Source organism: Spinacia oleracea, chromosome 6 (assembly GCF_020520425.1).
Source record: "Spinacia oleracea cultivar Varoflay chromosome 6, BTI_SOV_V1, whole genome shotgun sequence".
Lineage (NCBI taxonomy): Eukaryota > Viridiplantae > Streptophyta > Magnoliopsida > Caryophyllales > Amaranthaceae > Spinacia > Spinacia oleracea.
In genome coordinates, this window is record NC_079492.1 from 97,340,005 (window position 1) to 97,412,093 (window position 72,089).

General features: G+C 36.7%; 5 protein-coding genes and 1 pseudogene across 5 annotated transcripts; 4 read left to right on the forward strand and 2 right to left on the reverse strand.

The window, feature by feature from the left end:
• Positions 1-5,335: 5,335 nt before the first annotated feature.
• On the reverse strand, positions 5,336-8,704 carry LOC110794164 (protein ALTERED PHOSPHATE STARVATION RESPONSE 1-like). Its single transcript, XM_021999108.2, has 4 exons — positions 7,852-8,704; positions 6,762-7,030; positions 6,423-6,643; positions 5,336-6,342 (listed from the first exon to the last, which is right to left on the reverse strand). The coding sequence occupies exons 1-4, from the start codon at positions 8,489-8,491 to the stop codon at positions 5,574-5,576; spliced, it is 1,899 nt and encodes a 632-aa protein (XP_021854800.2). The 5' UTR covers positions 8,492-8,704; the 3' UTR covers positions 5,336-5,573.
• A 3,853-nt stretch (positions 8,705-12,557) lies between these two features.
• LOC110794165 (probable protein phosphatase 2C 60) lies at positions 12,558-23,148 on the reverse strand. Its single transcript, XM_021999109.2, has 5 exons — positions 22,791-23,148; positions 22,012-22,401; positions 21,372-21,739; positions 14,245-14,481; positions 12,558-13,145 (listed from the first exon to the last, which is right to left on the reverse strand). The coding sequence occupies exons 2-5, from the start codon at positions 22,328-22,330 to the stop codon at positions 12,870-12,872; spliced, it is 1,200 nt and encodes a 399-aa protein (XP_021854801.1). The 5' UTR covers positions 22,331-22,401; positions 22,791-23,148; the 3' UTR covers positions 12,558-12,869.
• Positions 23,149-23,865: 717 nt separating this feature from the next.
• On the forward strand, positions 23,866-25,254 carry LOC110794169 (uncharacterized). The gene has a single exon (XM_021999112.2). It carries the CDS (start codon positions 23,866-23,868, stop codon positions 25,252-25,254), a length of 1,389 nt encoding a protein of 462 aa, XP_021854804.2.
• A 17,575-nt stretch (positions 25,255-42,829) lies between these two features.
• On the forward strand, positions 42,830-43,573 carry LOC110794168 (uncharacterized). Its single transcript, XM_021999111.1, has one exon. It carries the CDS (start codon positions 42,830-42,832, stop codon positions 43,571-43,573), a length of 744 nt encoding a protein of 247 aa, XP_021854803.1.
• Positions 43,574-59,496: 15,923 nt separating this feature from the next.
• On the forward strand, positions 59,497-64,784 carry LOC110794163 (CSC1-like protein At4g35870). Its single transcript, XM_056830864.1, has 4 exons — positions 59,497-62,171; positions 62,982-63,133; positions 63,487-63,547; positions 63,877-64,784. The coding sequence occupies exon 1, from the start codon at positions 59,699-59,701 to the stop codon at positions 62,099-62,101; it is 2,403 nt and encodes an 800-aa protein (XP_056686842.1). The 5' UTR covers positions 59,497-59,698; the 3' UTR covers positions 62,102-62,171; positions 62,982-63,133; positions 63,487-63,547; positions 63,877-64,784.
• A 3,260-nt stretch (positions 64,785-68,044) lies between these two features.
• On the forward strand, positions 68,045-69,127 carry LOC110794167 (uncharacterized; annotated as a pseudogene).
• The last annotated feature ends 2,962 nt before the right edge of the window (positions 69,128-72,089 follow it).

Consider the following 72,089-nt stretch of genomic DNA (forward strand, 5'->3'; position numbering starts at 1 on the left):
TTCTAAAATATTGGACATGTCATCATCACTTGCCACCTAAACAAGGATTTCATTTTTTTTTTTCAAAAAACCCTTAACCATTCTCTTCTCTGTACCGTGTTTCAATTCCTCTCTCCTCCATTACTGCTACTTCAACCACAATTGTACTGGTTCATGACATCATCAGCGATTTTCTTGTGGAAATAGGTGACTTCATCCACGCACATTCAAATTTCGTCTCCAAAATCGTACAATTGAAGGTGAACTTACGAACCTTAGCGTTTTTGTTCCTTTTTCGGTAAGTTTTGAATTTTGGGCTTCCTTGATGGTCAATTCGTAAAAACCCGAGCTGTTGCAATAATATAGTTTTTTTTATGTTGTGGGATGTTGGTTATTGTGGTCTTGTTGAAAATTTAGAAAGAAAAAAAAACCTTGAATTTGAAGAAGATCTAGGTCCAACAGGCAATTGATTTACCCCAGCCATAGCAATTGCTGATTATTTTTGATGAACTTCGAATGGGGAGGTATGAGGGATCGACAATGGTGGAGAAGAGGTAGAAGAGAAATAATGGAGAGGAGTTCAGAGATGAAGCAGAAAATCGCAGAGGAGAGAGGAACGAAAATTAAAATAGCAATTAAAGAAAATAAGGGGAAAAAATTATAATTGTTATATGCCACGTAAGGGTGAATACCGCCTATAGCAGGTTAGTAACTTGTTAGGCTTAATAATAGTAGTTGGGTCATAAAGGTTGAATTATTTAGAAATATCGCATAGGTAGGCTTAATTAAAGAAAATCGGACAAAGGTTGGATTAATAATTACAAATTTTCCTTCTTTTTATTCTGATGAACCTTTCAGTTTTGCAATTGCTTTGTTGAACTCTTCGGTTCTGATAAATGCGTCTGACATATTCAGCACCTCCGCCATTGTGGTGGGGTTTTTCATTGACAATTTACCACGGAACCTACCCTCTAGAAGGGCGTGCTTGAACGAGAATATTGTAACGTCGGGTTGCAGGTTCGAAATGTTTGTTGATTCCAACATTAATCGGGCCATGAAGTCCGGAAGACTTTCGCCCCTTTCCTGCTGCACCGAGGTAAGCTCGGCAGTAGTTCTTTCTCTTCGGTTATTGCTGACGAATTGAAACCTTGAATTTGCTTGTAGATCGTCGAAGCTAAAGATTGAACCCTTCGCCAGCGACTTGAACCAAGTCCATGCCACTCTAGTTAACGTGGTTGGAAGTATTTGCACCACGTCGCTTCGGAATGGGCGGTCAAATACATGTATTGTTAGAAGGATGTCACGTGATCTCGCGGATCGGTCATCCCGTTGTAGGTCAAATACGCTGGCAACCTGACCTTCGGGATATTTTCCATGACCATCTCCTAAATAAACGGGCAGGTTTTCGAATTCATAATCTTCTTTCCTAGCCTCGATCTGATTCCTCGACTTCCCGAGGTCTCTGCGCGAGAATCCTCGAAAGAACGTCGAGGGCTAGGAATTTGATCTCGCCTTCTCCTTTCCCTTCCAGTAGCTCGGCTACTTGACTCTGGCTGGTTCGTGGGTCGACTTGAGTCACCTATCCTTTCGTGTATTGATGGACTTAGCCTGCTCTGCACGCGCGCTAAATCGGATTCATGTAGGCTGACTAGCTTCGTCCCGTTGCTTCGGAAGGTTCGGGGAGTGGGCTCTCTGTACCACTCTGGTTGCTCTTGGGACACTTCTTGAGAGTTTCAGGTGCTCTTTGGCCACTCGGTTCTCAGGCGAGTTCTTGACATTGGTGGAAGAGTTCGTCGAGACCTGGAATGCTCGTTACTCGTTGGTGGCTCTAGATCCGGTCGTCGTCTAGTCCTTTGGCGAGTACGGCGTTCATTTCTTGCATTTTTCTCCTTTTCTTGTGCAAAGAATTTATGCATTATTTCCATGATCATGTTTAGTTGTTCCTTCATCGGGACGGAGGTCTAGAGGTAACTGTATGCGTATGCATCGTTCTACTCGGATTAGAGTGGACAAGCGCTCCAGATCCAAACCCTGATTCAGAATCAGTGCATGCATAGTTAATATGTTCCATTTTGGAAGCAAAATGGTGGATTTTTGAAGGCTTTTGTAGTATTTTCTCCAGAGACGTCGCCAAATTATTACGGGTATGAAACAATGGACTTCGGATTAAATGCCCTTTCATAGTGTGGAAGATCTAGCTTGTTCTTGAGTGTTGTAAGTCCACGAATTACACGCACACAAGTAAGGTTACTGGCCTCGGGGGTGGTTCCAAGGAAAGCCCCTCCGATGCCTAAGTAAGCACTAGGTTCATATCTATAGAAATTAGGGGTGTAAGTGGATTGAGAAAAGTCCAAAGTCCAATCCAATCAAGTCCAAACTTGTCGGACTGGATCGGACTTGAAAAAATTTGGATCGGACTTGGACTGAAATTACCAAGTCCAATTATATTTGGACTGGACTTGGACTCAACCTTTTGGAGTCCCAAAGTCCAGTTAAATCCAAATTTTCATGATATTATTTATAGATAAACATATGCAATTAAAAAACTTTTGTGAAATATGTGATATTTGGGCCTTTAATAACTATGTGCAACAATAAACAACCAAAATATTACATTCCATATAAAACTCACATCAACCTCTTTCTCTTTGCTTTCTCTCGTCGGTTGTGATGGTTGATTATTGAGCTTTCATATATTTTAAAATTTTGTTTTTTTAAGAACTATAAATTTTTTTTGGCTAAGTATTTTGTTGTGTAAGACATATTGTTATTTACAATTATATCTATTGCTTAATGGCTAGTTATTTAAGCAAGACTCTTGTAGTTATAGGTATTAAAACATTTCATACTCAATATTTAGTACTCGTACATTTTGTTTTATGTGTCAGAAAAGTTAGTCGGTAACAATATTATTTGCATTATGATCGAACCATTTGAATTTACTTTTTTATATTACATTTTTAAAATGAAGTTTCTTTTCTAAAAAAATTGGACCGGATTGGACTGGATTCGGATTCAAGAAACTTTTTATGGATCGGACTGGATCGCACTTGATAAAAGTTTGGATCGGACTCGGACTCAAATATCCAAGTCCAAAAAGTTTTGGATTGGATTTGGACTTGGAAAAATCCAATCCAGTCCATCCAATTTACACCCCTAATAGAAATTCTCTAGATAAGTGCAAGCGTGAAGACCATAAATGAACATATCTTGGTATGTGCACTAGGGCGGCATATTTATATTGTTTGTGTAATAAATGTGGTTGCGCTTTACTACAAATGGGTCGTGGGCCGTTTATAAGAAGCCTAGAGCCTTTAGAAGGGAGAGCTGATTTATGTTGTATTAGCCAAATAGCTTTTTGGGGAGTAGGCCCAATTGATAGACAATTGGCACCCAAACTATGTGAATAGTGCAAAAAATTAAAATGTTGCGAGTATTCCGGGACGGAGGGAGTACTAATTTAATACGTTTTAAAGGAGATTGAAGTTTGATACGTTGGCCCTCATATTTTTTGGTTAACATTCGTCATTGTGCTGGACATATATTAAAAATATGTTAAAATAATGAATATTTGTAGTAAGTAATTTTTTTTTTACTAGGTAAGAAAAAGGGACCCTATTGAATCAGCACATAGTACAGGTTAACCAGTCTAGCTACACAGGTCTTCGCTTCGCTTGTAGTAAGTAATTGTGTACGAGTATTTGAATGATGGGCCCGTATTTTGAGTATAACTAGTATGGACCCGTGCCATGCATGTCTTTTCTTATGTTTTAAAGGTGAGTTTAATTTTTTCAAATCATCAAAAAGAGTAAATATTTTTTTTTATGTTTCACCGAGAAAACAATGAATATAGAAATATAAACTACTACGTTACTTGAAATTAATTGAAAAATTAAAAGATAAAAACGCATAACATTTTTTGAGGTGAAAGGACATGAAATAGGGGTTGCTTGGTTGACATTTAAAAATGGGGGAAGTGAAAATTCATGGGAATTTATATATTGACTAGTTGTTTGGTTGACATAAAAAAAAAAAAATGGAGGAAGTTGGAATTCATGGGAAGTTTGAATTCCTATAAAACATGGGAAGTAAATTACCTAGCCCCTTCTTGGTCAATCAAAGTTTATGAGAATTTCTAATTCCTATATTGTCAACCAAACAACTTAAAGAAATTCCCATAAATTTAACAAGGAAACTAATTTCCCTTGAATTATAATTTCCATGGAAATTAAATTGTCATGTCAACCAAACAAGCCCTTATTTTTTGTGGTTAAAAGACATGAAATTGGAGAAGGAAAAAACATAAAATTTTAAAAATGGAAAAATGCTTTCAAGGAGGGACGAGTGACACTCTACATTTGTTGCAAACTTGTCTGTTATTAAATATCATTGTAGATTAGTAATAATTACCCAAGTGTAGAGAAACTCCTCCGCTACAAGGCTACAACCCCTTAATAGTGAAAGAAATAAATGAAGATAGTGGAGTAATGAGTTGCAAGTCTAAGTTAACAATTAAATAGTTCATAGTTTAGTGAAAGAAATAAATGAAGATAGTTGAGTAATGAGTTGCAAGTTCTAATTTAACAATTAAATAGTCCATAGTTTAATAAATAAGACAAGTCACCACTCACAAGTGTGGTCTTGTATAATAAATCAGACAAATACAAGATCATACCTTCATACATGAACAACATAACATTAACTCTTTATGTTGTGTTTTAGGTAGAATATAAATATATGTACTGAAACACTTGACGACATGTGACACTTTGAAAAGATGTAGGGAAAGAACAAATACAGTGATATGATAGCGGCAATTAATCAAAGTCTATAAATCAAAATTAATGAGGTTTTCCTTAACTAAGCCTGTGAATTTTCCCATTTCCAACTGTAAAGTCGCCAAAAAGCTCTTTTTCTCAACTCAAGTTGATAACATGACAATCTGTTACTTAATTCACCCACCTAGGTTTTCCATGGTGGAATGATTGTTGAAGCAAGTCTTTCCAAATAACATATGTGAGTGTCCCACATTAATGAAAAATAAGAGAGTTAATCACTTAATAAAGCTAAAGAGTTACTCCCGAATTATAATATGGTTTTAAGGTGGAACCTCCTTTGGATTTGTTAAGTGGATTCCATATATTCTGTTCCAGGCCATTCGTTTCAGAAACGTCAATAACTGAATCTGAATGTTCCATCTTATAAACTGATATAATGTACATAAGCAGGCCAAGAATTCTCATCCCCTGTTTATATTTTTGTTGATGTAACAACCAAGCGCAAGCATAACCTGTGGACTGTGGAGTCAGGACCTGCTTTAAGTTTCATTCATTCTCTACACATATATCACTCTGGATAGGAAAGGATAAGATTCAATGTTGGAAATAATTCTATGACAGATACTAAAGTTCAGCTAAAAATATAATGCGATTCAGGTAACAACTTCTGCTATTCAATTCTATTTCTCGAGAGCAAATACTTACATTAAACGTACAGTTTCCATCTTAGCTGCCTAATTATCTATCTACAAAGCTATCTTAAAAGCACATCAATCCCATCTATACTTGTAAGATTGCCACAAACATGTGATGGACTTACCCACAGGTCTTCCCTGCATTCTGAGGTAACGTAACAAGATCAGCATAAACTGTGGCAGAAGCTCTTGAAAATTCTGCTAATGACCCAAAAACTGACGAAAAACCCATTCCAAGTCTATTCATTGTCAATCGTTTTGTCTCCTCCACGCTACTAGTGTATCTTTCTCTCTCCATTTCAATTTTTTGCCTACAAATTTCTAGCTGCTGCTCCTTCTCAACAAGAGAATCAGCTTGTTCCTCCACATTGCGGTGTGCTATATATTTAGCCACAAGTCTTTTGTCCTCAAAACTAAGAATCTTCCTATCCATTTCTTTATCAAGTCCCTCAACCTTCCGTTTCTGTTGCTGCTCCATGCCCTGTTGAACCCACAATGCCTGAATATCCTTTCCCAAGCTTTTCATGGCATATTTCACTGACTTGTCAGGCAACCTTTCCATACAAGTTGACCAGTGCTGACAAGTGACTATCAAAGTTGGCCTACTGAAACGAATCGGTGGGAATGAAAAGTTGCTGGTATAGTGATATTCAGCTTCTGCATCAATGAACTTTGATAGCCAACCATGAAGAGATTTTACGTATGCTTTTTGTGCACATATATAGTCTGAGAAGCAAGAGTGCCACTCCTGAATTACAGCTTCTAGCTCAAAAGTAGCTAGGCGGTGAGAGTTGGTGCAAAATTTCCCATAACTAAAATAGTTTATTTCCCTCATAATTTTTCTCTGAATTTCATGGGTTTCTGACATTGACTTCCAACTTCTCGCCAGACTGCACAAAATACAAGGCTCCCAATTAGAACAAGATTAGGCCGATATGCTTTTGAAATTCAGGAGTCCTTTGTTACTTACCCATGTAGAAGCTCAAAAAGTTGTGGTTGAAGCTCTTCATCTCTAAGCTTCTCGATTTGCTTAGAGATTGACTCAGCACGCTGCAGAGCAACCAACATCAGATGATAAAGATCAGTTACTTCAGATGAGGCTTTTGATGGGCACAAGTTATCTCCCTCAACATCTTTCTTCTGCAATCGTGAGCATTTAAGCTTATAATTCTTCTGACTTTGTTGTGCAGCCTGCCAGTCAGAAACAATACACACTTACCAAACATTAGACTATATAGTAGATTGCAAAGCATTAGACTATGAGCTGCTAGGAGGTTAGAAAAACTAAGGGAAGAATTTATAAGTTTACCTTGACTTCATGATAGAGCTTCTTTTCCCAAGCATACAACCTTCCTAGAGTAAAAGAGTGGCTACCAGATACCATTCCCCCGCGACCATCAAGAGGATCACTTCTATTTTCAGTCACAGTTGAAGAAGTATCAGAATGACATGATAGTAAACTTTTGCGATCACCTCCACTCTCTGCCCAAGTAGAAGAACTACTCCTCGAGCTTAAGGAAAGGAAACTCTTACAAGAGGAAGATCGAGATGAGATAGACCGTTTCCTACTAGCATTTTCTGCACCAAAATTGACATAGATTCGAAAGGGTGCGAATGTTAAAAAACAGTTTCAAAACTAAACATCAAAACCTAATACATTGACAGTTTCCCAAATGTATGAGGATCCTATCTCTGTTCAAATACTCCACTCTCATTGTTGGTAACAGTAACACCCAAGAGAAGAAGCTTATTAAAAAAAACTTAACTAGTTTTATGTATTACAACTTGGAAGGGACACAACCAGATGGTTTGGAACATTCCAACATCATCTTTTGAAATGACATACATAATCTTCCCTTATGTACACAGTTACACACTATTCATTAACACAAAGCTCGATTGCCATATACTACACAGCCTACCTTCTGATCAAAGGACTTGGAAGGAAAGAGACATGTAACAGTAACCACCCACCAACACAAACACTTATTCACAAGGCACAACACAAGAATCAAATCCAAACCTAATGAGAAAATTCAAACCGCGCATACAGGGTTATCATTCCTTACCATTACAACTAGCTGTCTAGCTCATTCTAAGAATATGCACACAAATTATGGAATTGTTAGTCATTGCATCCAAATTCCAAATCGACTAGTAATAGTACATTGTAACATATAATATGGAGTAAGAAAAAGTATGTGGAAAAACAAATAGAGTATATTCATTCAAAATCCAAAAGAGAAAGAGTAACCCAGAAATATAATGCAATCAATTACTCCGTAGTAACTACAACAGAAACATCATATAACCATCAATTAAATTTTAAAATCGATAACACCAACAGACGCTTGATTAAAATATGACATTATTATTCAAAAAGGGAATGAAAAAACAACCTTTAATATCCTGAACAGTAGGGTATGAAGGAACTTTATCAACTTCCAACATCTTTGAAACCTCAATGCCGGAATCATAAGCCCTTAGAAAATGGTCCTCCAAATCCTTCAATGCTTCCAACAATTCCCTTCCATTCCCCTTCCCATTCCCATGTTCTTCTTCTTTCCGAATAACTCTTTTCAATTCCCTCTCCTCCTTAACCTTCTTCTCATCCAACAAATTGAAGAAATCCCACTTACATTCCTCCTCGACATCATCATAAAAATGGTCACAAACCCCATTTTCTCTCTCCTCTTCCTCAACCTCAACCTCCTCCGAAGTTGCAGTAGAACCCTGAATTAGGGAATGAGATTGAGGAGTCGCAGTGGAATTAGAAGAATCAAAAGTAATGAAGTACTGCGAAGGAGGGGAAGAATATCGAGCAACGAAAACAGCAATGGCGGAAGCGACGGCGGAGAGAGAATGAATATACTTAAAATGCGCGTCGGCAAACGCTTGCCTCTGCTTCACCGCCTTCTTAACAAGGTGCTTCCTCTCTCTACACAATGAAACCGCGTCACCATCGTTTCTACCACCACTACCAACTGTTAAGTACCTCAATTTCTTCTTCGACAATGGCGACGAAAATGCACAACCCATTATTTAATATTTATCTCTCTTGGTGCAACAATGGCAGATGTGGGTGCTGAAATTGAGAGGTGGATTTTAGTAGTGACAGGAGAGAGAAAATGATAATCCTGACGAATTTGGAGTACCCAGAAAAAGTAGGGTGGGCTCTGATACTCTGATTTGATGTGAAAAAGTTTGGAATTTAGAAGAGAAAAAAAAAGGGGTAAAAACAGAATTATTAAATGTGGATTATTAGTGTAATAAATTATGGGTATTTTAGTAGAGAATGAACTTGCTGAATAGTTAGCCGCCTTTTTTTATAAGGTTTTGGCGCGGTGGAAGAAGAAAGGCGGTTATGAGTGTAGTAATGAATTATGACGCCTTATATGATGTCGTGGCTTCTTCGCACAATAATTACTATTCTTATATACACGTGATGTGTGTGAATATAAGAAATAGATTCGTGTTATTACATTTAAACCTGACATAACATGTAAAAATATACGGAGTAATATAAATGCAATGCATGTGAATATAAGACACATAATAAGTTAGATGGAGTCGAACGCATATAAACAGATTGATTAAAATGGTAAGAATTTATTTAAGGAGCTAGATTGATTAAAAAATTTATTTAGACTTTTCCTATTGGTTAGGTTGTCATTATATTCGCTACTTCATAAGTGTGGATGGTATTTTAGTAATCCAAGGGGACACCAAAAGTGAATTACTAAAATAACATCAACTCTTCACTTATATAACAGAGATGATGTGTTATTATAGACGGGGTAAAATATTTTATTTTGACCATTGTTTGATTATGATGTTATAAAATCATATATTTTGGGTTAGTTTTCTAATTTTTCGTCTTTTTTATTATCAATCAAAGGAAAAACAATAAAATCGAAGTTAAACTCTCAGTAGTAGTCCATTATTTTCCATGTTAATTACGGAGTAGCGAATATCCCATCGCATAATTGACATATCTAGGTAAAATGACTTCTTTTTAAAAAAAAAATTATGGGTGTGGGGTGGGCTGGGCTGGTATTCCTTTTTCACCACATTACATTGAAAGGGACACTGCAATTTGCATAACTCATCTCATCTTAGTGACTACTACATTTCATTATTGCTAAACTAGACTATCATCATCAATTATTGTAACTAATGAAATCTTAGCCTAATGGTTAAAACTGAGAGTAAGTATAAGTCTCGAGTTGAATCATCAATGTGGTATCGAAGGTTATTAAACTTCAAAGTAATCAAGAATGTTATGGAAACACCTAACAAGAGTTATACTTCCTCTTCAACAAGCCACAATAAAAACCTTTCCATCCCTCATACCAAACTATGATATACTAATCGCAACAATTGGATCACTAAGAGCAAGAATAAGGAGAGTCTCTTAGGCCTGTTTAGTTTACCTTGTTTTTTTTGATCTGATGATCTGATCTGTTCTGGTCTGATCTGAACTTATTTTTTCTGATCTGATTTGATCTGAACTTATTTTTTCTGATATGGTCTGATCTGATCTGATCCGATTCTTCAGAATTAAGTTTAAACAAAAATCTACATTTATTCATATTAAACGACTTACGTGTAAAATAAATATTACACAAATTTATAATATTGTTATTTTTTATTTGACTTTGCTCATGATTTAACTATTCCTTATATTAGATATACCTATAGATGATCTAGATAGATCGGTTATGATCTAGACATATAAGTTATGATCTGTATATGATCTGTACAGATCGGTTTTGATCTGGACATGATTAGTTCTGATCTGGACATGATCAGTTCTGATTTGGACATGATCCGTACAGTTCAGTTTTGATCTGGACTTGATCTATACAGTTCAGTTTTGATCTGGACTTGATCTATACAGTTCAGTTCTGATTTGGACATGATTTTTACAGATCAGTTCTGATCCGGACATAATCTGTATAGATTAGTTCTGATTTGGACATGATCTATGCAAATCAATTATGATCTAGTCTGATCTGTACATACCAGTTCTGGTCTGGTCATAATCTGTACAAATCAATTCTGATATGGACATGATCTTTGCAGGTCAATTCTGATCTGAACATAATCTGTACATAGTCGATATTTAGACCAGTTATAATTTGGACGTATCGATTCTGATCTGGACATGATATGTACAAATCGATTTTGATCTGAACATATTGGTTTTGTAAGGATCGGTTCTGATGTAGATAAGATCTTTGCAGATTTGAACATTATATGGATATGATCTGTACAGATCAGTTACGATCTGGATATTATCTAATCCTATTAGTTCTGGTCTGTATACATAATGGTTCTGATCTATAAAAATCAATTCTAATATGGACATGACCTGATCATATCGTTTCTGATCTGGACTTAATGGTTTTAATTTGGACATGATGAATTTAAATGTTTTATTAATGTTTTCTTATGCTTTAAATAATAGATTTTAATTGCACCAACGACAACATTATTTTTTATTAAAGCAATAATAGTAATAAAATATTAAATATAATAACAATGATATAAACATATACCAATAATAATAATAATAATAATAATAATAATAATAATAATAATAATAATAATAATAATAATAATAATAATAATAATCTGGTCTGATTGTATTTTTTCTGATCTGATCTAATCAGAACTTATTTTTATTTTTTCTAATCTGATCTGATCTGATCTGATTAAATCTGAAATAAGTAACAAAATCCTGAAATAAGGTGAACTAAACTGGGCCTGCCTTAAGGGGCACTTAATGAGAGAGAGAAAAAATAAGAGCTAGCTCTTAGGTGGGGAATGAAAGCCTGTTAATTAGAGTTTGTAAGATAAAATTATGAAATAAGAACTAGTGCCACAACATTTTTTTCGCATGAAAATAAAATAAAAAAATACTTCATCCGTCTTTTAATACTCGCAACGTTTGGACTTTTGACACTATTCATATAATCTACTTTGACTATTCGTAGTATTTTTTGTATAAGATAAAACATAGTTATGTGAAATCTTGTTAGATTCGCCTCAATGTGTATTTTCAAAATATCAACTTTTTATAATTTTTGCATAAAGAGAATTTAAGATATAAATGATCAAAGTTGTGCATTGGCATACGTGAAACTAACAAACGTTGCGAGTATTAAAGGACGGAGGAAGTATAAGATAAGAGAGAATAAGAGCTATCATTAAGAGTTAGTCTATTTTAGAAGAGACTCTTATTTTGAGTTGGTGCTAACAGCCCCCTAAACAAGATTCTTCTCGTATTGTTAAGGAACCACAACTACAACTTTGCAACAATTCCTCTTTGACAATCTCATTCATGAGAAATTCAGAATAAGCACCTTTGCCTGTAAATTCATCGTGCGTAATAATTAAGAGATATCTCGGTATGAGCTTGAGGAACTTAGGGCTTGCACATAATATAAATGGATCCATATTTCTATCCTCTAATTTGTTCAGATCAAAGAAAAAGAAAAATTAAAAAAAAAAATCAAAAAAAAAAAAAAGCAACTTAGCCCCAAAAGTTGCAAATTAAAGAGTCAACAATGGTCCCAAAAGTCAACCAAAGTCTATCCCCAACATAATCACCATATCCACAGAACTCTTTCAATATTCCTATAATTAGCATAACACTAATGTTCTACTGTACCTTTATTTATCCTAAAAAAGCAACTATTCGTTTTTCAAAGAAAAAGTAATCATCAAAGCTAAAGCTGCTCACTATTTTAGATTACTTCTCCCTACAAAAATGAGTATACCCAGCTTTGTGAGTACGAAACTGCAGAAATAATCACTAATTTCTGAACCTGCACATTTGCTTAAGTTAGGTAGATCCACCTACTAAATTCCAAGCGCATACTATTATTAACAACATTTGATGTCTCATCAAAATATAACAAAATACACATAACAATTTCTCCTCTACCATCGGTATCTCTCCTCTATACATACAATGGTGCATTAAAAATGATCTGCCATTCATGCACAACAACAAAGGTTAAGCTGCTTATACCCAGAAATACAAACAAACATTTACAGAGTTTCAAGACCACGGAATCAAGATTATTGTCGCAAAGAATGAATCTTACTTGTCACCTTTTCGAGCTGCCTTGCAGATTCTTTCTTTTTCATTCTGCTCACCAAATCATTTAACATGCTATTCCAAAGTTAAGTGTTACATTTTACATTAAAGAATTTTAAAATTTTAACTTAAAAAATAAAAATAAAAGATCAGAACCTTCCCTTTTATCTTTCTAAATACTGTATCACCTGAACAGAAGTCTGGAAAAAGGGTTTTGGGGGATTAGATACAACAGAGATGATAACGTGAGAGGAAAAAAAAAAGGGGGAGGGGGGGGGGGGGGGGGGGGGGGGGGGAGGAAACCTTTTATCAGCTGTTACCAACTTCCATGGGCGTGGCACAAGGAGCAAGAGTTTTTGCAGGCAGGGTGATACCGCCACCTCTCAGTGACAAAGTGGGACCCCTTACTGAGCTTGAGCTGGCTCTGGATATTAGATTAGAATCCAAGTATATAACAATCACAGTGATATCATCGTGGAAATGCCGGCGTACCCCACGTTCTATCTTTTTCAAATCAGAGTATCTCATCTCTCGTTTCTTAGCTGCTTCTTGCAACGCTGTTTTTACCAGTCTTTTAGCACTTCCCTACATTAATAGGATTGAAATGTCTTACATTTTCCCCCCTTTTTCAGAAATAGCTAATACTCCGTATGATGAACACCTAAATCATGATTGCTAGAAATGCTATAATACAAAAAGCTCTACTAACACAATCATAGAGCACACAAAAAAGCAATATTAAAACCTTTTGTGATTAAGAAGATCATAATATTAGCTTAGTTAACTTTGTGTTTCAAACCAAATCCTTAATAAACTCTTGTTCAGTAAATTTACAAACATCAAGTAACATGTCCACTAAATACCACTAAACTCAATACTTCATCATTCTTAAACATCAGTGCTGTTTGTTTTGCAGTGTCTGAGACTGAGACGAAACTTTGGCACAATTTTTACTAATTGTATTAGTAAAGTCATAAAAGTACTTGATGAATCCAAAAAGATATTTTCATTCCATCAAATATTTCACACTACTACTATGTTACGGAGTACTTCGCAGTATATTAAAAGCATCATCTTCGTTTTCAAGGAATAAAGTCGCATGCATTCTCATACATATCCCTTTGATTAAATGAGTTAACTAAAGAAACTCTTCAAATTGCGTGAATAAACCATAATATCCATTTTAAAGTAACGTATAGCTTTGAGAAAAATGCAATATACTTCCCTCCGTTTTTTTTACTTGCACCATTTGGGTTGGCCACAAAGATTAAGAAAAATTGTAAATATCAAAATTGCCCATATGATAACAAACAAAAGAGAGAGAAAGGGTTAGTTAACAATGGTACATGTGAAAGGTGAGTAAGGGTAAAGTGGGTATTTAGTGTGCGAACACACCAAAAAGCATGTGAAAACATGCCATAAACCAATATGCAACTTCCATAAAAGGAAAATGGTGCAAGTAAAAAAAACGGAGGAAGTACAATTTCATCCTTAATCATCTAAAAAGGCAAGGGAAGAAAGTGAGTTAGGCAAAAATCAAATGCATTGGCACTTCCCCAAAACCAAGCACAGCAAAATCCACACCAGGCACGAGATTGGTAATGTAAAGGCTTCCATGCAAACCACGAGCATTAAACAATGAAACACATGAGAAAGTAAAGCAACCAAAAAATGTCCCTCTTACATTGTGTGGATTCTTCTGGACAATATCAACTGCTTCTTGATTGGTAAGGTGCTCCCAGAGACCATCAGAGGCAAATATAACAAACTGGTCATGTGGCTGAAGCTCATGCACAGAAATCGTTGGATCAGAACTCAGAATTGGCTTCTTGAAAGGTTCACGGAGGCGAAATTTAGAATATAAAGGCTCCCTGTTGTACTCTGTTTTTTTAAGATATACATCACCAATAGATCTAGAAACCTGCAGGAAAAGATCGTCTTGAGATTTTTGAAACATGGCACATGAGTGAGAAAATGAAAAGAATAATAACCCAGATTGATTAATAAATAACTCAAACGTAGAATCTCAGAGGATGGATTTTGGGGGGACGCAAAAGTGGAATAGAACCTTAATGTAAATTTGAAGTTGGTACAAAACATGTTTACTTTATCAGAAAAGATAAATGTTTTCTAAGAGGACATTGAAGTCTTCAACTCTTCATTCAAGAGGCATTAATGCTAAAAATTGAATGACATTCATCACATTCACAACAGTGACATTGCATGTTTCTTTCTACAAAACTACAGCAAAGGAAACAAATGCAGTTGTTTCCTCCTAAGCAGATTCTCCATATTTGTCTGTAGGTAAAAGTTATTTACGAACACTACAGAGTACTATATAACTGACCAAATAACTTAAGAAATTACTGCATTGCTAATTACAATGTAGTCCATTAATGCCAACTTTTTATTAATCTTTTCAACTACAAAAACTGATTGAACAATCTAGTAACTATATTGTCTATAATGACGGCTCAGACTTTACAGTAACAGCATTCAGCTAGCTTTAAAATTCATATAAATGAGATCTTCAATCTGAGATATTGATTAATTGAATAAAAGAAGATTAGCATGCGGTGGGATGGAAACTGGTGATAAAGGTACTTATAGTCTCTCCTATGGATAAACAACAAGAATGGGCCAAAGGAAAAATTGAAGCCAAATCACAGAGCCACCTATCATAGAAGAGATCAAAAAGGTAACGTGTCAGAATTCAACCTTCCTTTACTTGTATGTTGCTTATCTATTGCTTTCTAGGACCTTTCTAAGAGTTTTCTAAGCTTTAGATAGAATTATTATGTTTCTGTCAATCCAACGTTCACGGGAAGTTTAAAGCTAATTCACAATACACCTTTAATGTGGGGTATGGACCAATACCTCTTATCAGAAGTTGTCTTTGCTTAATTACTTGGGTTGTTGTTAGCCTTCATAGATAATGTGTTGTCGCATGTTTTTAAGCTTTTCAAGACTCAACAAAGTCTCCACAAAACAAATACATTATCGTCGTCAGTCCAGCTTGTGCCTCCGCGATCCGCGATCAACCCTCTACCCTTGCTCTTGTCGCCAATAGGCAAGAGTGTCTATTCTAAATCAAGCACCCGCTCATGCCCCAAGCCTTGATATTCACTTTCCGCACAAGGCTTGCGCCTTTGCTACCCCATTGGCAAGAATACATCGCACGATCCGGTGTCAAAACACTCGGACCGTGACACAACAATAGGAAAATAATGGAAAATCAAAGCATAGGCAACCAAGGGGATGAAGGGCAGGAAGGTGGGGGTGGCGACTAGGGGAAAAAAAAAAGGTATTACATTACCAGTCACTTTCGGGATCATTTTGGGAAGACACCCCAAAGTCCCAAACAGTTTGGACTATTTTGGAACAACTAGTAAATGATTATGAGTTAAGACCTCGATATATGCAACCAATAAACTCCAAGGGAGTTGAGCCATACCAAGAAAATTCAATAGATATGAATAATTAATTTTTGGGTTTTGCAAGTTTGAAGCTTACATTTTGAAACATACAGAACTTAAGGGTATGTTTTGATATGTTGTGAAAAGAGTTAAAATAAATAAGATATGAAATAAGAAGATTGAAGAAAAACCAAAGACGGCTGAGGAAATGGAATCAAGTAGGTAAGGATTTATCTCACTGAAGTAAACATATGAAAATTAATTTGGTCACAAAGACTAGCCCCTTCACCAAAATTCACTGAAATTGATCTGCTCTCAAGATATGCATAATGCATCCATGCGAGCTCTTAAGCTCCAAATTTCATGAAGATACTTACAGTCAGTGGACCCCTGATAGCAATGTAAAGACTACATTATGGCACCTGATACAGCCTACGGATATGACTCTAATACTTTCTGTCAGTAGTGGAGCATGAAGAGATGATATACAAACTCAAAAGAAGTCACAAGGGATCTAGAGTTTAAGTTTTTGCCTAATCTTAAATTAGTGTTCCCATTCACCAAAATAAATTTGAGTTCCCTGCACAACAAATCTGAACACGTTAGTATCGGATCTGCCAATGGCTGTTATGTGTTTGCTACTATTATTTTGTTCCTTCGCCTTGTCCCCCTTTCTACTCTCTATGACTCTCATTTTGAACTTTAAAAAATTCACTTTTGTTTTTTAACACCTTAGTTAAATTTTATTTTATTTTACCATCTTAATTTTTTTTTTTTTAAATGGCTTTTAAGAATCCGTTAGTTGGGCCAACCTATTCTTTTACTCTCCTTTTTTCCACGATTTTCCTTCTTCTTTTACCTCCACTAATTCATAAAAGCTTATTCTTTTCCTTCTACCTCCATTCTTCATCTTCTTCTACCTCCATTAATTCATAAAAGCTTATTATTTTTTTCATATTCTCTACCCCCATTAATCTCAACCAATCATCGCTAATCTCAACCAATCATCGCTAATCTCAACCAATCATCGCTAATCTCAATACTCCACTCACAAACAATTCCACGCTATGAATAATTTGGATTCTAACAGCACAAATGAACAGATGGATACTCAAATTAGTGTTCTCCACTTCTCCTTAACAAGTATTGTACAATGTAATCTGTATTTAAAAGATAAAGGAGCCAAGTCCATATGCCCAGGAAAGTGTTGATGTCTTCGCACACTTTCTTCATTCCGCCTCCCTTTCGTACATCTTTTAGAGACTCTGATACTACTCTTCTCTTTCCTCAAATAACACCCCACTTTTCCAAGAAGAACATAATACGATTGCCCCCAATTTGAATTACTGAAAAATTACTAAATTAGGGCTCTTGTAAATATTGAATTGCGAATTTTATGATTGTTAGTTGGTTTGACAAAATTAAGCTTATATAGTGGTAATTAAATTGATTATTAACTAATACATATATCATTTTATTTGTCAGTTGTATGGAATATGTCATCTTGACTTGGTTTATTTTTGGCCAAACTGTTGTTGATATTGTTGTTGTTGCTGCTGAATTGTTGACGCAGATGGGATAGTTGCTGATTAATAGAGGTGGAAGAAAATGAAGAATGGAGATCAAATAAGGAGAAGAATGGAAGTAGAAGAAAGAGAGGAATGGAGGAGGGAGAAGGAAAGAAGGGTAAAATAATATGGGTAACAGATTCTTGGACGAAATCCGTTAACCGGTGACAAAGATAAATTCTTATAATTTTTAAGGTGGTAAATTAAAATAAAATTTAACGAAGGTGTTAAAAAACAAAGTGGGCTTTTTTAAGGTGTTAAAAGTCAAAATTTCCTAATATGCAGTAACATTTTAATTAAGAACCTTACCCAACCAAACAAAACTACACCTACCTTTAAGACACTAACGATAGGCTTATGCTTATGCTTATGCTTATGCTTATGCTTATGCTAATGCGCTAAAGGCTAATCACAAAGCATTATACGGGAATGATAAATGACGATATTGAAAATCTTTTGTAAAAGAGGAAGTTAAAATGAGTTCTTTCAAACCCACAGCAAAAACACATCCTCCTTCCACCCAAACCCCATCCACGCTAAGATCAATTCCTTTAGTCTCTTTTTAAATTTTATTTTCTATTTTAGCATTTAGGTTAGGAGGAATTGTGGGTAACTACCTTAAATCTCACTTTTTACAAACAATTGTTCCCTCAGTTCCACTAGATGTACTCACTTTCCATTTTCATCGGTTACATCAAGTTCTAGCCACTTTTTCTTAACCCTCCTCAACCCACCATGTTGATCCACTTAACTGATTCATGGCACTCATTCTTTCTATCTCTCGTGCCCTTAAAGTAGTCCTAAACACTAGTAAAGTGAGGCACAAGGTCACTTTTACACTTTCCTCATTGGTATGTGCATCAATGATAACTGGGTCAATCATAGTGGAATGGAAGAAGTACCTTGTTTACCTTCTTAATACCTCTTAATACTAATTAATACCTCTTCGCTTCCTTTCCATGAAGTAGAAGATGGTCGTCCCATTGTCGACCCGTTATCGCTTTTGGGTCAATTGGAAACAACCTCTCTACAAGCAATTGCAGGGGTAAGGTTGCGTACGTCTGACCCCCCTTACCCCGCTTCTTGCGGGAGCCTCTTTGAGGCAATGGGGTAATGGCAATGATGAAGCAACTACATTTTAAGAAAATATGTTCATCCTATCATACCATATATCACTTCTCATGAGCTTCAAACATTATTAAATTATCCACAAACTATACCCATTGGCATGGAAGAAAGTGGAGGAAAGAACTAGTATTGTTGGTTATACTAGCTGTTTGAAGCTCATGAAAACTATAAAAAGTAAGTTTTAATTTTATATGTTGTCTTATCGAGTACTTCTTTTGTTCCTAAATAGTTGCACACTATTATTTTTTTGGAAAGTTCACAATGGTTGCAACATTTCCTTCTTGAGTAAGTTTTTATGGTACAATTAATATTATACTCCCAAACCTTTCATTTCCTCCGCCATCTAACAACATAGAATACCTTCACAAGAATCCCCCACCAGCTTCATCAAGTGGGCAACCTCTATATTGAATTCGCAAAAGTAATTGGAGCTTCTTCATTTTTGTCTTATGTGTTTATAAATTGGCTTAATACCCTTGGTGGTTAAAGTTGGCTAGAGATTACAGACCTGAAATCTCAAGGCCAAAACCAACCACCAAGTGCTTGGATTTGGCTAGTGATAAGGGTTGAAAGAGGAATGGTGAATAAAAACGAAGATGGAGGTTTTCTTTATTCAGCTCATGCATTTTTTTTTGACATATCCATCCACTTGATGAGCACGCTAAACCACCATCGTCAATCTCCATAATCGGTTAATTGGCTATGAGATCTAGAAATTGGCGACTTTTTCTAATACCTTGAATTTATCATAGTGTACAATTAGAAGACAGGTTAGGAGAGAGAAAGATGGTTGGGCTTGGAATTTGAGGAATGGAGAAATATGCGGACGAATGGTGCTAGAGAATCGTCAAAAAGCAGGTACTTTTCTTTAGGTCTCAAGCTAAGCTTTTGGGGCGAAGTTGCGCTCACGGGTTATAGTTTTCTTGGTTGGTGTGCATTGAGAATCCTATCTTGCTTGACTGAACAAGGGAGTTGGTGGGGAATGATGTGTAACAATAGTGTATTAGCTGGAAAGCTATACCTCTCCCACACCTGCTCCTAAACAAATGTGTCATTTGGTGAACTATTTAAGATTAGAGTAAGTTGTTTATTATTAAAATATAGGTCTTCCTATTACAAAAAAAAATACATAAAGAGGTAGATCCACAAAATTTTCCCTTTATTTTTGTGTGTAACCAATCAATGTCAATTCTCCTTCGCCAAACAGAAAACAAAAGGTTTTTATGGGTCATACTTGTCGTTGAGAGATCATGGAACCATCACTTAGTAATTTAATATAGTGTCTCACAAAAGGAACGTAGATATATATAAAATTCGGTATGTAAAAGGTACATCCCCGACAATGATTCCTTTAACTATTTTGAAGCAATCAAACTATGTCATTTCTCCTTCATCAAACAAAATATAAAAAAGGTTGACACTATTGCAAGACGCACGAGAGATATGGTTAGAAAAATAGCAACTAGATTAAACTTTGATCTAAACTTTGATCTTTATGCGTGTCGAGCACTCTTAATTACACTCTATTAGTTATTGTCTACATAAGTTGAGTCAAATAAAAAGTTTCTTTCTTAGTTGCTATGAGAATATGAGAAGTAACCACATCCGTTCTAATTAATTCAAAAGCTTACATATGAGAATTAACCCCATCTGTTCTAATTAGTTCTAAAGCTTAAATCGCGAGAGGATATGAAATATGGAGCCCACCACAGGGATTGACTCAGCCTATTCATGAAGGGCATGAAAGGCAACCAGATATGTGAACTTCAAACATGCAAAACTCACTTCATAGTCAATGAAATAAATCACATGACCATTCGACCTCGAGCTTACATTATAGACATAAAATTCCCTTGAAGGGATAAGTATGTTTCAAGATATAGTTCTTCAACCCACATTTTTGAAACTTGAAAGCTAACCCATAATTTTGGCCAAAATACAAGCAAAATGAATATTGAACTCTTCATACCGCCCTCTTATTTCATCCTAAGTTCCCTTCTTCATCCATATAAATCATTAATATTTTATACAGCTCGACATATTAACAAAAAAAATTCACCAATTGTAATCTAACAATGGAAAGGGACTTGTGATCAAAATCATGATTGTGCCACTAATTTCCCTCCCATGCAATCCCAAAGAGGCCCTCTTTACAATCGAAAGCAATGAATAGAAATTCTAGTTACATGTCTCCATCATCACCATTGACCATTTCAAGCTCTTATGTCTCATTTTATACAAATAACATCCGTACTAGAATGAGGAAAACCCAAAGCACCATTTTCCCCTCTCTAAATAAAATGGGCAGATGCACTCTTGCCTACTTCTGTGATTTACTTCAAGGTATAGGCCGTACATATCCAGAAAACAGGAACCAAGGGGTAATATTATCTATGCAAAACAAGTACAGAACAGACAAATGATGAGTAAGATCATACCAAAGCCGCATAACACAGCTTTAGATCTCCTAGGGCTTCTACTTCTATATCCTTCACAAGCCATAAAACACAGATTTAGACCTCATTGGGTCTCTGCTTCTACATACTACCCTTAGTCCAGAAACAAGCAGCAGCACTTTTTTCCTTTTCTTTTACAAACTAATTAAACAGATGGCTACCAAATAAAATGAGGAATACATGGAAGTGACAGAAATCAATATGCGTTCACCTAAGGATGGTGAATAATGGGCAATAACTTACTTGTATCAAGCCTTTTACTCGCCATACATTATGCTTCAGCACTACGATATTTGAGTCTTCTGGATGCATGGAATGCATCTCTTGTCTCACAGATTCAATACTAACATTGTGTTCTGCAGACAACTGGATTGCAAGAACCTCACCGGTTGCCTGGACAGCCCTTCCAAGCACAGCGCGAGAATCCCCACAGTTAGCAATATAAAGGATGCCATTACAAACCACACCAACCAGACAGCAAGACCCAACAGCTGCAATCTGGGGCTTCATGGGCCATTGTTTGGCAACAATGGAGAAGAATCCATCCTCAGTTGCTTGGAATGCTTTCTTTATCACATCAACTGACATTGACTGTTGCTCAGCAGAAAATCCTGCAGAAAGATTACAGCTATATCATTAAAAGAAAACATGTAATTCACTAACTTGATTTTGTGTGAACTATAAAGCAAAGCTAACATCTGAAATGTAAAATAATTTTCTAAGACCCAGCCTCTTATCCCTATAACCCTATACTACGAGTCTATGACTCAGCCTTCGTTCAAATTACACTTCCATATAAACCTGATACAGTCACCTATTTCCACAAAAATAAAATCATATCCACAACAATAAAGTCATTTTTAAAATGGATCCCTTCACTTACTTTTAAGGTGGTAAAAGAGATGGTCGTTAATATAACGTGATGTCTCAGGTCCGCCATGGCCATCATAGATCCCAAGGAATGTTCCATAAGGGCCAGAATCAAGCAAACTCAAACAACCTGACTCTATCTGACTTTGATCCTCGAGCAAATTATTCGCCTGAACAACAGCCATGGAGAAATCACCATTTATATGCTTCCCAGTATCCTTATACCAAAGAAGCCCCTCTTGCCGTCCTGCTGTATCAGAACCTGAGTGAGAATAACGGTCTGAAGACGGCCGCCAACAGGCCTTCAGGAATGATATCAACCTCGATAACATCCCTCATTTCACCTAGGTCAACCTTCAATTCTGCCACATCCGAAATGGATGCAAGTCACCAGTTTAATTCACTGTATACAAAGTAGTCATAATCAACAAAATATCAACCCCCAAAAAAGAGTCTACAATTCGACAAGGTATTCAGTATACACATACAAGTAAACCCTCTCTCCACCTCCACCCAAATACTAATACCAAACATTAATAATCACAACCATCACAGAAGGTTATAAACAATTAATTATACCATAAAATATCACACCCAGCATCAAAATTGAAGCTATAGTCAACCAAATATCGACCCACGAAGCACCCAAATGCCCTATTAATGAAAACAAATCAAAACTTTAAAGTAGCTTATGATTAATTATTAAGGAAAAAAACAACCCACCATTTTAATTAATCTTGCAAACAAGTAAAATTAAAAGAAAAGAAAATGAAAAAAGGGCAATTGACTTACAGTTTGACTAGGCAGAAAGTTGAGATTCTGATCAACTGGGAAAAGTAAACTGCAAAGATCTAAAACAAAGCAAAGTTGAACAATACTAGTATGAATTAAATTAGATCTGCAGATCCATAAAAAATGAATCAAACTTGCATAGCAACTGGGACTTTGGGTAAGACTTTGATTTCTCTGTTGTTCAAGTTGATGAAGGAGGGGATGAAGATAAATTGGGAACAGAAGAAAGGGTAAAAGAAAAGGGGCAGTTTTTTTTCTTGTAATCTTGTTTCTCAACCAGTGTGTGACCAAACCAAACTGAGAGGCTCTCTCTCTCTTTCTCTCTCCTCCAAAGCAGACAAACCCTATAAAGAAAACACCAACAAATCGATGGCTGAAAGCCAGCAATGCAATATGGACGACTTTGGGCTCCACATAAGCTTCTTACGTATAATCGGGTCTCTGGAGGTTGTGCACCGCACCACCGGTACAAAATCGGATGGAAACATACTTAGGCCCTTTTTAGTTCACTTGATCTGATCTGATCTGATCTGATCTTTGGTCTAATCTGATCTGAATTTATTTTTTCTGTTCTGATTTGATCTGATTTGAACTTATTTTTTCTGATCTGATCTGGTCTCATCTGATCTGATTTTTTAGAATTAAGTTTAAACAAAAATCTATACTCCCTCCGAATCTAAATGTTGTTCCCGTTTGCCATTTTACGCGGTAATTAAGGAGAAGTAAATAAACAACATTGAATGGAGTAAGTTGTACTTTATGGGGAGTTGTTGTTTTTTCTGATTTTGAAGAAATCAAAATGTCAACTCAGCAATCCATTAATAATTAAACTAGCCAATGAGATTGCATAATTTTATATTGATAAACCAATCGGATTACATTATTTAAATCACACAGATTAAGCATAAATCACTTTAAAAAAAACACAACACAAATCTGCCGATTGGGTTCACAAACACGGTATATATACTCCATAAAATATACAGAGTAAAAGTAGATTTCTCAACTAAATTTCCAACACTTAAAAAAACAGAGCAAAGAAAAAAGAAACGAGCACATCATTGCTTGGACCTTCATGGATTCAGGCTTGGATTTAAACATAGCTTGGTCTCCGGTTGAAGAAGATGCTCAAGATAACTTTTTCAACTTCAATGATGCTTGGTATCCAGATGACGAGGATGAGATAAATGAAATGGAAGAGTTGGAAGAGCCTGACTTCCCTTTTGATCTTAATGAGGAAGTTGGGGAACATAATGACTTCCCTTTTGATCTTAATGAGGAAGTTGGGGAACAAGAGCAGCAGCAACTACAACCAGAACCACCACAACAACAAACAACAGCTCATCATCATCCCAAAAGGCCCAAGCTCAGCGCTGAAAAGAAGGTGCAAATTCTCCTTTGGCTACTAGATAGAGCAAGTACGTCTACTTATTGTAAAATCAATGATGTTGCACATGAATTCAATGTAACAAGAAGGACAATCAGCAAAATATGGAATACAGCAAAGAGGCAGAAAGCAGCAAATCAAAGGTATAATTTGGCAACCAAAATGTACAACTGCGGGAGAAAGAGAATTGTAGTACAACCCGAAGATATCACAAAGATTGACATGGGAGATAGAACATGTGTAAGGGACTTGGCTAGTATGCTTCATATCTCACCAAGTAGTACAATTCAAAGGATGATTCAAAGGGGAACTATTAAGCCTCACACAAACCCATTGCATCCCGGTTTGAAGGAACCCAACATGCTAGCAAGAGTGAAGTGGATTTTGGATCTCCTGATAGGGAATACAGCAGAAACAAAGAGTGAATATTACCCAATGTTTGACTTTGTTCATTTGGATGAAAAGTGGTTCTACTTGAGTAGAAAATCCCAACGGGTCTACTTGGCACAACATGAAAAAGGAAAATATAGGGCTGCTAGTTCAAGTAAATTCATACCAAACGTCATGTTCACTGCGGTTGTTGCCAGACCAAGGTTTAATGAACAAAAGGAATGCACTTTTGATGGAAAAATCGGCATATTTCCATTCACTTGTCAAGAAGCAGCCAAGATAAGTTCAAAAAACAGAGACAAGGGGACTATTGAAACTAAGGTGGTTGAATCAGTTAACCAGAAAGTCACAAGGAGCATGCTAATCAATCAAATTATACCGGCTATCAAGGAAAAGTGGCCTCACCATGAAGGACGTAAGGTAATATTCATCCAACAAGACAATGCAAAAGCCCACATAACACAAGATGATCCAAAATGGCAAACGGTATACCAACAAGGTGATTTCACATTCATTTTAATTCAACAGCCACATAATAGTCCTGATTTAAATATTTTAGACTTAGGATTTTTTAGGAGCATTCAATCTTTAATGCACAAAAAAATGCCTAAGGATGTAGACAAGATGATGGAGGCGGTTAATGAAGCTTTTTATGAGTTAGACCCTAACACCCTAAGTAATGTTTGATTGAGTATGCAATATGTAATGAATGAGATACTTAAGGTTAAGGGTTTAAATGATTACATCTTACCACATGTGAACAAGAAGAAACTAGAGGTTTAGGGCAGATTACCGATTCAAGTCAAGGCACCAATGTGGGTTGTGATCGAGGCATGGGACTTAATACATGGAGAACAACAAGGAAATGCACAAACAAATTCTCAAGTGGATATTGCATCAACTTCAAATGATCAAGTCTAATTGTAAACTCTAGATTTATTATATGATGTAAAGTGATTTATTTCAGTTTTATTCTGAAATTTTTATGAGTAAAAGGCTTATTAAAATCAAAGAAAATATATTTATATTTTTTATCTCAGTTAGTCCCCATTCATCACAGACGCACACACTTTTTGCACACAAACACAAGGTCGAATACCTCATTTCAGTCAAGGACCGGTTGCTTAAGACACAATGTGTTTAAGTACAAAAGTAGTAGCGTGTGTTTCTCAGTTGAGTGTTATTCATCATTGATCATAGCTTAAACACGGATACGTTTTTTATCTCAGTTAGTCCCCATTCATCACAGACGCACACACTTTTTGCACACAAACACAAAGTCAAATGCCTCATTTCAGTCAAGGACCGGTTGCTTAAGACACAATGTGTTCAGGTACTAAAATGTTAGTGTGTGCTTCTCAGTTGAGTGTCATTCATCATTGATCAAAATTCCACACTCTTTGTACACAAATAAACATCAAATTCCATCATAATACTCGTCAAATGCCAAAAGATTAGTTGATCATCATATTTAGAAATAATGATGGTTTTAAAATCTTATCAGAAGGTGACAAACTGATAATTACTCAAAGCTTGAAATAATGATGGGTTTAAAATCTCAGAGTACCTCTTATGGTATAATCTGCACATGAATGACTACATAAATCACATCTTCACCCTTTATTAAACATTAACTTTCTCATATTAGCATAATTTTATTTAATACAACTTGCAATTTTTAAAGTAACCAACACCAACAGCAAACTACAAAAGATTGGATAAGGAAATTACTACGGAGTACTTAGAAACACATCACATCCAAATTACTTTTGCACTAAACCAATTAATGGTACTCCGTATAAAAATAATAATGCAATTACTTTAATTTGATGATATTTTTAGCTTGATTTGCAATAGAAAAGCTAACGATTTTAACCAATACAGCCAACAATCATTCTGAAGGAAATAATGCCCTTGGTCCAAGTATGCATTCTATGTTAAGTCTAATAAATGCGGTTCAGTATTAATTAACAAGTTAATAATTCAGTGAGATCAAGTGAGCTGAATGCCTAGCTAGAGGCCGCTTCAGTTCAAGTGGAATTAATGATATTAATCCACAGCTTACTCTTGACTGAACCCGTAGGGTCACACAAATAGTACGTAAACGGATCAAGTATTTAATGGCATTAAATACTCCATCTATGGATATTCGGAATCGACGGATCTTGGTTTCAGTGGGAGCTGAGATCGTCACAGGCAAAAAATGAATACTCCGAAAACGATGATATTGCCGGAAACGGAAATATGGATCGTATCGGAAATATAAATATTATCCAAGTCGTAGATGTTGCCGGAAACGGAAACATGGTACGTATCGGAAAATATTATCGGAAATGGAAATATTGCCGGAATCGGAAATATTGCCGGAAACGGAAATATTGTCAGAAACGGAAATATTATCGGAATCGGAAAATAATTCCAGAAACGGAAATATTAAATATTTGTTCGAAACGGAAATTAATTCTGGAATCGGAAATATTAAATGTTGTTCGTATCGGAAATGAATTCCGGAATCGGAAATTTAATCGGAAGCGTATCGTACGAATTAGCATCGGACGAGGCCCGCTAGACGAAGGCCCAGCACGAAGCCAGGCCATCGCCCAGCGAGCCGCACGCAACGCACACCTCGACCAGGCCCAGCGCAAGGCCAGGCCCAGCCAAGGGCGCGCGCGCGCACGCAGCACCGCACATGGGCTGTGCGCTTGTCGTGGGCCGCAAGGCCTGCGCGGGTGCACGGCTTGTGCGATGCGTATGCCGGAAATCCTAATTCTATTGGGATTCGTGCGAAGATTAAAATCCTAATCTTATTAGAATTGCTTTGTTATTTAGAGTCCTAATAAAGTTCTAATTAACAAATCCACATCCTAGTAGGATTACAATTCCTTTTCCATACCTCTATAAATAAGGGCCTAGGGGTCATTATTTATACATAAGTTTTCAAGTATTCAAAACTAGGATTTTTAAGCAGAAAAATCAGCCATAACTCTTGCCCATTTAGCCGAAAATAATAGTACCTTAAGGGCGATTCTAGTTGGTCAATCTTAAGGCGGATCCGGACGTGCTGTGGACTATCTACGGAGGGACGACACTTGGAGTCCTAAAGACTTGTTCTTGTTCGGTTCGGGCGCATCTAGGGAAGGCACGCAACAAAGAGTATGCATCTAAATTATGTTATATGATTATGTGTAAATAATATGTATTCCTGGCTTAATGGTTTTTTCCGCATGATTTATGAATTCTCATATGTATCATAACCTAACAGTGGTATCACGAGCCTCTTATTATTTTCATAATCTAAATTGCATGAACATGGTTAAATATTACAAATTTGCAAGAATTAAAAGGGGTGATTGATTTTCGTAATTGTTAATTAATTGCAAATTGCGTTTATTTAATTATACGTACGCAGTTTTTCGGCAGTTTCTTCGTTAATCATCCAAATCGAGTGATTTTTGTGTCAATTCCGCATGTAAAAGGCATTCTAAAATTTTGACAAAAAGAGTATTTTTCTGCCGAACCCAGAATTCTCAAATTCGAAGCCTAACTATGACTTTTCGAAGGTTTTAGTTTTTCGAATGCAAAATTTCGTAAATTTAAGATGTTAAATTAAATATTTGCGATTCTTGTTGATAAATCTTGAATTTTTGATTGACCTACTGTATATGTTTAACAAGTTTGAATGCCTAGCCTTGTTAATTATGCAATCTAATTTGTAACTATGATTAATTTGTTGAAAATTAGAATAATTTAGAATTAATTTGATTTTCATAATTAATTATAATTGAATTAGAAACCTATGATTAAAAACCACCATAAAAATTGTAAATTTATGATAAATTTTAAATTTTTATGACCTAGGCTTGGATCCATGATAATCGGAAATCAATTGAATAATAAATTTTCGATTTTTCGCCCTAAAATTGTGAAATTAATATTAATTTATTAATTTTTCATTAATTTTAAATATAAATTTATATTTTTATGCGATTCGTTCATATAACTTGCACGCACAAAGCAATGGACGCTTCGTGTTACCCTTAAGGGGTGTTGTATAGTGCGGGCATGCGACGACGAGCAAGGGAGCTCGTCGCCCGTGCGGCACGAATGCAATGAGCAGGGGCATGGTGCACGAGCACAAGGCAGCAGCCCTGCCTTGTGTCGTGGGACACGAGCTATGGATGAATGGGCATGGGCGAAGGCAAGGCATGGCAGTCGCGTGTGGGCAGCAAGCGAGCTGCGCCACAACGCGCACTGCCTCGCGCAAGCGCGCGCAGCCTCACGCGCAGCGAGCGCAAGCTCGCGTGCCACGAGCGCTGCGCCCAGCGCTGATCGCGCGCAGCGCGCAATTGCTCACGCACAGCGAGCGATGGCTCGCGTGCATCAAGCGCTGATCGCGCACAGCGCGCAATTGCTCGCGCACAGCGAGCGATGGCTCGCGTGCATCAAGCGCTGGAGCGCGCGCAGCAAGCGCTGGCGAGCGCGCACAGCGAGCGATGGCTCGCGTGCGTCGAGCGCTGGCGCGCGCGCAGCGAGCACCACTTGTGCGATGGCTTGCGATGGGAAAATGCAGCAGTTATGCGACGAGCGCAGGGGCTGCGCGCACATGGCCAGCGATGGCTGTGTGCGTGTGGCCCATGGGCGTGCGATGCGTAGGGTGTTTGCGTTGCGATTAGATCGTTTTGAATGTTTAATTTGAAATTTTCAGTTTACGTAATTTTAATTAATTTTAAAATTAATAATTTAAATTATTTTCTTGGATTTTAATTTTGAATATTGTAATTATAATAAATTTTATTTATTCTAATTATTTTACTAAAATTAAAATCATGAATTAATTTAAATACGACTGAAATTAAATTAAACTTTTTGGATTCAATTATAAATTTATATGAGCTTTAAATTTTAATTAAATTTGTATGTTTCCGGTTAGACTAGAAATACATTTTTATGTTTAAAATTAGTAAAGCATATGAATTTATTGGTTTAAGTGGGAGCCCTTTTAGTCATAAACTCTTGATTAGGTCTACAAATCCTTAAGGTTAAAACAACTTGATTAGAATTAATAAGGACTGAATAATTGGTAGATTATTGGTGCCCTTGATTAATTGCTGCAAATGTTTACGTGATGCATAATGTGTTTTAACTAACCAGCTATGTGGGCCATTCATGATAATGAATGGGTGAATGGTATATATTGTATATGTACTGTTTTGCAGGTTATGAAGTGACTAGTATGGCCCAAATAGGATAGAAAATATGGTCTGCGTACCATTAATTTGAATGTAATTGGTCTAAAGTACCAAAGTTGTTTTTCAAATTCAAATATGGTATGCGTACCATCAAATAGTTGTAATTAGTTTTAATTATAGCTTATCCTATTTGAAGAAAATGGTGCCTCCCACGGAGATTTTCAAGACGGACTTTGAAGTCAAAGCTTCAAGATGAAGTCGGGCCATACTAGATCACATTTATCTTATGCATGCTTTAAGTTATTTATTGCTTTAAATATGTCTTAATTATGCATAAGATTGTGGCTTGATTATGTTGCATGATTAAGGATTTTAGTTCACTTAAAATCTAACCAACATAGTAAGAGCCTTAAGTTCCAAACTTAAAAAATTGAGTTAAAAGGTGCCATGCCAAAATATACACTTGCTTGGATATCCTTTACATCAATCTAGTAATAGTTTTCGCTCAGCGAGGTGTTACTTATTGGTCCTAAAGGGGCAAAGTACACAAATAATTGTGAGTACATGTTAGTTTTGGTGAAACTCAACGATATAAGCAAGGAGTCCTTTTATGTCGTGGCAAAATCGATAGGTTTACCTAATAAGTTCTTAGACGTACCTATCAACCAAGAATAGTTTCTAGACTATTAGCAAAAGGCTTTTGCTTACCTAAGATGTTTTAGGATTAAGTCGACAAACTGTGCTTAGTTCTTCAATGATTTTAGGATCTTGGAATCATTTTATTCACACCTGCCGGAACACATAACTTGAATAAAATGCTTAATAAACATTGAATTATGCATGTATGCTAGAATTTAAGTTTATTAAGAGAAACTGTGAATGGTTATTTATTTGTTTATTCTTTTCAATTGTAGTTTTTAATATGGCAAACAACAATTCATTCAACATTCGATCAATTCTCGAAAAGGAGAAGTTGAACGGGAAAAACTTCCTTGACTGGCAAAGGAACTTGCAAATAGTTCTTATGCAGGAAGAAAAGGAGTATGTCCTAGATGAGGCGATGCCCGAAGCCGCAGGCGACGGGGTCACTCAGGCAGCCCTCAATCGTTGGATTGATGCCAACAAGGATGTGAAATGTCTAATGCTCGCCACCATGAGTGCGGATCTGCAGAAAACGTTCATCAACTCAGATGCTTTCACAATCATCAGTGAGTTGAAGAACATGTTCCAAGATCTGGCTCGAGTCGAAAGATTCGAGACTCATAGGCAAATTCTTGAGACCAAGCTTAAGAAAGGCGAGCCCGTAAGTCCACATGTTCTCAAAATGATTGGACTCATTGAGAATATGAGTCGGCTGGATCAGCAATTTTCTCAGGAAATGGCTATAGACACCATCCTCCATTCTCTTCATAGCGGGTATGATCAGTTCAAACTGAACTACAGTATGAATAGTCTGGACAAAACGCTCACTGAGCTTCACGGTATGCTGAAGACCGCTGAAAAGACGCTCAAAAGTGATAAGCAGGATGTGCTTATGGTGCGTGGGGGCAAGTTCAAGAAATCTGGAAAGAAGAGGAATGCTAAGAAAGGTGGCGACAAGGCCAGCCCAACTAAGCAAACTGGCGCCAAATCTATAAAGAGGAAGGTCAGTCAACCCACTTCTGAATCCGAATGCTTCTACTGCAAGAAGAAGGGGCATTGGAAGAGAGATTGCTTGAAGCTAAAGGAAGATCAGAAGAACGGAACAGTCGTTCCATCTTCAGGTATTTTCGTTATAGACTGTATACTTGCTAATTCAACTTCTTGGGTATTAGATACAGGTTGTGGCTCACACTTATGTTCCAATCCACAGGGACTAAGAAGAAGTAGAAAGTTAAGCAAGGGTGAAGTCGACCTACGAGTGGGAAATGGAGCACGGTTTGCTGCATTAGCTGTAGGAACTTACTTTTTGTCGTTGCCCTGCGGGCTAGTTTTGGAACTGGAAGAATGTTTCCATGTTCCAAGTCTTACTAAAAACATCATTTCAGTTTCTTGCTTAGATGCTAAGGGATTTTCCTTTTTAATAAAAAACAATAGTTGTTCGTTTTATTTTAAAGAGATGTTTTATGGATCTGCTAGATTAGTCAATGGACTTTATTTATTAGATCACGACAAACAAGTATATAACATAAATACTAAAAAGGCCAAAAAGAATGATTCAGATCTCACCTATCTGTGGCATTGTCGATTAGGCCATATAAACTTGAAACGCTTAGAAAGACTTCAAAATGAAGGAATTCTAGAACCATTTGACTTAGAGGATTATGGTAAATGCGAATCATGTTTACTTGGCAAAATGACAAAGCAACCTTTCTCTAAAGTTGGAGAAAGAGCAAATGAACTATTGGGTTTAATCCATACAGATGTATGTGGACCAATGAGTACAAATGCTAGAGGTGGTTTCAGCTACTTTATCACTTTCACTGATGACTTCAGTAGGTATGGTTATGTCTACCTAATGAAGCATAAGTCTGAATCCTTTGACAAATTCAAGGAATTTCAGAGTGAAGTAGAGAATCAATTAGGCAAGAAGATAAAGGCACTGCGGTCTGATAGAGGCGGTGAATATCTGAGCTATGAATTTGATGACCATCTGAAAGAATGTGGAATTCTATCAGAATTGACTCCTCCTGGAACACCACAATGGAACGGTGTGTCGGAACGGAGGAACAGAACCTTGCTAGACATGGTCAGGTCAATGATGGGTCAGGCCGAACTTCCATTAGAATTTTGGGGACATGCACTAAATACAGCTGCACTCACTATAAATAGAGCTCCGTCTAAAGCTGTCGAAAAGACTCCATACGAGTTATGGTTTGGAAAGCCTCCAAATGTGTCTTTTCTTAAGATTTGGGGATGTGAAGTATACGTCAAACGATTAATTTCAGACAAACTTCATCCAAAATCTGACAAATGTATCCTAATGGGCTATCCAAAGGAAACAAAGGGGTATTACTTCTACAATACATCTGAGAACAAGGTATTTGTTGCTCGAGATGGTGTCTTTTTGGAGAAAGATCACATTTCCAAAATGACAAGTGGGAGAAAAGTAGACCTCGAAGAAATTCGAGTCGAACAACAAACTCTAGAGAATGCTCAAGATAACATTCAGGATGAAACTCAGAGATCTTTAGAAGAATCTGGTGAGAATCATGGTCAATCTAGAAATGTTACCCCGCGTAGATCGCAAAGATATAGATCTCAACCGGAAAGGTACTTAGGTATTTTGACGAACGAGAGCTATGACGTTCTATTACTTGAAAGTGATGAACCTGCGACTTACAAACAAGCTATGACGAGCCCTAGCTCCAAGCAGTGGCAAGAAGCCATGCAATCTGAATTAGACTCCATGTCTGAAAACCAAGTATGGGATTTGGTCGATTTGCCAGATGGCTACCAAGCCATTGGAAGCAAATGGGTTTTCAAACTGAAAAAGGACAAGGATCGGAAACTTGAAGTTTTCAAAGCTAGATTGGTTGCAAAAGGTTACAGGCAAGTCCACGGTGTGGATTATGATGAAACCTTTTCACCATTTGCAATGCTAAAGTCTATTCGGATAATGTTAGCAATCGCTGCATATTACGATTACGAAATATGGCAGATGGATGTCAAAACTGCTTTCTTAAACGGCGTTTTAACAGAAACTGTGTTTATGACAAAGCCTGAAGGTTTTGAGGATCCAAAGAATGCTAAAAAGGTATGCAAGCTAAAGAAGTCAATCTACGGATTGAAGCAGGCATCCAGGAGCTGGAATATACGTTTTGATGAAGCAGTCAGTGACTTTGGTTTCATCAAGAACGCAGAAAAATCTTGTGTATACAAGAAGGTCAGTGGGAGAAAAATTGCTTTCCTAGTATTATATGTCGACGACATATTACTTATCGGAAATGACATTCCTATGTTGAACTCTGTCAAGATTTGGCTTGGGAAATGTTTTTCGATGAAGGATCTAGGAGAAGCACAGTACATATTGGGCATCAAGATTTACAGAGATAGATCTAAAAGGATGATTGGACTTAGTCAAAGCACTTATATCAATAAGGTGCTTGATAGGTTCAAGATGGCGGACTCCAAGCGAGGCTACCTACCCATGTCTCATGGAATGACTCTAAGCAAGACTCAGTGCCCAAAAACACTTGATGAGCGTAGACGAATGAATGGGATTCCATATGCATCATTGATTGGTTCAATAATGTATGCTATGATATGTACACGCCCGGATGTTGCGTATGCACTCAGTGCTACGAGCAGATACCAGTCAGACCCAGGAGAGGCGCATTGGACTGCTGCCAAGAACATTCTGAAGTACCTGAAAAGGCACAAAGATGACTTCCTGGTCTATGGTGGAGATGATGAATTAATTGTTAAAGGCTATACGGACGCAAGTCTCCAAACCGACAAAGATGATTTCAGATCACAGTCTGGGTTTGTCTTCTGCCTCAACGGAGGAGCAGTAAGCTGGAAAAGTGCTAAGCAAAGCACCATTGCGGATTCTACAACTGAAGCGGAGTACATTGCTGCACATGAAGCAGCAAAGGAAGCTATATGGCTAAGGAAGTTCATAGGTGAACTTGGTGTAGTCCCCTCCATTAAAGGACCAATTGCCCTGTATTGTGATAATAACGGAGCTATTGCACAGGCAAAGGAGCCTAGACACCACCAGAGAGTCAAGCATGTACTTCGTAGATTTCACCTTCTACGAGAGTTCGTTGAAAGAAAAGAAGTCGAGATAAGCAAAATTGGTACTGATGACAACATATCAGATCCATTAACTAAACCTCTGCCGCAGGCGAAGCACAACTCGCACACTGCAGCTATGGGAATCAAGCATATTGGAGAATGGCTTTGATGTCTCTATTTAATGTTTTAAAGTTTTAGAGTTTAAATCTTTGTAAAACATTATTGGTTAATCATTCACAATGATTGAAAAGAATTCATTTTTCCATTTAATTTGTGGTTTATTAAATGATGAGTCCCTTCAATTTGACGATATATTCAAGATAGACTGTCAGGACCAGTCCTGTAACTAAGAAATGTCTATCAAGTGAACTTGAATGTCAAAGGTTGAAAATGGTCCCTAGTTGGAGTTTTCTATAAAATTGGACGCATAGAAAACGTTAGACGATTAGAATGCAAGATGACTAGTAGTTCTGTTTCTTGAACTATGTGGACATGGCAATGTCATAATCATTTGCATAGATACTTACTTTGGGAAGACTAGTATCGGACAAGACCTATGAAACTTTACTGTAAGAGATGAAAATCTGTCATAAGTAAATTTCATTAAAATTATTAGACACTAAATCCTCAATACCTGAGTGATTTGAGATTACTTGTTTGAGAACTGGTTGCTTTGACGTTGAGCAACCGTCGCACCGTAAAAGGAGGCTATAAAGGCAACGCTCAGGTAATCACCTATCAAACGAAGTCTAATCTCAAGATCGCAAGATTGGGATTGTCCTCCCATAAATCGGGATGAGATGCTTAAAAGTTGTACAAGGCCACTCGGAGAGCTAGAAACTTTGAAATGCATGGCCGTGCTCGGATGAATCATAGGCTACGATTATCTGTCTATTTGATCAGTTGAACTCTGAAACCGAGAAACACCTCTGGACATAATAAGGATGACAACTCTTACCTTATGTTCAAGAGCAAGCATCGAGCGACAAAGGAATTAGGAAATGCACACTTGTCCCTAAGGACAAGTGGGGGACTGAAGGAAATAATGCCCTTGGTCCAAGTATGCATTCTATGTTAAGTCTAATAAATGCGGTTCAGTATTAATTAACAAGTTAATAATTCAGTGAGATCAAGTGAGCTGAATGCCTAGCTAGAGGCCGCTTCAGTTCAAGTGGAATTAATGATATTAATCCACAGCTTACTCTTGACTGAACCCATAGGGTCACACAAATAGTACGTAAACGGATCAAGTATTTAATGGAATTAAATACTCCATCTATGGATATTCGGAATCGACGGATCTTGGTTTCAGTGGGAGCTGAGATCGTCACAGGCAAGAAATGAATACTCTGGAAACGATGATATTGCCGGAAAAGGAAATATGGATCGTATCGGAAATATAAATATTATCCAAGTCGTAGATGTTGCCGGAAACGGAAACATGGTACGTATCGGAAAATATTATCGGAAATGGAAATATTGCCGGAATCGGAAATATTGCCGGAAACGGAAATATTGTCAGAAACGGAAATATTATCGGAATCGGAAAATAATTCCGGAAACGGAAATATTAAATATTTGTTCGAAACGGAAATTAATTCCGGAATCGGAAATATTAAATGTTGTTCGTATCGGAAATGAATTCCGGAATCGGGAATTTAATCGGAAGCGTATCGTACGAATTAGCATCGGACGAGGCCCGCTAGACGAAGGCCCAGCACGAAGCCAGGCCATCGCCCAGCGAGCCGCACGCAACGCACGCCTCGACCAGGCCCAGCGCAAGGCCAGGCCCAGCCAAGGGCGCGCGCGCGCACGCAGCACCGCACATGGGCTGTGCGCTTGTCGTGGGCCGCAAGGCCTGCGCGGGTGCACGGCTTGTGCGATGCGTATGCCGGAAATCCTAATTCTATTGGGATTCGTGCGAAGATTAAAATCCTAATCTTATTAGAATTGCTTTGTTATTTAGAGTCCTAATAAAGTTCTAATTAACAAATCCACATCCTAGTAGGATTACAATTCCTTTTCCATACCTCTATAAATAAGGGCCTAGGGGTCATTATTTATACATAAGTTTTCAAGTATTCAAAACTAGGATTTTTAAGCAGAAAAATCAGCCATAACTCTTGCCCATTTAGCCGAAAATAATAGTACCTTAAGGGCGATTCTAGTTGGTCAATCTTAAGGCGGATCCGGACGTGCTGTGGACTATCTACGGAGGGACGACACTTGGAGTCCTAAAGACTTGTTCTTGTTCGGTTCGGGCGCAACTAGGGAAGGCACGCAACAAAGAGTATGCATCTAAATTATGCTATATGATTATGTGTAAATAATATGTATTCCTGGCTTAATGGTTTTTTCCGCATGATTTATGAATTCTCATATGTATCATAACCTAACACATTCCAGCAACAATAATCCTCCAACAATCATTCTAGCAACAATAACATCTTCCAGCAATAAAAACAAAAATTAAAACCAGAAAAATACTCAGCTCTGTTTAATAGCACTCCATCGAATTAACAACAAGAACCCTCAGCATCAGAATCAACGTCACTTGCCTCATCACCGTCGTTAACAACATCAACATCAATAGATCTACCCAACCCACCAATAAGGGACTTTGAAGGGGACTCAAGTTGTACCACATGGGACTTTGAAGGGGACTCGAGTTGTACCGCAGGGGTCTTGGGAGGTGGTTGGTTGACAACACCCTCATCCATTAGGGTTTCATGCGGCGGCTTCCTAGCGATGGAATCATCACTGATCGGCCCTCTCCTCCTCCCTTTTGGATCTTGAGTGAAAGAACTAGTAGGTCCAACATAAAGATGATAATACCCATTGTTGTAGGAGTGTTTTCCACCACAAGTTTTAGGAATATCGCAATGTGGATCGGAACAATTATCATCCACAGTCCAAGGGGAACCAGGAGGATCATTCTCACTTGACCAATTAATACTCATTTTCAAACCCAAAAAATTTGAAGGAGGGAGATATATCGTGTATTTTGTGAAATTAATATGGGGATCTGATGCAAAACTCTGAGGTAGCAAGATTGTACAAAAAAAATGACTCAAAAACTCAAGATTTTATAAGAGATCTCATCCTTGAATTTTTTAGGGGTTTTAGTGAGAGAAAGAAGAAGTAGAGAAAAAGATGAAGATAATGGAGGAAGGTTCTGGTTTTTAAGGAGAGAGGGACGGAGTAAACAAGGATGACTCGTAAATGTCGCTTGAATTCAACGTTAAACGTTGAATATAAAATTGAAAATTCTTATTTCAAGGATTAATTTGCACAGAAGTTTTGACAAATTAAGGACAATTACGGTATTTAAAATATTTTATGAGGGTATAACAGGAACTAAAAAGGAGATAAAAAAGGAAATAAAAGAAATGGGAACAATATTTTGGGACACTAAAAAAGGAAACGGGAACAACATTTAGATTCGGAGGGAGTATTTATTAATATTAAACGACTTATGTGTAAAATAACAAATTTATAATATTGTTATTATTTATTTGACTTTGCTCATGATTCAACTATTCCTTATATTAGATAGACCTAGACATGATCTAGATAAATCGGTTATGATCTGGACATATCAGTTTTGGTCTGGATATGATCTGTACAGATCGATTCTGAATTGGGGATGATATGTACAAATTTGGTTCCGATCTGGACATATCGGTTCTAATATCGACATGATCAGTACAGATCTAAACATGATCTATACAAAGAAATTTTGATCTGGACATAATCTAGACATGATCTGTAAAAACAAGTTCTGATTAGGACATGATCTGGACAGATCGGTTTTGATCGAAATAGATCGATTGGAATTTGGAAATGATCTGGATATATGGGTTTTGATATGGACTTGATCTTGACAAATCAGTACAAATTTAGGTATGATCTAGATAGATCGATCCGAATATATGGGTTCTGATCTACACGTATGGATTTTGATCTGGATAGACCGGTTTTGATCTGGACAGATCGATTTTGATCTGGACATGATCTTTGTATATCAATTCTGATATGGACATGATCTATACAAATCAATTCTGATCTGGACATGATTTGTACATATCAGTTTTGATATGGACATGATCTGTACTGATCAGTACTGATCTGGTCATGATCTGGACATACCAGTTCTGATCTGGATATGATCTTTATAAATCAATTATGATATGGACATGATCTCTGCAGATCAATTCAGATATGAACATAATCTATACAGAGTTGATATCTAGACCAGTTCTAATATGAACATATCGATTCTGATCAGGATATGATCTATACAAATCAGTTTTGATCTGAACATATTGGTTTTGTAAGGATTGTACATGATTGTAAGGATCGGTTCTGATCTAGACAAGATCTTTGCAGATCTAAACTTGTTCGGGACATGATCTGTACAGATCAGTTATGATCTGGATATTATGCGATCACACTGGTTCTGGTCTGGATATATAATGGTTCTGATCTGTAAAAATCAGTTCTGATATAGACATGATCTGATCATATTATTTCTGATATGGACTTAATGGTTTTAATTTGGACATGATGAATTTGAATATTTTGTTAATGTTTTTTATGCCTTAAATAATAGATTTTAATTGCACCGAAAATAACATTCTTTTTTTATTAAAGCAATAATAGTAATAATAACAGTGATATAAATATATAATAATAATAATAATTATTATTATTATAATATTAATTATTATTATTATTATATTAATAATAATAATAATTATTATTATTATTATTATAACGTGATCTTTTCCTTTGACACAATCTGGGTTGTCTAGCTTTGTCCCGACCCGGGTTGTGACTGATGCGGCTATTCGGAAGCAGGTCAAGTACGAAGCACGTTGTCGGGCAATTGGTTATGGCTTTCTCCCGTTCTCTTTCTCGTCTTTGGGGGAGCTGGATAAGGATGTTGTTGCGTTGCTGAAGCGGGTTCAGAAGTTCTCTAGGACTTAGGACATTAGGGCTCGTGCTGCTGCTCATATTTTCACCAGGATAGGCTTTGCTATAGCCAGAGGAGTGGGGGCCCATATTTTATCTCGGCTTCCCACTAATTATATTGTTTGACTTTGTTAGCATTTGAATAATAATAATTATAATAATAATAATAATAATATGTTATGAAATATAATAATGGATGCCCATTATACCCCCGTCAATATATCCGAGATATTCTAGGGTTTAGTAAAACCCTAACTATTGTATCTTATATATACCCGGTACTATATGGAATAATAGACAACCCTATTCTCTCTCTTATCTCTCCTGTTTATTCACAACATGTTATCAGCACCAAACCCTAGCCGACTGAGTAGAAAGAAAACCCAAAGAAAATTACCGTCGTTAGATTCAAGCAAAGGAAATTGTCTACATAATGTAAGTCTACTTTAATGGTTTTATATTTAAATTAGATCAATATATATTCCGTACATGGTAAAATTACTCGAAACTCGTTTCAATATTTGAGATTTGCGATTATGGAGTTTTATAGAGTACTACGTTTTCGCACAAATTGATATGATTAATATACTTTATTATGATGCTTGCCGGATGTTTTTCCTGATGCTTTGCAACTTGTAATTATCATTTACAATTTTTGATATTGTTTACGCTTTTAATGGAATTGCAAGTTGAATTTTTTTTATAACATGGTTAGTTGGTTACAACAAAAAGGGTAACCGTGTAGCTCAACTGTGTTAATCAATCTGTGCTAAATTATTTGATACTCCATACCAAGTATTTCGTGATAAATGAATGTCTTCTCCGCAAGTCGTATTTGAGTATGCAATGAAGTTTGATTTTATTGTTTGATTTGTAAATCTATTAAGCGTAAAGTATTAAGCATATTGGTTTAGAATTTTTTTTTTGTTTATATTTAATCATGCAAAATACATACCCACTGTCTTAATTTTGTTAAGGTACTATTTTGTTAAGTCCACATCATTTTACCATGTAAAGTGAAATATGTATAGTAGTATTGTGCGGGGCATGCATTATATTAGCATCCATAATAATAATTACGATCTAGTGTGAATATAGGCATATGATTATCTCTTAAATTCTAATTTATTATACGGATTTTTCATGAAATGCCCCTGAGGTTTGAAAGAATGCACCAAATACCCTCGCGTCTTTTGAATCACATAATATACCCCTATTTTTGCCTAAGTTTGCACCAAATACCCCTAAGCCGACCTTCCGTTAGTCCTCCGTTAAGTCATGTTTATAATTCACATAATTCCCCTATTTATAAACTTATTGAACAATATACACCTATTTGTAAACTAAGTTGCACCAAATAACCAAACTGCTTTAATTTTAAACTTCAGAATTCACCCGGTGTGTTCATTGCTGCTTATAAATCGAAAGAATGAAGTAATGAAGCTATGAGGGCGTGGGGTTTTTCATCTTTATGTAAGCAAACCACAAATCACCCCTCTTATATAAATTAGTTAAACTATACACACTTTTTTTTAACACAAAATGAGCTTAATATATATTAATAATCAGGGCGTAAGCCCAATGTTACGATTACAGCAAAATATACTTATACACAAAAACATTACATCCCAAAACCCAGAAGCACCAAACAACCCGAAGACAGACCATTACTCCAACATCCACGTTGTTGGTATGAACCATCCCCTGTCATTACTCTCTGTTCGTATTTTTGTAGCTGCTACTGGACCATAGACTCCTGCTATCGTTACCGAAGTTGAACCCACATAGAGTTGAGTTCACTAGATTCTCTGAAACCGCAACTGTAGATCTTCTTTCATCATCAATATTTGTTGCATTGTTGTTCACCTCTGTGCTGCACTCTTGGTCAAACCGTAATCAACAAACTTGGTCAATCAATTACAGTTTAGCTAGACTTGTTGACCAACATCACAAGTTGAAGGTGTCACTGCCACCCCTCGAGGAAGCATAATCGGAGCCATCATCAGAATCTGAATTACACCTCCAGAGCTAGAAACAAGATGCAATACAATTATACCATTTGCGCAGTAATTATACAACATGCTACAATTACGAAAAAAAAGTAATTTCAATAAAAAAAAATCAGTCGCAATCCAGCAACAAACCTACCTAAGACTGCCTGTAATTTTCAAAATGAAGTAGCAACATCCTATACAGCCAAATCAACTTATTCCATCCCATAATTGAAATATTGTAAATGTGAACTTACTGCGCAATACATTAAATTCTAAGTTCAGTAGTTTGGAACCCATAAAATCAGACCGAGCTGTCATTGCTATAAAAACAAGATCAGTCAGTTACCTGAGCAAAAATTAACCAACCACCAAAAATATTGACACCCAAAAACAAGCAAAATTCTTATATTTACACACACACACGAGTAGTGCAGCAACTTACCAACAACTCGGTTGTTAAACACCAAATAAATGATAAGCTTACACTAAAATATGAACTTTTATCTAACAATTTATTGGTTAAATAAATTTAATTCAGAAAATCATTCAAACTATGAGAATCATGGTTTCATATTACTCCATAGAAAATAATCTAATATAGAATTTTAACATACCCAGATACAAATGTTGATAAAAAAAAATTCTAAAAGGGTCTAATTAAAAGAAGAAAAGCATTCAAATTATGGGTAATTAACAAGGTCAGAAACAATCGAATCTATTTGTTCTTCAATTATACGCGGATAACACAAGCTTCTTCAAATTAGAAGATTAACTACACAAAGAAACCCATAAAATTCAAAGTATGGGAAAAAGAAGTACTTGTTCGTATTCTAGGCAAGGCGGCTGAGGATACGACTGATGGTTGTGAGGTTTCCGTTGACATCATCGTCGTCGTCTTCGGGGAAAGTGATGACGAGGTGGGGATGGTGAATCCATACGTAGCGCCACCGGTGAATAAGCTGACGGAAATGGCCACTGCCGATTTGAATGGCCGAGTGAGAGGATTTTGGAAGAAACGTCGACGGAAATGGAGGAGACCAGAGATCGGAGATCAGACTCCGCCGGCGAACAGAGAGCGGAGATCGACCGTCGCCGGCGACCAGAGAGCAGGAGGAAGAACAAGGGAGAGGAGAGAGAAAGAGAAGAAGTTTGAGTTTTTTTTTTTTTTTGAATTTATGTCGAAAAACATGCATTAAGGGGAAAATGGTAAACTGCAACTAACGAAGGACTAACGTCCGTTAACTCCAAGTGCATCTCATGAACACTACGGAAAAATAGGGGTATATTATGTGATTCAAAAGACGAGAGGGTATTTGGTGCATTCTTGCAAACCTCAGGGGCATTTTATGAAAAAACCGTTTATTATATTATCTTGTATAGTGAATTATGTCGAACCTTACAAAACTTGAATTTGCCGCTCTTGATATTACTGGAAAGAACTATTTGTCTTGGGTGTTAGATGCCGAAATTCACCTAGATGCAAAAGACCTTGGTGATACAATCAAAGAAGGAAATAAGGCAACAAGTCAAAACAAAGCTAAGGCCATGATATTTCTTCGCCATCACCTCCACGAGGGCCTTAAGATTGAGTACTTGACTATAAAAGATCCACAAGTCCTTTGGAGTAATCTGAAGGAAAGATATGACCACCAGAAAACTGTGATATTACCTAAAGCTCGTTATGACTGGTTACATTTAAGACTACAAGACTTTAAGTCTGTAAGTGAATATAACTCAGCTATGTTCAGAATTACTTCACAATTGAAATTATGTGGAGAGAAAATCACTGATGCAGAAATGTTAGAGAAAACATACTCTACCTTTCACTTAAATAACATTGTCCTGCAGACACAATACCGTGAAAAGGGATTTAAGAAATATTCTGAACCTATATCTTGTCTCCTTGTGGTTGAGAAAAATAACGAGGTATTACTGAAAAATCATGAATCGCGTCCAACTGGTTCTACTCCATTCCCTGAAGCTAATGTGACATCCCATAATGGGAAAGAAAAATATCATGCCAACAATAGTGGTCGAGGACGTGGTCAAGGACGTGGACGTGGATATAGATATGGTCGAGGTCGAGGCCGAGGTGGTTCTTTCAAGAACTCGTACCCCCACCAGAAGTGAGACAATAAAGATGGTAACAAACAAGAGAAAGATAAAATCGAGAATGTGACCAATGTATGTTATCGATGTGGAGGAAAGGGTCATTGGTCTCGTACATGTCGTACACAAAAACACCTTGTTGAGCTCTATCAACAATCATTGAAGCAAAAAGGAAAGAAAGTAGAAACAAATCTTGTGTACGAAGATGGCGAAGGTGATTTTGATTGTGGCAATACAACTCACCTGGAAGTTGCTGATTTCCTCACCACCCCTGAAGGGAATAATTAACCCTTAGAGTCGTTTATGGTTATTTGAGGAATAAAACTTTGTTTTCTCGGATTCATGTTATTATATTTTTGATTTTGTTTGTTTGAACTATGGTTTTATATGACATTGTTAAATTTCGGTTATTAAGTTATTCTTATTGATATTTCATTTATTTGAAGAACATGAATACCCCTCAAGTTCAGTTAGCAATGAATGGTGAAGATTTATGCTTAGGAGACAGTGCAACTACTCATACCATACTGAAAAGCAAGAGATATTTTTCTCATTTGACAATGAAAGAAACTAGTGTGAGTACTATATCAGGTAGTACAAAGATAATTGAAGGCTCTGGAAGAGAAAATATATTATTGCCTATGGGAACGAAATTTGAAATCATTGATGCATTATATTCTCCCAAGTCTCAAAGAAATTTATTGAGATTTAAAGATATTCGACATAATGGATATAACGTTGAGACAATAAGTGAAGGAAATTTTGAATACCTTCAGATCACGGGTATTACCCAAGGCACTAAGCATATTTTGGAGAAATTACCTGCATTCTCCACTGGTTTGTACTACACTAAAATCAATACAATTGAAACATATGCTACAGTAAACCAGAAGTTTACTGATAATTTCATTATTTGGCATGACCGGTAGGGCCACCCCAGTACAACAATGATGCGAAAAATAATTGAAAATTCATGTGGACATTCACTGAAGAACCAGAAGATTCTTGCTAATGATTTCTCATGTGCTGCTTGTTCACAAGGCAAGTTGATAATACGGCCTTCACCAGCCAAAATAAAATTTGAATCTATCAATTTTCTGGAACGTATACAAGGAGATATTTGTGGGCCAATTCACCCATCGTGTGGAACATTTAGATATCTTATGGTTTTAATTGACGCATCTAGTAGATGGTCACATGTATCCTTGTTATCAACTCGCAACCTGGCGTTTGCGAGATTACTTGCTTAGTTGATTAGATTACGAGCATATTTTCCAGATTTCCCTATGAAGGCAATTCGTCTTGAAAATGCTGGTGAATTCACTTCTCAATCCTTTGATGATTATTGCATGTCCATTGGGCTAAGTGTTGAACATCCTGTAGCACATGTTCATACACAAAATGGTCTAGCTGAATCATGAATCAAACGTCTCCAGTTGATTGCTAGACCATTACTTATGAAGTCCAAACTCCCAATCTCTGCTTGGGGACATGCTATATTACATGCAGCAGCATTAATTCGCATCAGGCCAACGAGAAATCAAAAGTTCTCCCCATCACAATTGGTTTTTGGTCAGGAACCAAATATTTCCCATCTGAAAATCTTTGGATGTGTTGTATATATTCCAATTGCTCCACCACAGTGTTCTAACATGGGCCCTCAAAGGAGGTTAGGAGTATATGTTGGGTTTGAATCCCCATCAATAATTAAATATCTAGAGCCATCTATAGGGGATCTATTTAAGGCTCGATTTGCAGACTGTCATTTTAACGAGTCAGTCTTCCCAACATTAGGGGGAGAAAATACACAGCTGGAGAAGGAAATCAGTTGGAATGAATTATCATTGTCTCATCTTGATCCTCATACTAAACAATGTGAATTAGAAGTACAAAAGATAATTCATTTGCAAAGCTTAGCAAATCAATTGCCAAACGCATTTACTGACCCAAATAGAGTGACCAAGTCACATATACCAGCTGTAAATGCTCCAATTAAAATTGATGTCCCAGCAGGACAATATCAAACTGCTAGTGAGTCTACAGCACGCCTAAAGCGTGGTAGACCTATTGGTTCCAAATATAAGAATCCTCGTAAAAGAAAAAGAGCGACGATTGATAATGGCCAGAACGAGGAAACAAAGAATTTTGAAAAATCTCCAGAAGAGACTTTAGACATGACGATTGAAGAAATTCAGGTACCTGATAATGAAGAGATCTCAACTAATTATGTCATGTCTGGAATAAAATGGAACCGAAATAAAATCGACGTCGATGAAATTTTTCCATGCAATGTAGCAGTTGATGTTATGGATGAAAATGAGGATCAAGAACTAAAATCTATTGTAGAGTGTACACAAAGTGATAATTGGCCAAAATGGAAGGAAGCAATTGAGGCAGAATTCAAATCTCTTGCAAAGAGAGAAGTATTTGGACCAGTAGTCCGTACACCTAAAGGTGTAAAACCAGTGGGGCATAAATGGGTCTTTGTGCGAAAGAAGAATGAAGATGGAGAAATTGTGCGATACAAAGCGCGATAAGTTACACAAGGATTCTCACAAAGACTTGGAATCGATTATGAAGAAACATACTCTCATGTGGTGGACGCAACTACTTTCAGATTCCTTATCAGTTTGGCAATTATAGAAGGACTTGATTTACGTTTAATGGATGTAGTCACAGCCTACTTATATGGGCCACTAGACAATGACATTTATATGAAAGTCCCAGAAGCATATAGCTGCCAGAAGCAGCAAATTCTAGTTCTCGAGAACATTACTGCATAAAATTAAACAGATCTCTTTATGGATTGAAACAATCAGGGCGTATGTGGTATAATCTCCTAAGTGAATACTTGTTAAAGGAAGGCTATAAGAATGACCCCATCAGTCCATGAATTTTTATAAAGAGATTTGGAGCAGGATTCGTAATAATTGCAGTGTATGTTGATGATTTAAACATTGTTGGGACTCCTGAAGAGATATCACATACAGTGGAATATTTGAAGAAAGAATTTGAGATGAAAGATCTTGGAAAGACAAAATTTTGCTTGGGCTACAAATTGAGCACCTAAAGAATGGAATCCTTGTACATCAAACAACATACACAGAAAAGGTACTAAAAAGATTCTCTTTGGATCAAGCACGTCCGCTGAGTAGCCTAATGGTTGTAAGATCACTAGATGTGGATAAAGACCCATTTCGCCCTCGAGAAAACGATGAAGAAATCCTTGGTCCTGAAGTACCATATTTAAGTGCAATAGGGGCATTGATGTACCTTGCTAGTCATACGAGACCTGACATATCATTTACAGTAAATTTGTTAGCAAGGTTTAGCTCATGTCCAACTCGAAGGCATTGGAATGGGATAAAACATGTACTTCGTTACCTCCAAGGAACGAAAGATATGGGATTATTATTTTCTAACCAGTCCAAAGAAGACTTAATTGGCTTTGCAGATGCAGGTTATTTGTCTGATCCCCATAATGCTCGATCACAAACAAGATATTTTTTTACATGTGGTGGTACTGCCGTTTCTTGGCGTTCCATGAAGCAAACTATTGCAGCTACTTCTTCTAACCATGCAGAAATTTTAGCTATCCACGAAGCTAGTCGTGAATGTGTATGGTTAAGGTCTGTAATTCAACATATACGAGAAGATTGTGGCATATCCACGGGAAAAGAAGCTTCAACAGTTATGTATGAAGATAATGCAGCATGCATTGCACAGCTCAAGGATGGATACATCAAAGGTGATAGAACAAAGAACATTTTACCAAAATTCTTCTTCACCCATGACCTGCAGAAGAATGGTGATGTACAGGTTCTGCAGATTCGTTCAAGTGAAAATTTGGCAGACCTATTTACCAAGGCGCTTCCAACTGCTACTTTTAAGAAATTAGTTTACCAGATTGGATTGCGTCGTCTCAAAGATCTCAAGTTATGTAATTATGAGGGGGAGTAGATGCGCGCTGCACTCTTTTTCCCTTAACCATGGTTTTTCCCACTGGGTTTTCCTGGTAAGGTTTTTAATGAGGCAGCATAGTTCGCGCATTAGGAAATATTTTGTTTTAAGAGAGAAATTTTATTTTTGTATAATGGACATCCAAGGGGGAGTGTTGTGAAATATAATATTGGATGCCCATTATACCTCCGTCAATATATCCGGAATATTCTAGGGTTCAGTAAAACCCTAACTATTGTATCCTATATATACCCGATACTATATGGAATAATAGACAACCCTATTCTCTCTCTTAACTATCCTGTTTATTCACAACATAATAGTAATAATAATAATAGTAATAATAAAAATAATCTGATATGATATGATCTGGTATGATCTGATCTGAACTTATTTTTTCTGATCTGGTATGGTCTGATCTGATCTGATTAAATTTGAAAGAAGTAATAAGGTCCTTAAGTAAGGTGAACTAAACAGGGCCTTAGTCTATGAGGGCGTTATGTTCATCTTAGAATAATAAGTTTTAGGTTTAATAAATTCAGATAAGTTACAATCAGGTCTATAAGTTCAATAAGTTTCAATTAGGTTTACTCCGTAATAAGTTTCAATATTATTATTATGAGTTCATATCCAATAAGGTATTATACTTTTATCAGTTCCAATCGGGTCAATAGGGTTTGATAAGTTCAGATAAATTTAGTTCAGTTCAGATAAGTCCAATAATTTTCAAAAAGTTCAGATAAGCTCAGGTCGGATATGTTGAGTAGGACGCACCCTTAATTTATTGGGGACCATCTAAAAAAATAAAACAACAATTTAATCCATTTCTGTTTCGAACAAATATTTACGTTTCCGTTAATATTTCCGATTCCGGAAATAATTTCCTTTTCGACAATATTTCCGATTCCGGTAATATTTCCGTTTTCGGCAATATTTTCCGATTCCAGCAATATTTCTATTTCCGATACGAACCATGTATCCGTTTCCGGCAACATCTACGACTTAGATAATATTTATATTTCCGTTTTCGGCAATATCATCATTTCCGGAGTATTCTTTAATTTGCCTTTTCACGATTTCAACTCCCACTGGAACCGAGATCCGCCATTTCCGAATGTTCATAAATGGAGTACTTAATGAATAATATATATTCACTTAAATACTTGATCCGTTCACGTACTATTTGTGTGACCCTACGGGTTCATTTAAAAGTAAGTTGTGGATTAATATTATTAATTCCACTTGAACTGAAGCGGCCTCTAGCTAGGCATTCAGTTCACTTGATCTCACTGAATTATTAACTTGTTAATTAATAATGAACCGCATTTATTAGACTTAGCATTAAATGCATATTTGGACCAAGACCATTATTTCCTTCAGCGCCTTATAATAAGGCCACTCTTCCAGATTTACATCCAAAACACCCTTCTTCTCCAGCTCCGTCCTTGCCCGATATTCTTGTTGATAACCATCATCTCATCGCTACTTCTGCTATTGTTTTGGACCGGATCAGGAGTTTTCCACGTGGCACATCTTGTGGGAGGGACGGTTTGCGAGCTCAACACCTTATGGATTGCTTGAGTGGTGTTGTGACTGTTTCAGATGAGTTAATTGACTCCATTTCTGGGGTGGTTAATCTCTTTTTAGCTGGAAAATGTCCTATGGATTTGGGAGAGTATATTGCTAGTGCTCCCCTCACACCTCTTGTCAAGCCCGGTGGTGGTATTCGTCCTATTGACGTGGGTACTGTTAGGCGACGTCTGGTTTCGAAGGTTGGTGCTGTTATGGTTGGTCAGTCTTTTGGAAGTTATTTTGATGGTCTTCTATTTGGTTTCGGGGTATCTACGGGTGGTGAGGCAATTCTTCACGCTGTGAACCGGTTGATTGAAGATTGGGGTTCTGATGTGGGTCTTTCAATGTTGTTGGTGGATTTTCAAAATGCCTTCAATTTAGTTGATCGAGCGGCCATGTTACGTGAAGTTCGTCTTCGTTGTCCGGGCTTTTCGCGATGGGTTGAATTCTGCTATTCTACTCCAGCCAGATTGTATTATGGGGAGCACACCTTATGGTCGTCTCATGGGGTGCAGCAGGGTGATCCCCTTGGTCCTCTTCTTTTTGCTTTTGTTTTACAACCCCTGGTTTATAAAATCAGAGATGCTTTTGATGTTTGTCTTCATGCATAGTATTTGGATGACATAACTATTGTTGATGACACCTTGGTGGTGGGGAAGATTCTGCAGCTGATTATGGAGGAGGGGCCTTGTCTCAGGTTACATCTTAACGTGGAGAAGATTGAGGTTTTCTGGCCTGTAGAGGACCCACGAAGCAGGCTTGTGGGAGTCTTTCCCCCCTGACATTGCTCGTTCTTTGCATGGTGTTAAGCTGCTTGGTGGTCCCACTAGTTCCAATCCAATGTTTAGTGGTGAGCTTGTGATGCGGAAGGTGACCAAGACCATTGGGCTTATAGATAAGGTTGCTCAGCTTGATGATCCTCAGTGTGAGTTGTTGTTACTTAGGGCATGTACCGGAGTTTCTAAACTCTACTTTGCTTTGCGTACTTGTCCTCCTGGTATTTTTGAGGTGGCTCAGCTCACATTCAATGAGGCTCTTCGATCTTCCTTGGAGCGTATTGTTACTGCTTCGGGGTCTGGCTTTGGCGATTGGCAGTGGAGACTTGCCACTTTACCTTTCTCTTTTGGCGAGCTTGGTGTTTATTCCGCAGGTGATGTTTGTCATTATGCTTTTCTTGCTTCTCGATTGCAGTCTTTTGGTTTGCAGTCAAAGCTTTTACGGCATGTTGGCATTGTTGGTCCTGGTCGAGCATTTGAAGATGCGTTGAGTCTATTTAATAGAACGGTGGAGTATGACATTCTGAGTAACCCTAGTGAGGTCGATGCCCCTAAACTCATGAAGAAATTGGCAGATATATATTTCACAAAGGTTACTGCATCTGCAGAATCCACCTTCTCTTTATCTCCTCTACAGTCAGCATTATGGAAATCGCAGCAGGGAGATCACACCTCTGCTTGGCTTTGTGCGGTCCCCGTATCAGGTTTGGGACAGACGATGAATGCTAAGGCTTACCGATGCGTGTTGTGTTACCGGTTGGGGGTACCTTTGTTCTCTGTTACGGCGCCATGTTCTGCTTGCTCCAGGGTCTTTGCGGGAGATATCTTTGATGATCATGCGGTGTCATGTGCTAGCATTGTGGGTATTAAACATCGGCATAATGTGGTTCGAGATACCCTTGTTGATGTTTGTTATCGGTCTGGGATTTCGGTGTGGAAAGAGGTTGATATTGGTTTATCTGGAGGGAATGATGGAGCTCTCCGACCTGCAGACATGATGCTCTACTCTTGGGATCGGGGATGTGATGTGTGTATTGACTTGACGGGATCTTCTCCTTTCACACAATCTGGGGTTTTTTGGCTTTGTCCCCGGTCGTGTTGTGACTGATGCGGCTATTCGGAAGCGGGTCAAGAACGAAGGGCGTTGCCGAACAATTGGTTATGGCTTTCTTCCGTTCTCTTTCTCTTCTTTGGGGGAGCTGGATAAGGATGATGTTGCGTTGCTGAAGCGGGTTCAGAAGTTCTCTAGGACTCAGGACATTGGGGCTCGTGTTGTTGCTCATATTTTCACCAGGATAGACTTTGCTATAGGCAGAGGAGTGGGAGCCCAGATTGTAACTCGGCTTTCCACTAATTATTTTTAAAATGTATGACTTTGTTAGCATTTGATCTGGTAATAACAATAATAATAATAATAATAATAATAAATAAATAAATATATATATATATATATATATATATATATATATATATATATATATATATATATATATATATATATATATATACACTCAAATGAGAAGAGAGCTTATAATGAGAAGAATGAGAAGTGATCTCATGCGTTCGCTAAGATCTGATCTAACGACTCCTACCGCGTTTTAGTAATGGCATAATTGTAAATTTTACCAAAAAAAATTCGAAAACATTACAACAAACAAAACAACTCTTGTTTTCTCTCTCCTCATTTCTGCTGCTATATTTTCTCTCTCCTCGAGAGTTTCCTCTCCGTATTCTCTCTCCTCCATTTTCGTTCGCTCTCCTCTCCGTCACCATCTTCTCTCGCGCCGCCACATCTCCGCGCCGCCACCATCCACCGTGCCGCCAACGTCTCCACCCTTCCATCTCCGACCGCCACCATGTCTACGGCTTTTTCTTTTGTGAGTTATTTTTAGGTTTTTATTCAATTTTAGGGTTGTATTTTCTGTCCAAATTTTCTGCAATTAAGTAGGTAGTTGATAGTTATTTCCTGTGATTTTATTTGTTTGATTTGTTCTATCCATTAGCAATTTTCGTATTGTTCTTGATCTGAAAAACTTGCTCATTAATTCCAAATAATTAAATAAATAATTACTCATCTGAAAATGAGCAAATTTAAGTTTATTATTTTGATTTCATTTTGCTCATTTCTTAATCAACTACTATGATTGGCTGATTACCAGCGATACTTAGCTTGTATTGACAGTTTTGATAATTACATGGAAATGGCTGCCAACTTGCTCATTTATTTGGTCTAGCTGAAAAAAGTGCTCATTTGTGAAAATGAGCAATTTTCATATTGTTCTGAAAATTTTGCTCATTTATTTGGTCTGAAAAGTTGCTCATTTATTTGGTCTGAAAAACTTGCTTGGTGAGGTCGATTTTGGAGGACAATTAAGTGGATTAGTTAAGATGCAAGAAAGGATGGAAGTTTGTTTCCTGTTCCTGATGAAAGAAGAGCAAAGAAGAGCAAGGTGTCTAGTTCTACTTCAGAGTCTGCTACACAAGATGTGAGCAATATATCTTCATTTCCTATTTTGAGTTGCAGACTTGCAGTTTGTCCTAGCATGCATGATTTCATTGTTTAGAATAGGCTTTAAACATGATTCTCAATTAGCCATTTTTCTGTGTTAAATAATATAGCTAATTTACTCTGTGGTCTCAACTATTGATGACCACGGTAATGAAAACATAAATGTTTATGAAAAACTAGTATATCCTCAATTGTCAGGTGCCTTCTGCTTGCATTTTAAGTTCTTACAAACAGTTGTTCATACTTGTAACATGAAGTATTAACTAGTGTTTAACCCGAGTGACTCAAAGTTGTTTAAACATAAGACAACATTATCGAAATCCATGAGTTTAAGTTATGTGGTTGGTTAAATATGGTCTGTGAGGAGGATTGTTTCATGGAAAATTATCAAAAGCCAAGGTTATTGAAATCCATGAGGTACCTGAAATGATTAGTGTTCATCGGGCATAGAGAAGATGACAACTTCACAAGGAAACCAACATTTTTCCTTATGTTTGTATTGGCCTTTAAAAATTTGCATTGGCCTACTAATCTTATCCTTATGTTTTTATATAGTGTGGACCACACAAAAGTTGTCGTTAAATTGTCTTTTATTGTTCATATGTGGAAAATTTTCCGGTGCAAATGGTCTTTTTCTGTCGCGTCACTAATTCAACTGTTAGCATATTGGTTAGCTATTATCGCTTGTTCAACAACCATTCTTGGGGTTATAAAGACTTCAGAGCACCATAGACAGTGTATTTGGTACGTTGTCAATACTACTTGTTGTCTTCTGGTGAACTTGCCTCACTGACTGCATCTGATCATAAAAAATAACCTCTGCATCTGATCATAAAAAAATAACCATGAGTACAAAACATGGTGCGATTTTGAAATGCCTTCATGGACCAGTACTAATTCTGCACATGTTCTTGCGAATGTCAATAGTTTTGGTGTTACTTGAAATGGAAATTCTGGTGATACCCAGGTGATTATGAAGTGGATTGGAGCTGCATTGGTTTGATGAATCTTATAACTGCATCTTTAAGTTCTGGAAAACTGCTTTACTCTTATTTTTCTATGAAAAACTTTTCAGGCACTTCTTAAGTCCGTGGAAGCAGGCTTGTTCCTCGCAAAAGTTGTCCTAATAGTTCCTGAAGGACGTCGTTATCTTGTTAATGCAACTAGATTTGAAGGACCGTGTGCAGGTAGATCAGTTGTCCAGGTAAGTTTTTATCCAGAAATGTGAATGTCTATGCTCCATTCTAGTTGTGATATCTTCTAACTTGATGTGAAGTCTCTTGGAATGTAATTATTTCTCATGCGAATTGTATATTGGCTGCTGTTGTTTGCTTGGAGTGCAGACTGATGGTACAGTAGTTGCAACAGGAGAATCCAGTGACTGGGATACAAAATTTTCCCGTAGATGCATGGACTGATGTGTGATAACCACGCCCTTTCATGTCATCGCAGAAGGGCATGGAAGATTGGCAGCCATGATCTCAGGTATACCTTGCTGCTGCTTTTTGTCAACTTGGACCAACGTTGACTTCTGGCCTTGCTGGTTCTTATGCTGTTGTTGCTGTAAGTTTTCGAATTATGTTGATTTTTTTTTTTGGTTTTTGTTTTACTTTTGTTGATTCTATTTAAAAACACTAGCCTACTAGCTCAATAGGTAGAGCATTGTGCAAATGCACAAAAGATGTGGGTTCGAATCCCACGTAGGTTAATCTTTACTTTTTGTATTGTTTTATTTACTTTTGGGTTACTGTTATTTACTTCTTATCGGTTCATGTTAACAATTTTGCAAAGTGGTATAAAGGTTAACAATTTTCACCAAGGCTGTGTCGAATACTTCATTTCATTTCATTTCAACATTAAAATCGATTGGGATGAATAGCAAATAGTACAGTTTTTTTGCCTAAAACATGAACCTAATCAGTGACTTGTTAAATAGACACCAGTATGAAAAGTTAAAATGAAAATGAAAATGAAAAAGACTAGTTGCTTCCTTGCCTAAAACATGTCAAAGATCTTAATGGTGATAATTCTCTGCAACTATACATCATATACGGCTAATCTGTCGTCAACAGAGACCCGACAAACTGGACATCTATTGCACTTTGGGCTGCAGACACTGCACCAGTCAAGAAAAGGAATGAATAAGAGTATAGAAAGGCAAAGAAACATGAGCAACAATATAGAACTAGCTTGAGTGTAAGAAAAGAACAGGAACCTGCACTGGATCCGATGCCTACAGGGAAGCAGCACAATGCTAATATCTCTCTCAAAGCATATTTGACATAGAACTTTGTCCTGGTTCAATTTAAAAACCTATAGTGTCAATGTTGTGAACACAATCAATCTAATTCATGTTTTCGACGAGTGTCAAGACATTATCAACTATTGAGAAGTGATACGTCGTTAAATGCTCATACCCACCCAAAAAAGGGAAATGAAATGAAATAGAAGAAGGGATCTAATGACAGATAAAAATCATTCCACGTCCCCCGCACTGTTAATATTGAAAACTTTTGCTCATCGTGTCTAAATGAGCAAATAAATTTGCTCATTTTTTATAGTTTACACAAATGAGCAAATATTTTTGCTCATTTTTAAAATTTTAAAGTTCGGATTTGTTAATATTGAACACTTTTGCTCATCGTTTCTAAATGAGCAAATAAATTTGCTCATTTTTTATAGTTCAAACAAATGAGCAAATACTTTTGCTCATTTTAAAAATTTTATAGTTCGGATTTGCAAATGTTGAAAACTTTTACTCATCGTTTCTAAATGAGCAAATAAATTTGCTTATTTTTTATAGTTTACACAAATGAGCAAATACTTTTGCTCATTTTTAAAACTTTAAAGTTCGAATTTGTTAATATTGAAAACTTTTTGCTCATCGTTTCTAAATGAGCAAATAAATTTGCTCATTTTCACAAATGAGAAAATAATTTTGTTCATTTTAAAATTTTAATGTTCGGATTTGTTAATATTGAAAACTTTTGCTCATCGTTTCTAAATGAGCAAATAAATTTGCTCATTTTTTATAGTTCAAACAAATGAGCAAATACTTTTGCTCATTTTTAAAATTTTAAAGTTCGGATTTGCAAATGTTGAAAACTTTTACTCATCGTTTCTAAATGAGCAAATAAATTTGCTCATTTTTTATAGTTTACACAAATGAGCAAATACTTTTGCTCATTTTTAAAACTTTAAAGTTCGGATTTGTTAATATTGAAAACTTTTTGCTCATCGTTTCTAAATGAGCAAATAAATTTGCTCATTTTCACAAATGAGCAAATAATTTTTTCATTTTTTCATTTTAATGTTCGAATTTGTTAATATTGAAAACTTTTGCTCATCGTTTCTAAATGAGCAAATAAATTTGCTCATTTTTTATACTTCAAACAAATGAGCAAATACTTTTGCTCATTTTTAAAATTTTAAAGTCCGGATTTGCAAATGATGAAAACTTTTACTCATCGTTTCTAAATGAGAAATAAATTTGCTCATTTTTTATAGTTTACACAAATGAGCAAATACTTTTGCTCATTTTTAAAACTTTAAAGTTCGGATTTGTTAATATTGAAAACTTTTTGCTCATCGTTTCTAAATGAGCAAATTTTATTTTTTATAGTTTATACAAATGAGCAAATATTTTTGCTCATTTTAAAAATTTTACACAAATTTGCTCATTTTTTGTAGTTTACACAAATGAGCAAATATTTTTGCTCATTTTTTATAGTTTACACAAATGAGAAAATAATTTTGTTCATTTTAAAATTTTAATGTTCGGATTTGTTAATATTCAAAACTTTTGCTCATTCTTTCTAAATGAGCAAATATTTTAAAATCTCATATTACTTAACATTCAAAAAAATTACTCATTTTTTTTATAGTTTATACAAATGAGCAAATATTTTTGCTCATTTTATATAGTTTACACAAATGAACAAATATTTTTGCTCATTTTTAAAATTCGGGTTTGTTAATATTCAAAACTTTTGCTCATTGTGTCTAACTGTGCTAATATTTTAAAATCTCCGATTACTTAAAATTCAAAAAATTTGCTTATTTTTTTTAATTTACACAAATGGGCAAATATTTTTGCTTATTTTTTATAGTTTACACAAATGAGCAAATATTTTTGCTCATTTTTAAAATTCGGGTTTATTGAAAACTTTTGCTCATTTTGTCTAAATGAGCAAATATTTTAAAAGCTCAGATTACTTAACATTCAAAAACTTTGCTCATTTTTTATAGTTTATACAAATGAGCAAATATTTTTGCTCATTTTATATAGTTTACACAAATGAGCAATTTTTTTGCTCATTTTTAAAATTTTAAAATGCGGGTTTGTTAATTTTCAAAACTTTTGCTCATTATGTCTAAATGAGCAAATATTTTTGCTCATTTTAAATTTTTTAAAATTCGGGTTTGTTAATATTCAAACCTTTTGCGCATTGTGTCTAAATGAGCAAATATTTTAAAATCTAGATTACTTAACATTCAAAAAATTTGCTCATTTTTTTGTAATTTACACAAATGAGAAAATATTTTTGCTCATTGTTTATAGTTTACACAAATGAGCAAATATTTTTGCTCATTTTTAATTTTAAAGTTCGGGTTTGTTAATATTCAAAACTTTTGCTCATTGTGTCTAAATGAGCAAATATTTTAAAATCTTAAATTACTTAATATTAAAAAACTTTGCTCATTTTTTATAGTTACACAAATGAGCAAATATTTTTGAATATACATCCGCTATTTTCATACAACTTGGCTGGAATCTTGACTCTTAATCAAAGCTCCTTATGGTTGTTATTCCATAGTTGCCTATGTAGGATTCGAACCTACATCATTGTGCAATTGCACAAAGCTCTACCAATTGAGCTAATAGGCATTACTAATACTTGAAAAAAACGAAAAAAGATAACTCAGAATCAACATGTCCAAGACCAGAAAAATTTCAGAGAAAAAGGGCACTATAGAACAATAAATCCAGGAAACACATAGTATTTTGACCGAGAGTATACAATCCCTAGCTGGATGTCGGAGAGGTTGTCTTGTGGACACGAAGAAGCTGAGAGTTGTCATCAGTTTCCTGTTCATGATCCTCACCATGGAAAATCGCGGCAAAGGCCATGATGTGACTCTTACCATCAACGGAGCTAGCAAGGTAGAAGCCTTGGCCTCTCCCCATGACGTCAGACCCGAGCTCGTGGCCCTCAACAACAACAAATAGAGAAATGCCAGAAGCAACAAATAGAAAATCTCGGCCCGCAGCGTAAGTCACTGCTTCTGCCATTGCCAGAAGCACAAACAGAACTGCTGCACCATTGAGTGCACAAGAAACAAAAAGTTCTCACTCAGTTGTCACACCAGAAAGAGGGTTGTTAAACAATGATGTATCTGTAACATAAAATGGTGTTGGATCCCAATCATTAGCTCCAATCGGTACTCCTCTTATAGGCGTTGATTGTCAGACTGATGGAAAATCCCAAACTTGAAGTAAGCACTACTTGAGGGTCAATAATTTCACATTACAATGTTGATTAATAACCATGCAAACACCATGTTTTGCTTTCCATCTCCAAGTCCCTCATATGAAGACCTGATTCCACCACCACATCAACTACATATGAAAAATCCCAGCTCTCTTTGATTAAAGTTTGATAAATTTCCTTTATTTGTGGATTATTCTGACACAAACCAACTGAACCTTCATTATGAACACATATTTTCAGCAGCTCAGCATAACATTATCACATACAACAACACTATAAGTGACTCCAGAGATAAACACCAGATGTTTCTATACAAGCACTGAAATCTCTCCCCTTCATCCTATAATACGCCAATGCTAAAAAAAACAGAAGCCACAACACAATAATATTTATTTTCTTCTATCCATTGCTAAAAACAATTATGGGTGAACCAAATCGATTTGTGATATGACTGATATCCAGAAACTTGCACATGAGCAAATCAAACCCCCAACAAAAAAATATGAGCAAATCAAACCTAAAAAAGGTGTGACATAATTTCGCAGTCAAAATTTACTAATCAATTCAATATATTTCGAAATCAAAATTTACTAATCAAGTCCATTTCGCAATCAATTTGTAATTTCGAAAACAACAGCAAAATAATCAGAAAAATCGGAAAACAACTAAAGATTAATTCAATGAAGAGAGAAAAATTAAAGCTGAAAAAACTGAGAAAAACAAAAAATCAAAAACGTACCCTGGAGAATTGAAAGAAGATCGCAAAGAAGCTAAAGAGATATGCAAGGAGAATCAAGTAAGTTGAAGAAGATGAAGACGCATTAGCAGACCCGCTGAGGATTCACAGGAGGAGAGAGAAAATCGAAGGAAGAGAGAGAAAGAAATGTGAAAAATGAACGGGTTGAGGGAGGTCGTTCAACGCCGAAAATTACTAATTTACCCTTAATGTTTTCATTGGTCGGGTAGATCGTGGGCCATTGATTTAAGTTGTTTGAACGGTTTAGATTGCTTCTCATTCTTCTCATTATAAGAATATATATATATATATATATATATATATACATATAAAATAATACTCCCTCCGTCTCTTTTTGTTATTTACGTTTTTATTTTTGGGTATTTCAAAATGTTCTTTACATTTTCTTTTATATTATCACATAAATGACTTAATATTCTATCAAAATTTGTGTCCAACTATTATTTTAACCAATTAAATTCAATGGGTCATTTAATCTCTCACACTTTCCCACGGGGACATTAAATTTTTCTCATTTCCCAATATCAGAATTTTGATAAAAGTGAAAACATTATAAATAAACGTAATTTATCTTGTTTAAATAAAAAAAATTGAGGAATCTCGATGTAAATTAATTAATCGTTAAAATACGTGAAAAATACCAAATGTAAAGAACAAAAAGAGACGAAGGGAGTAATAATCTGGTCTAATAATTTGAAATAAGTAATAGTCAGTCTTAACCACTAGGCCAAGACATCATTGGTTATGAAGTTTATAGTTGTAATTAAGAAAACTAAAACTTTAATGTTATATTTCGTAAAATGCTAACTTTGTTGGGTTGCATTTAGGAAATTTTTGTTTGTTAAAATTTATTATATTAACCAAAAATATCCCCCACCTCTTCTCGTCATTTAGCAATCTAGCATCTCTCAAACTTTTCATCCAGCCTTGAAACTCCATCAAATCTCCGAACTCCTAAATTCTCTCTCCTAAACATCCCAAAACTCCTACTTCAAATCAAATGATTCACTCTTGTCATCTTCCCCAATTCAAACCCTAACCCTAATTCCCCAATTCTGGGAGAGGTTGGAGCAATCAAAAATGGCAGAAATCTCACCCTCTCCACCTCCTCCCACTTTCGACGACTTCATATGGTACGGCAACATCCAGTACCTCCTCAACATCTCCGCTATTGGAGCACTCTCTTGTCTTTGCATCTTTCTCCTCGTTAAGCTCCGGAGCGATCACCGCCGCATCCCTGGCCCTTTCTCTCTCCTATCGAAGCTCCTCGCCGTCTGGCACGCCACTGCCCGTGAAATCGCTCTCCATTGCGGCGCTGACGCATCGCAATTCCTTGTTATCGAAGGCGGTACCTTTGCCACCCTCTCTGCTACCTCTGTTGTTGCTTTTTTTGCTGTATTGCTCAATATTTACGCAGGAAATGTGGCGATGGATGATGTTTTCTCGAAAACAACGATCACCCACATCGCGAAAGGTTCGTTTACTTTGTGGGTTCATTTTGTTTTTATGGTTGGTATTGTTTATTTGGTTCATAAGGGTGTTTGTAGGATTGAGGAATGGTTGAAATTTACTAGGTTTAGAGATGGGTTAGGAAATCCTAGTGACCCCAGTGCGATTTCGAGTGCGATTTTTACGATTATGGTTCAGGGTGTACCTAAGAGTCTGGCTACTGATAAGACTCCCTTTGAGGAGTATTTTCAGTATAAGTATCCTGGGAAAGTGTATAAGGTGATTGTTCCTATGGATTTGTCAAATTTGGATGATTTGGTGGAGGATTTGCTTAAGGTTAGGGATGATATCTCGAAGCTGGTGGCAAAGATGGATGCTCATTTCGTCTATGGTGAGAGCGAAGAGGAGGGTGAATATTTACGAAGTTATGAGGGAGGGGATGGTGTTTGCGGAAAGGTGAAGAGGTTTTGGGGGGAGGTGTGTGAGAGAATTGGTTGTACTGATGAGAAGAGGTTGAGGAGGTTGCAGGAGTTGAGGGCTGATCTTGAGACTCAGGTGGCTGCATATAAGGAGGATGGAGGGCCGGGAGCAGGGGTCGCGTTTGTGGTCTTTAAGGATGTGTATACAGCAAACAAAGCTGTTCAAGATTTTAGAATGGAGAAACGAATGAGGATTGGAAGGTTCTTTTCATTGACAGAATTACAGTTGGAAAGAAATCAATGGAGAGTTGAAAGAGCGCCTTTGGCAACTGATATTTATTGGCGCCATTTAGGTTCGACAAAACTCTCATTGAAATTACGGAGGATTATTGTTAACACCCTTTTATTATTGATGCTGTTGTTCTTCAGCTCCCCTTTAGCAGTGATATCTGCTTTACAAAGGGCAGTAAGGATTATCAATGCAGAAGCCATGGATAATGCTGAATCATGGTTATCTTGGCTGCAAAGCTCAAGTTGGATCACAGCAATATTTCTTCAGTTCTTGCCCAACGTGCTTGTGTTTGTGAGCATGTATATTCTAATCCCAGCAGCATTGTCCTATCTCTCTAAGTTTGAAAAGCACATTACAGTTTCTGGAGAACAAAGGGCAGCACTAATCAAAATGGTTTGCTTCTTTTTGGTAAACCTGATAGTATTAAGGGGTTTGGTTGAGTCTTCTCTTGAGAGCACAATCCTTAGCATGGGGCGGTGTTATTTGGACGGGGAAGATTGCAAGAGGATAGAACAGTATATGAGTGCCTCATTTTTGGCAAAGTCATGCCTCTCTTCACTTGCATTTCTAATTACTTGCACTTTCCTGGGTATATCAGTTGATTTACTTACCCCAATTCCATGGATAAAGAGGAATCTGCAGAAGTTTCGGAAGAATGACTTGCTTCAATTAGTACCTGAACAGAGTGAAGACTATCCACTAGAAGCTGATGTAATCGATACCCTTCGTAGACCTTTGATCCCTGATGAAGAATTTGGGCCTGCAGTTAGAAATGGTGGAAGGTTGAATGTGATTGATTTACAGGGGCATGATCTCTCTGTCTATCCAGTTAGTGGAGCTTCACCCATCCCTAAGCAAAACTTTGATTTTGCACTGTATTACGCGTTTAATCTCACCATTTTTGCCCTTACTATGATATATTCCTCATTTGCACCCCTCGTAGTTCCAGTTGGTGCTGTATACTTTGGTTACAGGTACATGGTCGATAAGTACAACTTCTTATTTGTGTACCGAGTTCGGGGTTTTCCTTCTGGAAACGATGGTAAATTGATGGACACTGTATTGTCAATCATGCGTTTCTGTGTGGATCTCTATCTGATCTCCATGCTCCTGTTCTTTTCAATCCACGGAGACTTGATGAAGCTACAAGCAATATTCACTTTGGGTGTATTTGTAATGTATAAACTGTTACCTTCAGGTAGTGATGGCTTTCAGCCAGCTATCTTGCAAGGTGTACAGACTGTTGATCGTGTTGTAGAAGGGCTTATTGATTACGAGGTGTTCTCACAACCTAGATTTGATCGGGATACAATATATAGTTGATACGAGGCTTCTACACTTGCAGATTGTTTCCTTCATGTTCATAATGTATAAATCTGTCACGGATTTGCAAGTGAGTACGCGAATACAACTTTTTTGGTTCTTGTACATAATTCTTTCATTACTTATTCAGAAAAATTCTTTAACTAGAGTTGTGCATAGATTTCTTTGTTTTCTGAATGTTTGATTCCTGTCATTTTGCCCTCTTTGGAATATGGACTACCGAAAAAGAAGGTTCCAAACATCCAAGTTTCCAAGGAGAGAAATTCCCAGATACTCTCCTAGAGTAAGTTATAAAAAAAAAAGTTGTAAACCGTTGAGCAACCAGATGGATCCTGATCTGTTTACTGTTTCTGAATTGTGTCCTTGTAGCAAAATTACCCAGGAATGAAGATTGGCATTTGTTTCTGTGACTAGAGATGGACAGATCTGTTTTTTGGCATTTTATTCCATTATATAAGAATTCCATGTGGGATTTGTCTGAAATCATAGAATCCGTAATTTAAGGTGGTCAAGACATTTGAACTGGAAATTTGTTCTTGAAATACATTGCAAAATGATGGTAGAAATAAAATGAAAGAAAGTGAAATTGATTTGGTTTAATAAAAAAAGAAAAGAAAACAGAAGTATTTGGTACTAAAAATGAGGAGCTGGTCAATGCTCCTCCCTAAATGGACTCTCAACCAAAGAAAACATTCTACTGTTATTGCTCTAAGAGACCATTAAGGCCTAACTCCAAACTAATTATGTAGTTAATACGATGATTATCTCTCCAAAATGTGGCTGATTTATAAACTAAAACACTGGTGTTTTTATATGCCACATAAAGTCACATCACATCACAACAGCTTGTTGAGAATTGAGATGTGTTTTACATTTTCAGAGAATGGGAGGTAAAGTTATGAAGAGCAGTCTTAGGGATTCAGAGCAGTTGTCTAATGGTGGAAGCAAACACCGGCCTGTTTGTCCGAAGCCTCGTCGCCCTGTTCCCGATATCCCTGAAGTTCTTAAGCCCTTGAGTTGCAACAAATACAGGTCTTCTCTATGCTTTTTAAACTGAGACGTATGACATGCATGTGTGTAAACTGTATATGATGTCTATCAAGCCTAAACTTGTACCAGCAGTATAAATATGTGATTTTTTCACTAAATAAAGCTTTTCCTTTCAAAATATAAACAACCCCAAAACATTTTAATTGACGACTTACTCATTCAATCTTAGTAAATTAAGGCTTCGTTTGTTGTTTTCTTGTAAATTACCAACATAATATCGATCTCCATTGAAAATCTCATCACTAACTTGCAATTCTCAACTCCAATTTTTAATGTGTTTTCACATTTGATAAACTTTTATTACTTCCTTCTTATCAATAAGTTGCATTTTATAGGCATTCAAATCAATCAAATATTGATGGAAAGAACGGAATTTTGAGAATGCTGGATGAAAAGGTTAGTACTACCTCCGTTTCACAGTACTTGCATCATTTCTTTTATCATGTATTCCAACACACTTCTTTAGTAAAAGTTATAAAAACTTGATATTTGGAATCCCTCCTCACATTGATACGAATTTAACAAGATCTCAATTGACTATGTTTATTCTTACTTAATGTGAAAAAATGATTGTCAAAGTTGGTTGATGAATAGTGCCCAAATGAGAAACGATACATCTATTGCGGAGCGGAGGTAGTAATAATTAGTGACTGTTATCAATAATTCATTCAATCAATAATCTTAATCAATATCATATCATATCATGTCTAATTATATTTCTGCAGATTATAAATGAAGGAAATGAATCTACTTGTGGTGGTTGCGCTGCAGCATCCTACCCCGGATCTCCACCCGGAAGAACGGATAATCCGATTATCCATGATCTACAATTTATCCATCAAATGGAGCTTCTCTCTCCCGTGTACAAAGCTCTCTGAAAAATTCAGCTTCAACTCTCCAATTTGAACAACATGTTATACCATGAGTTTGTTAGAGTAAATAATTTTTACAAAGTTATATAGATAGCTTCATAGGGCAACGGTACATAGACATGATTTCACCTCATATTTATTACCAAGCCATAGAGATTTTACCGACTAAAATGTTGCAATCAATCCATACTAGGGTAAATATTACTCCGTAGTAAAATGAGAACTATTGTATTCTTGTACGTGTAGTTTTATTATGAAGTTGGTTATTTGTGTGTATATATGAAGTTACCCTCATGCGGAGGGTTTCCTAAATTCATTTTTCTCTCTCTCTCTCTCTCTTCCGTGCCCATAATCCGCTGCCAACGACAAACCTAAGTACATGGCCTTTGCTTCCACCACCTTTACCTCCCATAAATCTGGGTAACACCTCATCATACAGACCAAAGCAGTCCCCTTCGCATCCCGAATCACGGCCCATACACTCGACCCCTTCTCTCATCAAAGCATCCCTAATCCATTACCCATTTATTTTGACCCCCAATATTATGAAACACAAATTCATAAATAACACTCGGTCCTCCGCGTTGAGCTTCTCAAAACAGCACTCCACCACCTCCCTAAAAGTCCATATATTACGGAGTATGTAGTTTTACATTGTATTCTTCAAATATTTGTACTCCAGAATTCAAGAATTCAATGCAGTATATGCAATGGGAGGTTTTCAATTTTTCAATAATAAATTGAAAGAAAGTTACTCTGTATTATTAATTGCTTTTGGAATCTATACTAATATATTAAAAGGCGTTTTGAAAAACGTATACGTGTCACGTACACGGTATACCTCTCCTTATTACGCCACCTCACCACTAATTAGCATAATGACATGTCAATACAACCAAAAAACATCTAATAAGGATCGAACACAAGACCTCTTTGTTAAAAGTTACACTTCTTACCATCTTAACCAACTACAACTTATGTAATATCTTTCTATATAAGCAAATATATTCTTTTTACAATAAGCAATGCATTGAATAAAAGTGAATGCAAAAAAGGGAATGATTATTTAATTTATAAATGTACAATTATTACTTTGAAGAAAAGGATCCGACTTTGTTTAGATTTTTGGATGTGGGGTTTTAGATCTGGGAGGTTGTTGATCGGCCACTAATCTTATGTCACCACCGTAATTTGATGATGACACCATCTCTACGTGCACATAATTAAAAAAAAAAAATCGTATAAAAGTCAAAACCCGGGGCAACGCCCGGGCTACACACTAGTTATGTCTTAAATGGAGTACGGTTAACCTATCAAGTAAGATGAAATATTTTTTGAAAAAATTAACTATGATTTTGTTTTTAAAATTAATTTGGAAATCACGTGCATTGTGCTCCATTGCTACTATTAAGTTTATCATTATTATTTCAAGAAAATAGAAGAAAAAAACAGAGAAAGTTGGAAAAAGATAGTGAAGAAATTAAAACACAAAACTCCCATAGAAACACACGATTATAATCATGAATATGAAATTAATCACGGTACTTAGCATTAAATAATATATAAATAAGAAAATCGTACCCTTGTTCACGGCGACACAATTGTGTGTTGGGCGAAAAACAAGTGGGTGCGAGGTGGCGACTCAGTGGGTGTGGGGCGACAAATCTACAGAACTTCTCCTCGTACTTGGTGGCGTCTCCGTGGAGATGGTGGTGATGTTTCAGAAATTCAGAAATGACAAATATCCCCTCCTGCAAATCAGAAATTGTAATCGTCTTATTGCAGAGCATGATAGATAGAAAGAGTAGAAGAGAGGTACCAGTAGAGAGAGAAAGGAGATAATGGTGAACGGTAAGGAATACGTTGTTGAAGACTGGGGGAGTTGGTTATTGTGATAATATTATATTGTTGTTCTCCATGAAAGTAGGAGAAGGTGTTTCTTTTACTGGGTAGTTTCTTTTACGTGTGTTTCATTATATTTATAAAATTGTTTCCACTTTTAAACTCTCTGTTATTTTTATAAAATTGTTTCCACTTAAGGAAATATTTAAAACTTTTCTTTTCTAAAATACATTTAATGAAATTAATAAATATTCGCATTTAAAACCTCTCTTATGATTTATATGATTTAATAATCATATAAATGCTTTTAAAATGCTTAATTGAATTATAAATATATTGAAATTATATTTATAAAATAATAAAAATACGGGATATTACAAATATTATTTTCCACCCTTAATAAAACAACAAAAAGAGAAATGAAAAAAATTAAAATTCGCGAAAGTGTTTTCCGTAAAACAAACGGTGCCTGAAATGATTAGAACTGTTTTGCAAGCACATTAAATAGTTTAAGGTTTTCGCCTTAAGTTGTGATGCTACTTTGAGTACCGTTTTAATTTAGGCTCTGTTTGTTTTGACAATGCCAAATTTTCTTCTCCAATCCCTTACATTTCTTTTTCTCTCCTCCCATCCATATACCATTTCCACTTCTATGTTCTTTTTCTTTATGAATTTTATTGTTAGGAAACAAATAAAAGAACACTATTTTTCAATCATGTTTCCCTTAGAAAATAGTTTTTCATAGAAAATTATTTTCCTTCGAAAATGTTTTACGTTCTAATTATTGATTTCATGTAACCTTTCTTTAATTTATTATTTAGAAAATTCAGCTTCTTATCAAAATTAATTCTACCAAACAACTCATCTAAACAAATACCTTATCAATATTAGGACCTTACTAGTTTCAACTATATTTCACTTATGGTGTGTTCTCTTCAACTTATAGAACCTAAAATTATCTAAACTTATTTGAAATGAACTTAATTGAATTTAAAGGACCTTATCTGGGGTGATTTCTATTCATCTAATGTTACCTTATTTTTTTTTTCTGAACTTATCTAAACTTGATCGAACTTATTATAACTCATTTTAGTTATAAATTGTTCTACCTCATTTCGCAATGCATGCATCATTTCTCATTTTGACACTATTCTTCAATCAACTTTGACAATCTTTCTTTCGCCATTATGTAAAAAAAAAAAACTTAATAAAGTGAGATCATGTTAAATTCGTATCAATGCGAGGATTTCAAACATCAACTTTTTATAATTTTTGCTTATATGCATTTAGAAATATTGATGTCCAAATTAGCGTGTTGGAATACATGCACAAAGAAATGTTGCATGTATTGTGGAATGGAGATAGTATTTGACAGATCCTTATTTTTCCTACACTCATCTTATTTGAACTTAACTAAATTTACCTGAACTTATTTTTCCTAAAACAAATGGAAATAAGGTGAACAAGACATATCCTTTACATATAAGACCTTATATGACAATTTAGTATCTTATAGGACCTTATTAAACGTTATTGAACCTTATTAAACCATATTTTATGTTTAGTAGATTATTTCAAAACTTTTAGCCATTTTAATATTTATAATAGTTGATTGTAAATATTAATAAATTTAAATTAATAAAGTAATTATTATTTACTTCTTATCTTAATAATTATATATTTTATGTTATTATTAATAATATAAATTATTACCCCGTACTAATAATAATTTATTTTTAAAATCCAAGTTTGAATTCGATTTGAGAATCCAACGTAACCATTGATATATAATTATTAACAGTAAATTAACAACCATAAATTATTTTAATATAACAATATAAATAATACTAAGTAATAGTCAAATATGTTAGAATATATGTAATATATTATATTTGGTAAATATTGTTTGAATATTGTGATTGATCTTGTGTATCAATTAGGGCCATAGTTACTCCATAATTATGGGCAATCAGTCACGTAGTTACAGCTAGCATAGTCACGTAATTATAGCTATTCTCTCATGTATATAAGCTAGTTTGACCTAATGCAATATTCAAGGAATTAACTTCTTTCATGGTGTCAGTAAGCCTAGGGCAAATTATTATCATCTCCTCCTCCCTCTCTTCCGCTGTGCCCTAGCTCTCTTATTCTCCTCCTCCGCCCAATCTTCCCGTCAGCCATGACTGACACAAAGACCTCCACCTTCCACCCCGCTCTTGCGGTCTCTAACATCAAGAACAACATTCCCATCGTCCTTGAAATGGAGAATGTCCAATACGCGACATGGGCGGAGTTGTTTAAAATTCATGCAAGGACTAATAGAGTTCTTCACCACATTGTCACACCGGCGACTGGAACGGTGACGGCACCCTCCACCGACGACGAGAAGGAACTTTGGACCACCCTCGACGCAACGGTTTTACAGTGGATTTATTCCACTATCTCTACAGACCTCTTGTAAACCATCATTGAACCTGACTCAACGGCAATGGAAGCTTGGAATAGGCTGCGTGACATATTCCAAGACAACAAGAATTTACGTGCCGTAACTCTTGAGCAAGAATTCTCCCACACTTCTATGGAGGATTTCCCGAACGCCTCGGCGTACTGTCAACGGCTCAAGGAGTTATCTGATCAACTCAAGAATGTCGGCGCTCCGGTTACTAATGACCGCCTTGTTTTACAGTTGATGGCCGGCCTCACCGACGCCTACAATGGAGTCGGGACTCTGCTTCGTCAAAGTAACCCCTTGCCTCCCTTTTACCAAGCCCGCTCCATGCTCACCTTAGAGGAGGCGGGTCTGGCCAAAAAGGCGGCCACCGGAGCACCTTGTGCTATGGTTGCAGCAATGCCCAGAGATGCGGATGAAGCCCCACAATTTCCCGCCTTTCCTGAGAATCGAAACAACGGTGGAGGCAGAAAGGGAAACTACAAGAATTACGGTGGGAAGAACCGCGGCGGCCGCGGCGGTGGAAAGGGTGGCCGGAATGGTGGCAACGGAAACAATCACGGTGGTCGTGGTGGCAGCCACAACAACTCCGGGAAGCAACATGTGGTTCAACAACAATGGTTTGGAGGAAATCAAAACATGTCTTGGCCTTGGCAGTGGCCTTGGCAGTGGCCTTGGCCCATACCTCCTTGTCCATATCCAGCAGCAAATTGGGCCAAGCCCAATGTCCAACAAAAGCAGCAATCAACAGGAATTCTTGGGCCACATCCACAGGCCTTCACTGCAACAGGCCCACCGACCCACAGACATTGAGGCAGCAATGCATACTCTTGGTCTAAATCCTCCGGATGCAAATTGGTATATGGATACTGGTGCCACCTCTCATATGACATCCGGCCAAGGTAATCTCTCGTCTTATTTCAATTTGAGCAATAATCGTGGCATAATTGTTGGTAATGGTCATTCAATTCCAATTCATGGTTATGGACACACCAATTTGTCTTCCCCAAACCCACCCTTAGTTTTGAAAAATGTTCTTCATGCACCTCAATTGATTAAAAATTTAGTTTCCGTTAGGAAATTTACTACCGATAATTCTGTGTGTGTTGAATTTGATCCTTTTGGGTTTTCTGTGAAGGATTTTCGGACGGGGTTGCAACTAATGAGGTGTGATAGTCAGGGAGATCTTTATCCCATCACCACCACAAATCAAGCCACACCATCTACTTTTGCCGTTTTAGCATCTTCTTTATGGCATGAACGTTTGGGTCATCCGGGAGCACCTGTTTTTGACTCCCTTAGAAAAAATAAATTTATTGAGTGTAATCGAACTCATGATTCTAGTTTTTGCTATTCTTGTCCTCTTGGAAAGCATATTAAACTCCCATTTTTTGCCTCTAATTCACGTACTATGTTGCCTTTTGATATTATGCATTGTGATCTTTGAACATCTCCCGTTTTGAGCTCTTCGGGCCACCGTTATTATTTATTGTTGTTGGATGATTACTCTAATTTCGTGTGGACATTTCCATTGTCTAAAAAGTCTGACGTCTATTCCACATTCTTAGCTTTTAGAGCTTACATCCGTACTCAATTTGAACGGGAAGTGAAAAATATTCAATGTGATAACGGCAAGGAATTTGATAATGGGTCTTTCTGGGAATTTTGTAAAGTTAATGGTTTGTCTTTCCGCCTCTCATGTCCTCATACTTCATCTCAAAATGGGAAAGCCGAAAGAAAAATCCGGACCATTAATAACATTGTCCGTACTTTGCTTGTTCATGCATCCTTACCCCCTTCTTTTTGGCATCATGCATTACAAATGGCAACATACCTACTTAACATCCTTCCGAGCAAAGGCTTAAACTATAATTCTCCTCTTAAAATTCTTTATAAAAAAGATCCCTCTTTTTCTCATCTCCGGGTGTTTGGGTGTTTATGCTATCCCCTCTTCCCATCTACTACTATCCATAAACTCCAACCTCGATCAACCCCATGTGTATTTTTGGGTTATCCATCTCATCATCATGGTTATAAGTGTTATGATCTCTCGTCAAATAAGATCATCATTAGTCGTCATGTCATCTTTGATGAACACCAATTCCCATTTTCTAAAATTCATCATCAAACTCCAACCACGTGTGAATTTTTGGATGTTGGCTTAACTCCTTATGTTGTCCACCATTTAGCCCAAAATTCAGCATCCAATCAGGCCCCACAAACGGGCCCATCATCACCTTCCTCCAACACCCCAGCAACACCTACTGCTCCACTTAGCCCACCTCCACGGCCCAATCCAGCGACCCATACACCTGGCAGCTCTCTTCCTTGTACTGCACCCACTTCATCTCCAACTCACGTTGGGCCAGGCCTGCCTAATTCCAGCCCAATCCAGGAACAATTAGTTCCCCCCCCCCCTCCAGTCCAACCTGTTTCAAATCAGGTTACAAGGCCCATCACTATAAGCCAACGGGGAATCTATAAACCAAAAACTCTATTTAATCTCCACTCCAGTATTGGTAAATCCCCTTTGCCCCGTAACCCGGTGTCGGCCCTACGTGACCCAAATTGGAAAATGGCCATGGATGATGAATATAATGCTCTAATTGAAAATAAGACGTGGGAGTTAGTTCCCCGTCCACCAAATGTTAACGTGATTCGTTCTATGTGGATTTTTTCTCATAAAGAAAAATCGGATGGTTCTTTTGAGAGGCACAAAGCCCGTCTTGTAGGTGATGGTGCAGGTCAACAGGTTGGCGTGGATTGTGGAGAGACCTTCAGTCCGGTGGTAAAACCGGCCACCATACGAACTGTACTCAGTATTGCTATCTCAAAAGCATGGCCTATTCACCAACTTGACGTGAAGAATGCTTTCTTACATGGGGAACTTAAGGAGACCGTCTATATGCATCAACCAGTGGGGTTCAAGGACTCTCACCATCCTAATCATGTGTGCTTGTTAAAGAAGTCTTTGTATGGGATCAAACAAGCGCCTCGTGCTTGGTACAAGAGGTTTGCGGATTATGTCACTACTCTTGGCTTCTCTCACAGCAAGTCTGATCATTCTCTTTTCATATACTGTAATGGCATGTCTATGGCTTACATTTTTCTTTATGTGGATGATATTATTTTAACTGCCTCGTCTGACGCACTTTGCAAGTCTATCATTTCTCTTCTTAGCACGGAGTTTGCTATGAAAGACTTGGGACAATTGAGTTATTTTCTGGGTATTGCAGTCACTCGTCATACAGGTGGCTTATTCTTGTCACAAAGAAAGTATGCATCCGAGATTATTGAACGAGCCGGCATGTCTGCTTGTAAGCCTTCTCTCACCCCGGTTGATACGAAACCGAAGTTGAGTGCTACTTCAAGCGCCCCATGTGAAGACCCCTCTCACTATAGAAGTCTTGCCGGAGCTCTCCAATACCTCACATTTACAAGGCCCGACATCACATATGCTGTACAACAAGTGTGCTTATTCATGCATGATCCGAGGGAAGAACACATGCATGCCCTAAAGCTCATAGTGCGCTACATTAAGGGCACTCTTGAACATGGCCTACATCTCTATCCTTCTACGATCTCCACTCTTGTCTCTTACACTGATGCTGATTGGGGTGGATGTCCGGATACCCGGCGTTCGACGTCGGGTTATTGTGTGTTTCTTGGTGATAACTTGGTATCTTGGTCTGCTAAAAGGCAACCTACTTTGTCACGTTCCAGTGCCGAGGCCGAATATCGAGGGGTTGCAAATGTAGTTTCTGAATCGTGTTGG

What these genes read in the sequence shown, in the direction of transcription:
- LOC110794164 (XM_021999108.2), bottom strand. Translation starts at nt 8,491, where the DNA reads ATGGGTTGTGCATTTTCGTCGCCATTGTCGAAGAAGAAATTGAGGTAC. An exon ending in AGCTCTATCATGAAGTCAAG is followed by an intron (nt 6,644 to 6,761) that starts GTAAACTTATAA and finishes TCTGACTGGCAG; the next exon opens with GCTGCACAACAAAGTCAGAA. An exon ending in CTTTTTGAGCTTCTACATGG is followed by an intron (nt 6,343 to 6,422) that starts GTAAGTAACAAA and finishes TATTTTGTGCAG; the next exon opens with TCTGGCGAGAAGTTGGAAGT.
- LOC110794169 (XM_021999112.2), top strand. Translation starts at nt 23,866, where the DNA reads ATGGATTCAGGCTTGGATTTAAACATAGCTTGGTCTCCGGTTGAAGAA.
- LOC110794163 (XM_056830864.1), top strand. Translation starts at nt 59,699, where the DNA reads ATGGCAGAAATCTCACCCTCTCCACCTCCTCCCACTTTCGACGACTTC.
- LOC110794165 (XM_021999109.2), bottom strand. Translation starts at nt 22,330, where the DNA reads ATGTTATCGAGGTTGATATCATTCCTGAAGGCCTGTTGGCGGCCGTCT. An exon ending in TCTCTTTTACCACCTTAAAA is followed by an intron (nt 21,740 to 22,011) that starts GTAAGTGAAGGG and finishes ATCTTTCTGCAG; the next exon opens with GATTTTCTGCTGAGCAACAG. An exon ending in GAGTAAAAGGCTTGATACAA is followed by an intron (nt 14,482 to 21,371) that starts GTAAGTTATTGC and finishes CTTTTCCTGCAG; the next exon opens with GTTTCTAGATCTATTGGTGA.
- LOC110794168 (XM_021999111.1), top strand. Translation starts at nt 42,830, where the DNA reads ATGTCGAACCTTACAAAACTTGAATTTGCCGCTCTTGATATTACTGGA.